At 45.6% G+C, this 72,089-nt stretch overlaps 3 protein-coding genes across 7 annotated transcripts in view; all 3 read left to right on the plus strand.

The window, feature by feature from the left end:
• Positions 1-2,655, plus strand: part of TNFSF13 (TNF superfamily member 13) — a 33,010-nt gene extending 30,355 nt beyond the window's left edge. For both annotated transcript variants that reach the window (XM_056570084.1, XM_056570083.1), the window contains exon 7: positions 2,517-2,655. In XM_056570084.1, the coding sequence (XP_056426059.1) occupies positions 2,517-2,626 (110 nt within the window). In that variant the 3' untranslated portion in view covers positions 2,627-2,655. The remainder of the gene's footprint in view (positions 1-2,516) is intronic.
• A 9,404-nt stretch (positions 2,656-12,059) lies between these two features.
• WRAP53 (WD repeat containing antisense to TP53) lies at positions 12,060-31,969 on the plus strand. Of its 3 annotated transcripts, none has more exons than XM_056569068.1 (11): positions 12,060-12,209; positions 15,026-16,334; positions 17,202-17,300; positions 17,621-17,729; positions 20,587-20,675; positions 22,603-22,693; positions 23,065-23,197; positions 29,352-29,560; positions 31,072-31,175; positions 31,269-31,403; positions 31,498-31,969. In XM_056569068.1, exons 2-11 carry the CDS (start codon positions 15,061-15,063, stop codon positions 31,682-31,684), a joined length of 2,430 nt encoding a protein of 809 aa, XP_056425043.1. In that variant the 5' UTR covers positions 12,060-12,209; positions 15,026-15,060; the 3' UTR covers positions 31,685-31,969. The 3 variants fall into 3 exon arrangements, with proteins under 3 accessions (XP_056425043.1, XP_056425044.1, XP_056425042.1); XM_056569069.1 differs by lacking the exon at positions 12,060-12,209 and adding an exon at positions 12,220-12,352; XM_056569067.1 differs by lacking the exon at positions 12,060-12,209 and adding an exon at positions 14,000-14,038.
• Positions 31,970-33,629: 1,660 nt separating this feature from the next.
• On the plus strand, positions 33,630-54,059 carry LOC130366742 (golgin subfamily A member 6-like protein 1). 2 transcript variants are annotated; one of them, XM_056569070.1, is made up of 6 exons: positions 33,630-33,769; positions 50,802-50,908; positions 51,097-51,330; positions 51,962-52,089; positions 52,268-52,337; positions 53,845-54,059. In XM_056569070.1, the coding sequence occupies exons 1-6, from the start codon at positions 33,667-33,669 to the stop codon at positions 53,986-53,988; spliced, it is 786 nt and encodes a 261-aa protein (XP_056425045.1). In that variant the 5' UTR covers positions 33,630-33,666; the 3' UTR covers positions 53,989-54,059. The 2 variants fall into 2 exon arrangements, with proteins under 2 accessions (XP_056425045.1, XP_056425046.1); XM_056569071.1 differs by lacking the exon at positions 33,630-33,769 and adding an exon at positions 38,697-38,776.
• Positions 54,060-72,089: the final 18,030 nt, after the last annotated feature.

Below are 72,089 nucleotides of genomic sequence, written 5' to 3' on the forward strand. Positions count from 1 at the left end.
AGTTCGATGACCAATTTTTGTCATAAATGGCAAATACAGCCAACTTCTTATGTTTATGGCCAGTTTAGTATTCCACAAAGAGAAGATTGACATTGTCTTAGTCAAGGACTTACATGGTCTACTTGACACACAAGTCCAACCTCCTAATCGCCCAGTTCTTACAAACTATGACAGCCCTGATCTTGGTGTTTAACCACTTGGGGATGCAGGGTGTATAGGTATGCCCCCCTTCCCAAGTCCATAAGGACGCAGGGCATACCTGTATGCCTTGAGACCCATTACCGGCGTTTAAAGCATTCTCAAGAGTGGAGAACGCTATAAACCCGGTGGGTCCCAACTGCTATCAGCAGCCAGGAACCAGGGTTAATGCCGGGCATCACCGATCGGGCCGATGCCCGGCATTAACCCTTTATACGCCGCCATCAAACAAAAATTGTACCAATTAAAAATGCAGATCAGGGTGCAAAAAATAAGCCTCATATAGCCCCGTATGCAGAAAAACTTTAAAAAGTTATAGGGGTCAGAAGTTGAATTTAAAAAATACAAATTTTAGTGCATGTAGTTATAATTTTTTAAAATAGTAAAATAAAACCTACATAAATTGGCATTTTTTTTTATTTCACCCCACAAATAAGTTTTTTTTTGTTTTGCCACAGATTATGTTATAAAATAAGTGATGTCATTACAAAGTACAATTGGTGACGCAAAAAACAAGCCCTTATATGGGTCTGTAGGTGCCAAATTCAACGCGTTATGATTTTTAGAAGGGGAGGAGGAAAAAAACGAAAGTGCAAAAACAAAAATTGTCTTTAAGTCCTTAAGGTGAAAATGTCATTAAGGGGTTAAAGGGGTACTCCGGTGGGGGGAAAAAATTCAAATCAACTGGTGGCAGAAAGTTGTACAGACTAATAAATTACTTCAATATAAAAATCTTAATCCTTCCAGTACTTATCAGCTGCTGTATGCTGCAGAGGAAGTTGTGTAGTTCTTTCCAGTCTGACCACAGTGCTCTCTGCTGAAACCTCTGTCCATAGCAGAGATGTTTGCTATGGGGATTTTGCTCCTAGTCTGAACAGTTCCTGACACGGACAGAAGTGGCAGCAGAGAGCACTGTATGACTTTCTGTCAGCAGTTGATTTGAAATTTTTTTTTTTACACCAGAGCACCCCTTTAAATTACAAGAATATACACTGCTCAAAAAAAACCATAAAGGGAACACTAAGAAAGCCCATCCTAGATCTGAATAAATGAACTAATCTTATGAAATACTTGCGCCTTTACATAGTTGAATGCGCTGACAACAAAATCACACAAAAATTATCAATGGAAATCAAATGTATGAACCCCTGGAGGTTTGGATATGGAGTCACACTCAAAATCACAGTGGGAAACCCGTTCCAGATGTGCTCAATCGGATTCAGGTCTGGGGAACGGGCAGCCAGTCCATAGCATCAATGCCTTCCTCTAGCAGGAACTGCTGACACACTCCAGCCACATGAGGTCTAGCATTGTCTTGTATTAGGAGGAACCCAGGGCCAACCGCACCAGCATATGGTCTCACAGGGGGTCTGAGGATCTCATCTCGGTACCTAATGGCAGTCAGGCTACCTCTGGCAAGCACATGGAGAGCTGTGCGGCCCCCCAAAGAAATGCCACCCCACACCATTACTGACCCACCGCCAAACTGGTCATGCTGGAGGATGTTGCAGGCAGCAGAATGTTCTCCACGGCGTCTCCAGACTCTGTCATGTCTGTCACATGTGCTCAGTGTGAACCTGCTTTCATCTGTGAAGAGCACAGGGCGCCAGTGGCGAATTTGCCAATCTTGGTGTTCTCTGGCAAATGCCAAACGTTCTGCACAGTGTTGGGCTGTAAGCACAACCTTCACCTGTGGACGTTGGGCCCTCATACCACCCTCATGGAGTCTATTTCTGACCCTTTGAGTGGACACATGCACATTTTTGGCCTGCTGGAGCTCATTTTGCAGGGCTCTGGCAGTGCTCCTCCTTGCACAAAGGGGGAGGTAGCGGTCCTGCTGCTGGGTTATTGCACTCCTACGGCCTCTTCCATGTCTCCTGATGTACTGGCCTGTCTCCTGGTAGCGCCTCCATGCTCTGGACACTACGCTGACAATGTGCCATCCTGGATGAGCTGCACTACCTGAGCCACTTGTGTGGGTTGTAGACTCCGTTTCATGCTACCTCTAGAGTGAAAGCACCGCCAGCATTCAAAAGTGACCAAAACATCAGCCAGGAAGCATAAGAACTGAGAAGTGGTTTGCGGTCACCACCTGCAGAACCACTCCTTTATTGGCGGTGTCTTGCTAATTGCCTATAATTTCCACCTGTTGTCTGTTCCATGTGAAATTGATTGTCAATCAGTGTTCTTCCTGAGTGGACAGTGGGATTTCACAGAAGCGTCATTGACTTGGAGTTACATTGTGTTGTATAAGCGTTCCCTTTATTATTTTGAGCAGTGTATATTATATCTGAGATTTGTGTTTTGTTTTCTCTCAGGAGTTTTCCAGCTGCAGAAGGGACAGACTATTACCCTGGTCATACCAAGGAGGAATGCCAGTCTGGATATCGGCAGCCAAGCCACATTTCTTGGAATTGTCAAATTGTAGCCATCCCGGCAAGCTGCCTCAGGACTGCCACATTTCTGCCTAAACAAAAATATTTATAGCGTAAACTTTGGAGATTGAGGTTCCTTAACTGCAGGGTACGAAAAAAACTGAGAACCCCGCTCCCCCGCTGGGTGACACAAACCGAAAAAAAGCAGTGAACGCGCGAGTCTTCCTGCAGGGTCATACAGAGAGAAGATTGATGTTTGTAGAGAGGGATTTATGTACATTTTTACCCTTTATTTATGGCACTACTAGTAATTATCTATAATGTCTTTTATTCTATGTTTTTTTATTATAATAAAATACAGAACAATAACATTGCTTCTTTCTGATTTGTTTCTTTAGAAACATAAGGCTATAACACTGCACACACTGATCTTTTACCCTGATCCCTGCAAAGCCATAGCTTTGCATGGATCAGCGTAATAGGGGCCCGATTGCTCAAGCCTGTAGCTCAGGCTTGGAGCAATCAAATGCCGATCGGACGCGACAGAGCAAGGTAAGGGGGTCTCCGCTTGCATCCTAGCTGATCAGGACACCGCGATTTTATCGCGATAGTCCTGATGACCCCGACTGAGCTGCCGGGAAGCTTTTACTTTTGTTTTGGACGCGGCGATCAACTTTGATCGCCGTGTCTGAAGGGTTAATATCGCGCGGCACAATGATCTGTGCCGCACGCTATTGGCCCAGGGTCCCGGATATCATTAGCAGTCGGAACCGACCCGGTGTGATGCGGGGTCACGGCGTGACCCCTTTTTAACCCCTTAACGACGACAGACGTAAATGTACGTCCTGGTTTGGTGGGATTTCCCACACCAGGAAGTACATTTACCTCCTGTGTATTACCGCGAGCATCGGAACGGTGCTTGCGTCATACACGGCAGGTTCCGGCTGCTAGAAGCAGCAGGGGACCCGCCGGTAATGGCTGACATCCACGATCGCATGGATGTCCGCCATTAACCCCTCAGATGCCGTGATCAATACAGATCACGGCATCTGCGGTAGTGTGGTACTTTGAATGGATGATAGGATCGCCCGCAGGGCTGCCGCGACTATCCGATCATCCAGCATGGTGGCCGGAGGTCCCCTCACCTGGCTCCAGCCGTCTCCCGGGGTCTTCTGCTCTGGTCTGAGATAGAGCAGTGATTCATGATTAGACACACAGGTATAGGGCGCAACTCCAGCTGACACGCCGGCAACAGGATTTTAGGTGAGTATACACATGAATGTTCTGACTCACGGTTTAGTAGAAAATTTCTTTCTTATTTATTCAAGTATATTCGGGTATTGTCTCGCAGGACATCAGGTTAGCAGCATAATATGCAAGCAGCAAAGGTGGATACAAGCTCCGTGCTCCCTTCAGTCATGGCCCAACGTTTCAGGGGCAAGCCCCCTTAGTCATGCGCAATGGCTGCCCGGAACATGAGCGATTAAATAGAAGTAAAACAGCTGAAAAATATTAACCCTTTATAACATTCGTCATTATGCGCATAAATATTTATCATTAGGGTACAACTGTAAACAACTATAAAAATACATTGAAGTTACAACACTCATTCATCCCTCTCGGTGTAAGTGTGTCCAGTTCTGTTATCCAGAACATTTCTCGCTGTAGCAAACGTTTGCGGTTTAAATCCTCATTGGTCTGAATAGGGACCTGTTCTGAAATTTGGTGTTCTGCCTCTTTAAAATGTCGAGCTACGGTGGTTTCTCCATATTTAGTGGGTACGCTATCTGGTAGGTCTTGTGCAGATTTCTGTAACGTTTTTCTAATAGCTGACTTGTGTTCAGTAATCCTGGTTTTTACATTTCGAGAAGTTTGGCCTACATACCCTTTGCCGCACGGGCATTTTAATAAATAAACAACATTGTCAGAATTACAAGTAAAAAAGCCTTTGCTTTTAATTTTATTCCCTTTACTTGGATGGGTGACATTGTCCCCTTTGATGATATTATTACAGTTCGAGCACGAGAGGCAAGGGTATGTGCCATACTTCTTAGCAGCCAAAAACGTTTGTCTATCTTTTTTCTTTTTAACGATATCACTTGTAATTAGTTGGTCTCCAATAGATTTGCCTTTTTAATGTACATACATAGGTGCTGTATTAAACAGATGTCCGTATTTTTCATCATTTCTTAATAATCCCCAGTATTTTTGAATCGTGTTTTTAACCATCTTACTCCTTTTATTGTATGTACCTACGTATTAAATCTGTTTTTTTATCTTTCTCTTTTCTAGTTGATCTAGTCCTCAATTGTTCTCTTGTTAGTTGCCTTATTTTCTCTTTCTCTTTCTGGATTTTATATTTATTATAACCGTTTACAATAAATTTATTTGCGATCTGCTCGCTAAGGCAAATCTATTGGAGACCAACTAATTACAAGTGATATCGTTAAAAAGAAAAAAGATAGACAAACGTTTTTGGCTGCTAAGAAGTATGGCACATACCCTTGCCTCTCGTGCTCGAACTGTAATAATATCATCAAAGGGGACAATGTCACCCATCCAAGTAAAGGGAATAAAATTAAAAGCAAAGGCTTTTTTACTTGTAATTCTGACAATGTTGTTTATTTATTAAAATGCCCGTGCGGCAAAGGGTATGTAGGCCAAACTTCTCGAAATGTAAAAACCAGGATTAATGAACACAAGTCAGCTATTAGAAAAACGTTACAGAAATCTGCACAAGACCTACCAGATAGCGTACCCACTAAATATGGAGAAACCACCGTAGCTCGACATTTTAAAGAGGCAGAACACCAAATTTCAGAACTTAGATGGCAGGTGTTAGAACAGGTCCCTATTTAGACCAATGAGGATTTAAACCGCAAACGTTTGCTACAGCGAGAAATGTTCTGGATAACAGAACTGGACACACTTACACCGAGAGGGATGAATGAGTGTTGTAACTTCAATGTATTTTTATAGTTGTTTACAGTTGTACCCTAATGATAAATATTTATGCGCATAATGACGAATGTTATAAAGGGTTAATATTTTTCAGCTGTTTTACTTCTATTTAATCGCTCATGTTCCGGGCAGCCATTGCGCATGACTAAGGGGGCTTGCCCCTGAAACGTTGGGCCATGACTGAAGGGAGCACGGAGCTTGTATCCACCTTTGCTGCTTGCATATTATGCTGCTAACCTGATGTCCTGCGAGACAATACCCGAATATACTTGAATAAACAAGAAAGAAATTTTCTACTAAACCGTGAGTCAGAACATTCATGTGTATACTCACCTAAAATCCTGTTGCCGGCGTGTCAGCTGGAGTTGCGCCCTATACCTGTGTGTCTAATCATGAATCATTGAACAGAGAGGCTGGAGCTCTGTCGTATAGGAGTTTTATATACACTCTATACATTGAAATAACTCGGTTACTACTGTGTATACTGAGATAGAGCAGGCCAGAGCAGAAGATCACCGATAATACTGATCAGTGCTATGTCTTATGCATAGCACTGAACAGGATTAGCAATCAAAGGATTGCTATGAATAGTCTCCTATGGGGACATAAAAAGTGTAAAATAAAAGTTTAAAAATGTAAAAATAAAAAGCAAAAGTAAAAAAAAGTGAAAAATCCCCTCCCCCCCCCCAATAAAAATGAAAATTGTCAGTTTTTTTTATAAACCTATTTGGTATCGCTGCATGCGTAAATGTCCATACTATCAAAATATAATGTTAATGATCCCGTATGGTGAATGGCGTAAACGTAAAATATAAAAAAAAAAAGTCCAAAAATGCAGCTTTTTTTGTCACATTTTATTTTAAAAAAATTAATAAAAAATTATCTCAAAGTTTTATATATGCAAATGCACGGAATAGAAAGTACAGATGACTGTGCAAAAAAAATGAGCCCTCATACCGCCCTATATATGGAAAAATGAAAAAGTTATAGGTGGTCAAAATAGGGCGATTTTAGATTACTGATTTTGTACAAAAAGTTTTAGATTTTTTTTAAGCAGTACAAAAATATAAAAGTATCTACACATGGGTATCATTTTAATCGTATTGACCCACAGAATATAGAACACATGTCATTTTTACCGTAAAGTGTGAAAACAAAACCCTCCAAAATGTGCAAATTTGTGGTTTTCATTTTAATTTCCTCCCTAAAATTTTTGGGGGTTCGCCGTACATTTTATGGTAAAATGGGAGGTTTCATTACAAAGTACAATTGTTCACGCAAAAAACAAGCCGTTATATGGGTCTATAGGTGGAAATATAAAGGAGTTATGGATTTTAGAAGGCGAGGAGGAAAAAACGAAAACGCAAAGAAAAAAATTGGCCTGGTCCTTAAGGTTAAAATGGGCTTTGTCCTTAAGGGGTTAAACACCGGGACTGGGCGCAGGGTGTACAGGTACGCCCTGCGTCCTTAAGAGGTTAAACTTTTAATAAGGAAGGGGTTAATGTGTGTGCTTTTAAACTGCTACCTCAGCAGTGGATTGACCCCACGATCGTGCTGTGGGGGGGCGATCCACCCCACTGGACCACCAGGGACGGGGATACAGGCACCTTTAGATGCCGCTGTCAAACTTTGACAGAGGTGATCTAAAGGGTTAATAGCCGTCCGCAGCGATCGCCGCATGTCGTCTATTAACGCCGGCCCCCAGCTACAGGAATCAGCTGGGGGCCGGCTGGTATGACGCGGGCTCGTCATAGCCCCAACCCCCTCATGACATCACACGCCCCCATGCAGGTCTATGCCCTGCAAGCCCTGCCACGCCCCCTCCCTTAGACTTACACTGAGGGGCGGGGCTAAGATATCACGAGCTCCCAGCGCCGGCTCCAGTGTTCGGAACAGTTTGTTCCAAACTCTGAGCAGTGGAGTACCCCTTTAATCAAAACTACTTTTGCCAGGGAGCTACTAAAGCAAATCAATAACACAGAGGTTCACTTACTTTTTCTACACTGTTTCCAAATCAACTGGTGCCAGAAAGTTACAGATTTGTAAATGACATCTATATAAAAATCCTAATCCTTCCAGTACTTATCAGCTGCTGTATGCTTCATAGGAAGTTGTGTAGATCTTTCCAGTCTGACCACAGTGCTCTCTGCTGCCACCTCTGTCCATGTCAGAAACTGTCCACAACAGGAGCAAATCCACATAGCAAACCTCTCCTGTTTATTGACCTCCCTCACTCTCATGATTCTAAAGAACTCACTTTTTCTTCCTACATTGTGGAGGTTTACGCAATAAAAGTAATAAACAGTACAACTTTATTAGTTTAGTTACATTGTGGTTCACTTACTTTTCCTTGCACCTGTATGTTAATGCAACCGCCAAGCCTGAAGTGCCTCTACTATGTGAAGGTGCTGGAGATCTGTCACCTACATCCACAGGGGCGACCATTACATCTCCACCTGACCCTTCTTACATTATAGACACATAACAGACTTAGATACAGACCTAAAAGGCTTAGCTTAGGGTGACCACGTGTCCCGGATCGCCCCAATTGCCCCCCCCCCCCCCCTACTATAGCATGGTGGAGCGGGAGCTGTCGGCTGTCCTGCTCCACCACCCCTTTCTCACGCCCGTCACCTTGCTATCACACGCCGCGGCTGCTCCATTCCTGCAGTCAGTGAGAGCCAATCACGGCAGGGCAGCGCGATGACATCACATCAGCACGCCCGGAGATCACGTCCCCGCGGCTCTCACTGACTGCAGGAATGGAGCAGCCGCAGCGTGGGAGAAAGGTGACGGGCGTGAGAAAGGGGAGGGAGGAGCAAATGATAAGTGAGGGGCACATGTCAGGGGGGCATTATATGTGGGGGCACATGACAGGACCCCCCCCTGTCATGTGCCCCTCATATATAATACCCCATGTCCTGTGCCCCTCACATATAATGCCCCCTGACATGTGCCCCTCACATTTAATGCCCCTCTCATATAATGCCCCATGTCCTGTGCCCCTCTCATATAATGCCCCATGTCCTGTGCCCCTCATATATAATACCCCATGTCCTGTGCCCCTCATATATAATACCCCATGTCCTGTGCCCCTCACATATAATACCCCATGTCCTGTGCCCCTCATATATAATGCCCCCTGTCCTGTGCCTCTCATATATAATACCCCATGTCCTGTGCCCCTCACATATAATGCACCCTGTCCTGTGCCCCTCATATATAATACCCCATGTCCTGTGCCCCTCACATATAATGCACCCTGTCCTGTGCCCCTCACATATAATGCCCCATGTCCTGTGCCCCTCACATATAATGCCCCATGTCCTGTGCCCCTCATATATAATACCCCATGTCCTGTGCCCCTCATATATAATACCCCATGTCCTGTGCCCCTCATATATAATACCCCATGTCCTGTGCCCCTCACATATAATACCCCATGTCCTGTGCCCCTCATATATAATACCCCATGTCCTGTGCCCCTCATATATAATACCCCATGTCCTGTGCCCCTCACATATAATACCCCATGTCCTGTGCCCCTCATATATAATGCCCCCTGTCCTGTGCCTCTCATATATAATACCCCATGTCCTGTGCCCCTCACATATAATGCACCCTGTCCTGTGCCCCTCATATATAATACCCCATGTCCTGTGCCCCTCACATATAATGCACCCTGTCCTGTGCCCCTCACATATAATGCCCCATGTCCTGTGCCCCTCACATATAATGCACCCTGTCCTGTGCCCCTCACATATAATACCCCATGTCCTGTGCCCCTCACATATAATGCCCCCTGTCCTGTGCCCCTCATATATAATGCCCCATGTCCTGTGCCCCTCACATATAATACCCCCTGTCCTGTGCCCCTCACATATAATACACCATGTCCTGTGCCCCTCATATATAATGCCCCATGTCCTGTGCCCCTCACATATAATGCACCCTGTCCTGTGCCCTTCACATATAATACACCATGTCCTGTCCCCCTCACATATAATGCCCCCTGTCCTGTGCCCCTCATATATAATGCCCCATGTCCTGTGCCCCTCACATATAATGCCCCATGTCCTGTGCCCCTCACATATAATGCCCCATGTCCTGTGCCCCTAACATATAATGCCCCATGTCCTGTGCCCCTCATATATAATACCCCATGTCCTGTGCCCCTCACATATAATACCCCCTGTCCTGTGCCCCTCACATATAATGCACCCTGTCCTGTGCTCCTCACATATAATGCACCCTGTCCTGTGCCCCTCACATATAATGCCCCATGTCATGTGCCCCTCACATATAATGCCCCATGTCCTGTGCCCCTCACATATACTACCCCATGTCCTGTGCCCCTCACATATAATACCCCCTGTCCTGTGCCTCTCACATATAATGCTCCGTGTCCTGTGCCCCTCATATATACTACCCCATGTCCTGTGCCCCTCACATATAATGCCCCATGTCCTGTGCCCTTCATATATAATACCCCATGTCCTGTGCCCCTCACATATACTACCCCATGTCCTGTGCCTCTCATATATAATACCCCATGTCCTGTGCCTCTCATATATAATACCCCGTGTCCTGTGCCCCTCATATATACTACCCCCTGTCCTGTGCCCCTCATATATAATGCCCCATGTCCTGTGCCCTTCATATATAATACCCCATGTCCTGTGCCTCTCATATATAATACCCCATGTCCTGTGCCCCTCACATATAATACCCCCTGTCCTGTGCCTCTCATATATAATACACCATGTCCTGTGCCCCTCACATATAATACCCCCTGTCCTGTGCCTCTCATATATAATACCCCATGTCCTGTGCCTCTCATATATAATACCCCATGTCCTGTGCCTCTCATATATAATACCCCATGTCCTGTGCCCCTCACATATAATGCCCCCTGTCCTGCTCCCTCAGGGGGCATTATATGTGAGGGGCACAGGACACGGAGCATTATATGTGAGGGGCACAGGACACGGAGCATTATATGTGAGGGGCACATGTCAGGGGGCATTATAAGTCAGGGACATATGTCAGGGGGGGGGGGGGGCTGTCCTGTGCCTCCACATATATTGCCCAATACCAGTCTCACGTATAAGTTTGACGAAATGCACTTGTGAAAGTAAGTGTCCCTGAATGGCAGTTAGGAAATGTGGTCACACTAGCTTAGCTACATTGTAAAGTATCACAACTCACAGGCTTAGATACTAGAAATGACACTGCTTAGTGCATTGAAGACTATCACACACAATAGGCTTAGATACAGTGGACAGTATCACACGATAGGCCCTGATACACCGAGCAATATAATTATAGTCTTAGCTAGACACAACAGTATCATACGTCAGGTTTAGATACACTGGCCAGTATCACACGTAAGGTATAGATCTATTAGACCGTATTACACATGAAAGGTTTAGATACACTGGCCAATATCACACGTCAGGTTTAGATACACTGGCCAGTATCACACGTCAGGTTTAGATACACTGACCAATATCACACGTCAGGTTTAGATACACTGGCCAGTATCACACGTCAGGTTTAGATACACTGGCCAGTATCACACGTCAGGTTTACATACACTGGCCAGTATCACACGTCAGGTTTAGATACACTGGCCAGTATCACACGTCAGGTTTACATACACTGGCCAGTATCACACGTCAGGTATAGATACACTGGCCAGTATCACACGTCAGGTATAGATACACTGGCCAGTATAACACGTCAGGTATAGATACATTAGACCGTATTACACATGAAAGGTTTAGATACACTGGCCAGTATCACACGTCAGGTTTAGATACACTGGCCAGTATCACACGTCAGGTTTACATACACTGGCCAGTATCACACGTCAGGTTTAGATACATCAGACCGTATTACACATGAAAGGTTTAGATACACTGGCCAGTATCACACGTCAGGTATAGATACATCAGACCGTATTACACATGAAAGGTTTACATACACTGGCCAGTATCACACGTCAGGTTTAGATACACTTGACAGTATTACACGTCAGGTTTAGATACACTAGACCGTATTACACATGAAAGGTTTAGATACAACAGACTGTTTCAAACTAGATACATTTGTTTCACATGTGACAGTAGTAGATACACCAGACAAGTTTAGATACCCTGAACACTTTGACATCAGTCAGTTATATACACTGGACAGTAGACTTAGATACACAGGAATGTTTCCCACATGACACATTTAGATACACTAAACATTATCACACGTGACAGGATTAGATACACTGAAACACGTGACAGACTCCTCCTCCTCTAAAGGTCTTACCATACCACATAAAAAAAAAAAAAAAATCCCTTCCCTAAACAAACATGGCCACCGGACATTATCCCGCGCTATCTGGCAACATCCGGTTTAAGACGAGAACAGCGTAGTAGCTTTTTTTTTTTCTTCACTTCGCCATTTCATTGGCTGTTTCTTTTCCCGCCCATCGCCTCGCGCAGTCAGTCACCACCTCCTTCCAATATATTGGCTGTTGTAGGAACACCGCGCGTTCCTATTGGACGCTGTGTTATCCTACCCTTTCTTGTGTCCCGAGCGCTGATTGGTGCGTTGACTTTGGTGGGCGGAAGTGTCGCCGGCGCGCTGTCCAAGCTGGCACCGCACATGGATGTTGACAAGGTAACTGATCCTCCATATGGCTGCGTTGCGTATCCGTCTATATTTACACGTTATGGCGCCCTGTAGTGCGACTTTGTTGTTTCTGCTCTGCATACAACACTTGGACATTGTAACGAAAACTCAGCTGTGAGAAGAAGCATTAGGTGATGACTTTGTTGAGCTTCTCAATGTGAACAAAAAAGGTTCCCGTGAATGGACTTGTACTTATTTAGTATGTAGAGGCTGCCCAGACTTGGTCCTCTTTTGCAGAGCTGCATTTCGTTACAGTGTGTCAGTGTAGGTTGGAGATCTCAGTCTGGAGTACAGAACATAGCTCATAGAACGTAGGAGTTCAGCCTGTGTGGCTCCAGCTGTTGCAAAACTATAACTCCCAGCATGCCCGGACAGCCAACGGCTGTCCGGGCATGCTGGGAGTTGTAGTTTTGCAACAGCTGGAGTGCCATAGATGAGAGGGGGGGGGGTGTAAAAAATCCTCTGATCTCCAACCTACACTGACACATTGTAACGACGTCCAACAGGACTAAGTCAGGATAGTGATCACTACTCCGACACAGTGTGACGACTTGTCAGCCGTGCACTGGACTAACACACAAACCTAAAGGCTGAAATCCTGTCACGGAACAAGATTGTTTCTATTCACAGACAGCAAGCAGAGGCTTTGAAGGAGGTGAACGTGACTAACAACCTGCGCTGACACAGCTGAAGGCTCGTTACAATGTACCAGTGTAGAGACGAGCAGTTAAGCACTGACATATTGAAGCTAACCCTCAGCTGACTTCACTAGAACTGGACGTTTCCATTCACTGACAGCAAGCAGAGGCTTTGAAGGAGGTGAAGGTGACTAAAAACCTCTGCTGGCGCAGCTGAAGGCTTGTTACAATGTACCAGTGTAGATAGGAGCAGTTAAGCACTGACATATTGAAGCTAACCCTCAGCTGCCTTCACTAGAACTGGGTGTTTCCATTCACTTACAGCAAGGGGAGGTCTTGAGAATGGAAACATAAGGCCTAGATTACTCTTGGCATTTTTTATTTTACAAAAAATAAAATAAAAACCCAATTTTAGCATTTTTTTGGGTCATGAGTCAAAAATACCATAGTCGGATGCTAGCTTGGAATATATATATATATATATATATATATATATATATATATATATATATATTTTATTATTATTATATATATTTTATTATAATATAATTTTTTTTGTTTTTTTTATTCATGGTGTTTTTAGGCTTCTGGTTTTTCTAAATGGCGTTTGTTTTTTATTTTTTTTATCTTTTTACATCGTTAATAGCATTTTTAGGTCCAGGGGCAGTTTTCTAAGATTTGGGGGTATGTTTTTTTTTTAAATTTTTTTTTTTTTTCCGGGAAATATTCAAATATTGGCATGTCCCTCCCGTTCCCCAAATTCTTCAAGTCACGTGATGAAAGAATCACATGACTTGTGATTAAACAAAATGGCAAAAAAAAAAAAAACACCTATACTAATACACACAATTTTGTTTCTCACAGTCTGAAGATAAAAATGCCACAAAACTGCAAAAAACTGTGAAAAATGGGGGGGGGGGGGGGGATCGGGGTGGAGCTGACGACAACTGCAACAACCCCTCAGCTGTGACAAGTCTTGTCACAATTGCGAATATAAACACACTGGGGCGATTTATGAAACAAACTAGAAAAAAAAACGTTGCCCGTAGCAACCAATCACTGCGCAGCTTTCATTTTCTATTCTGCTGGGCTGTGATCGGTTGCCATGGGCAACAAAGTATTTTTAATTATTATTTGTCGTTTTATAGCTCCCCCTGATGGTACAGGAGGCACTTACAGGTCTGTGTTTAGAGGGAAAGGAATTTCGGCCCTGTTCACATTTTGCGCTATCATAGCGGGTTTTGCCGTGATTTTTCCAGAAATGTGATCACTGTGTCATGTTTTTACCACATTTCTCGAACAAATTTGTGACTGACATTAAATAGGAACTTGGGGCTCACACTATATATATATATATATATATATATATATATATATATATATATACAGCAACAGCAAGCTACCTCCATGTTGGCCTTGCACCCCACCCACCTCTATCAGGTGTGTATATAAGGTGTCTTGGATGTTCCAGATCCTGCCATGCTTACTGAACTGTTCACACAGAGGCATATTCAGTGTAGGGTCCGTCCCAATGAGGCCACCTTATCGCGGTGGGACGGTCCAAGCTATTTGACTGCCGGTGGAGACAAATTTGCGAGCTAAGTGCCTCACTATTTCATAGTTTCACATTGGCATCTATTACACCATAGCTGTATAGTCTCCATGTTTTATCTGCATGTTCATGTTTCACCTATATCCTTGTGCTGGCAGTGTGCTGCTGTATTCTTCTGTTGCTGTATATCTAGCCTAGTAGCGTGCACCTGTAGGCCAGGTCCATATAATAGTTTGGTATCAACTAAAGTACTGGCTGACTTATTCTTTGTCTATATATATATATATATATATATATATATATATATATATATATATATATATATATATATATATATATATATATATATATTCGAGGAGCTTGTGTTGCACGTAACCCTTTGTGCCAAATAAAATGAAGATAAAGCATGTGAAATACAGACCTCTAGATAAATATATCTATATATATGTGTGTGTGTGTGTATGTATATATATATATATATATATATATATATATATTATAATATTTCAGATTCTTTGTGTTCAAATTTGTGACTGAATGGTAACAATAGCGCAGTGTGTACGTAGCTTTATGATGTTGAGTGTTTATTAACCCTGTGTGTGTCGTGGCCTCAGGTGATGTCATCGTGGATGAGGAGGTCACTGTCAGCATGGAGGACCACGCGGAGACCGACGTAGTCAGTGAAATGGAGGAGACACGAGTGGAGGAGGAATGTCGGGCAGGAGAAGACGCGGTGCTGAAAGGAAGCCATCTTTACAGGGCGGAGCAGGAGCTGGTGGAGGCCCCATCTATATTGACCGAGGATCTTGTGGGGGCCCCATCTATAATGACTGAGGAACTTGTGGGGGCCCCATCTATAATGACTGAGGAACTTGTGGGGGCCCCATCTATGACTGAGAAACAGGTGGGGGCCCCATCTATGACTGAGAAACAGGAGGGGGCCCCATCTATGACTGAGAAACAGGAGGGGGCCCCATCTGTAATGACTGAGGAACAGGAGGGGGCCCCATCTGTAATGACTGAGGAGCTGGTGGGGGCCCCATCTGTAATGACTGAGGAACAGGAGGGGGCCCCATCTGTAATGACTGAGGAACAGGAGGGGGCCCCATCTGTAATGACTGAGGAGCAGGAGAGGGCCCCATTTGTAATGACTGAGGAGCTGGTGGGGGCCCCATCTGTAATGGCTGAGGAGCTGGTGGGGGCCCCATCTGTAATGACTGAGGAGCAGGAGGGGGCCCCATCTGTAATGACTGAGGAGCAGGAGAGGGCCCCATTTGTAATGACTGAGGAGCTGGTGGGGGCCCCATCTGTAATGGCTGAGGAGCTGGTGGGGGCCCCATCTGTAATGACTGAGGAGCAGGAGGGGGCCCCATCTGTAATGACTGAGGAGCAGGAGAGGGCCCCATTTGTAATGACTGAGGAGCTGGTGGGGGCCCCATCTGTAATGGCTGAGGAGCTGGTGGGGGCCCCATCTGTAATGACTGAGGAGCAGGAGAGGGCCCCATTTGTAATGACTGAGGAGCTGGTGGGGGCCCCATCTGTAATGGCTGAGGAGCTGGTGGGGGCCCCATCTGTAATGACTGAGGAGCAGGAGAGGGCCCCATTTGTAATGACTGAGGAGCTGGTGGGGGCCCCATCTGTAATGGCTGAGGAGCTGGTGGGGGCCCCCTCTGTAATAACTGAGGACCAAGCTGGAGCATTGGATGAAGATCAGACAGGAGGCCATGTGACTGTCATGGACGTAGCTGGTGATGCCCCCCTTAGCAATGTCCAGGACACAGATGAGACCAACATGGAGGATGAGGGTCTCGGCCCACCAGCCAAGAAGTCCTGTCCTGATCAGCCCCAGCCGGTATGTGATGAATGCCAGGACGATGCACGGGGGGTGGGAGAAGACACAGAGACCCCAGAAGATGCCTACAGGTATTGTACCCCCCCCATCTTTCCTGGATGACACATTGGCCTATATGTGTTTCAAGGAAAGCTGAGTGACATCCCTATGGCTGCCACTTATATCACCCAGCTTTCCCTGACTGCTGAATGCCATTAAGTGTTATGTGTATACTAAACATCCAGAAAGTCTTCAGCCCCGGTCACTTTCTGTTTCTCCTTGTTTCCCATCACTCTGCCCTTAATCCCCCATAATGACAAAGTGATCACATGATGGGACCAATCTAAGTTAAAGGGGTACTCTGGTGAAAAACTATTATTAATTTTTTTTTTTTTTTAATCAGCTGATGCTAGAAAGTTAAACAAATGTGCGATTTACTTCTATTTAAAAATCTTAATCCTTCCAGTACTTATAAGCTGCTGTATGCTCCACAGGAAGTTCTTTTCTTTTTGAATTTCCTTTCTGTCTGACCCCAGTGCTCTCTGCTGACACCTCTGTCCGTATCAGGAACTGTCCAAAGAAGGAGAGGTTTGCTATGGTGATTTTCTTGTACTCTGGACAGTTCCTGACATAGACAGAGGTGTCAGGAGAGAGCACTGTGGTCAGACAGAAAGGAAATTCAAAAAGGAAAAGAACTTCCTGTGGAGCATACAGCAGCTAAGTACTGGAAGGATTAAGATTTTTAAATAGGAGTAAATCGCACATTTGTTTAAAGGGGTATTCCGGGCAAAAACTGGCGTGACGTCACGCCCCCTCCATTCATGTCTATGGGCGGGGGCGTGACGGCCGTCACGCCCCCTCCCATAGACATGAATGGAGGGGGCGTGGCGTGATGTCACATCCCCAGTCCCGGAAACATACATTGTACAACATAATGACCCTCCTGTCTTCTTTTACAGTCCAGCACGATATGACTTCTCCGGGCAGCCGTGGGCACTGACTGGTGCGTGGGCAGAGTACACCAGCTTCCCAGAGAACTTCCTGAAAGGGTGCAAGTGGTGAGTCCCTATCCAAACATAGAGGGGTTAATATTTAAAACAGTGCCCCTTCTGGGATCAATATATTATTGGTGCTGCCCCCTACTGGCTGTATGTGGTAGATCTGTGGTTGGTATTCTGGTTCTGTTGTGTCAGCGCCACCTGTAGGACAGATGCTGGCAGTCACCATTTTTTTTTTTTTTTTTTTTGCTCCACCCACCGGACTTCATGAGGTTAAGTTGGAGTCCGGTAGGTGGAGACTGGTGAAAAGTGAGACATTTATTTTTATTAATAGTTTATTTTTAAATAAAGTTAAATATTGTTGTTTTCTCTTCCCCCAGGGCTCCCGATGGATCCTGTATATTAACAAACAGCGATGACAACATCCTGAGGATCTATAACCTGCCCCCGGAGCTGTACTCTGCTGAATGGGACCTGCTGCAGGAAATGGTGCGTATCACCCTACAGGGGGAGGAGACTCATATATCCTTCTATATATATCACCCTACAGGGGGAGGAGACTCATAGCTCCTTCTATATATATCACCCTGCAGGAGGAGGAGACTCATAGCTCCTTCTATATGTATCACCCTACAGGGGGAGGAGACTCATATATCCTTCTATATATATATCACCCTACAGGAGGAGGAGACTCATATCCTTCTATATATATCACCCTGCAGGGGGAGGAGACTCATATCCTTCTATATGTATCACCCTACAGGGGGAGGAGACTCATATATCCTTCTATATATATCACCCTGCAGGAGGAGGAGACTCATATATCCTTCTATATATATCACCCTGCAGGAGGAGGAGACTCATATCCTTCTATATATATCACCCTGCAGGAGGAGGAGACTCATATCCTTCTATATATATCACCCTACAGGGGGAGGAGACTCATATCCTTCTATATGTATCACCCTACAGGGGGAGGAGACTCATAGCTCCTTCTATATATATCACCCTGCAATAGGAGGAGACTCATAGCTCCTTCTATATATATATATATATATATATATCACCCTGCAGGAGGAGGAGACTCATAGCTCCTTCTATATATATATCACCCTGCAGGGGGAGGAGACTCATATCCTTCTATATATATCACCCTACAGGGGGAGGAGACTCATATCCTTCTATATATATCACCCTGCAGGGGGAGGAGACTCATATATCCTTCTATATATATATCACCCTGCAGGAGGAGGAGACTCATAGCTCCTTCTATATATATCACCCTGCAGGAGGAGGAGAGTCATAGCTCCTTCTATATATATCACCCTGTAGGAGGAGGAGACTCATAGCTCCTTCTATATATATATATATATATATATATATATATATCACCCTGCAGGAGGAGGAGACTCATAGCTCCTTCTATTTATATCACCCTGCAGGAGGCGGAGACTCATAGCTTCTTCTATATATATATCACCCTGCAGGAGGAGGAGACTCATATATCCTTCTATATATATCACCCTGCAGGAGGAGGAGACTCATAGCTCCTTCTATATATATCACCCTGCAGGAGGAGGAGACTCATATATCCTTCTATATATATCACCCTGCAGGAGGAGGAGACTCATAGCTCCTTCTATATATATCACTCTGCAGGAGGAGGAGACTCATAGCTCCTTCTATATATAAATATCACCCTGCAGAAGGAGGAGACTCATATATCCTTCTATATATATATCACCCTGCAGGGGGAGGAGACTCATATATCCTTCTATATATATCACCCTGCAGGAGGAGGAGACTCATAGCTCCTTCTATATATATATCACCCTGCAGGAGGAGGAGACTCATATATCCTTCTATATATATCACCCTGCAGGAGGAGGAGACTCATAGCTCCTTCTATATATATCACCCTGCAGGAGGAGGAGACTCATAGCTCCTTCTATATATATCACCCTGCAGGAGGAGGAGACTCATAGATCCTTCTATATATATCACCCTGCAGGAGGAGGAGACTCATAGATCCTTCTATATATATATCACCCTGCAGGAGGAGGAGACTCATAGCTCCTTCTATATATATCACCCTGCAGGAGGAGGAGACTCATATCTCCTTCTATATATATCACCTTGCAGGAGGAGGAAACTCATATATCCTTCTATATATATCACCCTGCAGGAGGAGGAGACTCATAGCTCCTTCTATATATATTACCCTGCAGGAGGAGGAGACTCATAGCTCCTTCTATATATATATATATATCACCCTGCAGGAGGAGGGGACTCATAGCTCCTTCTATATATATCACCCTGCAGGAGGAGGAGACTCATAGCTCCTTCTATATATATCACCCTGCAGGGGGAGGAGACTCATATATCCTTCTATATATATATCACCCTGCAGGAGGAGGAGACTCATATACCCTTCTATATATATCACCCTGCAGGAGGAGGAGACTCATAGCTCCTTCTATATATATCACCCTGCAGGAGGAGGAGACTCATATATCCTTCTATATATATCACCCTGCAGGAGGAGGAGACTCATAGCTCCTTCTATATATATCACCCTGCAGGAGGAGGAGACTCATATCCTTCTATATATATATATCACCCTGCAGGAGGAGGAGACTCATAGCTCCTTCTATATATATCACCCTGCAGGAGGAGGAGACTCATAGATCCTTCTATATATATCACCCTGCAGGAGGAGGAGACTCATAGATCCTTCTATATATATATCACCCTGCAGGAGGAGGAGACTCATAGCTCCTTCTATATATATCACCCTGCAGGAGGAGGAGACTCATATCTCCTTCTATATATATCACCTTGCAGGAGGAGGAAACTCATATATCCTTCTATATATATCACCCTGCAGGAGGAGGAGACTCATAGCTCCTTCTATATATATTACCCTGCAGGAGGAGGAGACTCATAGCTCCTTCTATATATATATATATATCACCCTGCAGGAGGAGGGGACTCATAGCTCCTTCTATATATATCACCCTGCAGGAGGAGGAGACTCATAGCTCCTCCTATATATATCACCCTGCAGGAGGAGGAGACTCATAGCTCCTTCTATATACATCACCCTTCAGGAGGAGGAGACTCACAGCCCCTTCTATATATATATCACCCTGCAGGAGGAGGAGACTCATATATCCTTCTATATACATCACCCTTCAGGAGGAGGAGACTCACAGCCCCTTCTATATATATATCACCCTTCAGGAGGAGGAGACTCACAGCCCCTTCTATATATATATATCACCCTGCAGTAGGCGGGACCTTTTCGGTTTTGTCTTTGTACATTCACTGTTCTCTTCTCTTCCAGGCTCCAGTTCTCCGGATGTCGGAGGGAGACACCATATACGATTATTGCTGGTATCCCCTGATGAATTCCTGTGAGCCGGACTCCTGCTTGTAAGTGTCTGTATGTGGAGTAATATAATTACTTCTATTAAAAAAAATCTTAATCCTTTCAATAATTATCAGCTGCTGAAGTTGAGTTGCTGTTTTCTGTCTGGCAATAGTGCTCTCTGCTGACACCTCTGTCTGTCTCGGGAACTGCAGAGTAGAAGAGGTTTACTATGGGGATTTGCTTCTACTCCGGACTGTTCCTGAGACAGGTGTCGCCAGAGAGCACTTAGACAGAAAGAACTACTCACCTTCAGCAGCTCATAAGTACTGAAAGGATTAAGATTTTTTAATAGAAGTAATTTACAAATCTGTTAAACTCTCTGGAGCCAGTTGATAAATAAAAAAGTTTTTTTCCTGGATAACCCCTATAAAGGGGTGTTCCAGCCCTAAAAATGTATCCTCTACCCACACAATAGGGATAAGTGTATGATCGCTCGGGGGGGGGCGATCTCTCGGACTCTAAGCGGTCCCCCAATTCTCTATGCTTAATGGAGTGGAGGGCTGGCTTGAGCCACATGCATTGTCTATAGCAGTGGTCTCCAACCTGCGGACCTCCAGATGTTGCAAAACTACAACTCCCAGCATGCCCATACGGGCATGCTGGGAATTGTAGTTTTGCAACATCTGGAGGTCCGCAGGTTGGAGATCATTGGTCTATAGGAACACTGGAGACCCCATAGCGATGTACTTTGGTATCTCCGCTGCTGCTATAGGCAATACATGGACCCCCTAAATCAGGTACTTTTTGTCAGGGTTAGATTACCCCCTTAACCCCTACCCAGCGCTGTCCCAATCCCACCAGTGCTTGTAGTGCCACCGTTGTCCGAATATGACATCATGTGATGATGCACCTTTGTATACATCTGCAAAGCTGTCTTCACTTAAAGGGGTACTCCGCCCCTAGACATCTTATCCCCTATCCAAATGATAGGGGATAATGTGTCTGATCGCGGGGGTCCTGCCGTTGGGACCCCTCGCAATCTCTTCTGCGGCACCCCAGACATCCGGTGCACGGAGCAAACTTGCCGGATGACTAGCGATGCAGCGCCGGAAGCTAGTGACGCCACTCCTCCTCTCAATGGAAGTCTATAGGAGGGGGTGTGACATCGCAATGCCCCCTCCCATAGACTTGCATAGAGGGAGTGTGGCATGGCGTCACGAGGGGACGTGGCCGTGAACTCGCTAGCCTCCGTCGCAGGGGGATCACGGGGTGGGTCCGACATCTTATCCCCTATCATTTTGTATAGGGCTTAAAGGGGTATTCCAGGCCAAATGTATTTATTTTTTTTTATCAACTGGCTCCGGAAAGTTAAACAGATTTGTAAATTTCTTCTATTAAAAAATCTTAACTATTGGAAGGATTATTAGCTTCTGAAGTTGAGTTGTTGTTTTCTGTCTAACTGCTCTCTGATGTTTCACGTCCCGGGAGCTGTGCAGTTCCTATGGGGATATTTTCCCATCATGCACAGCTCCCGGGACGTAACCTCATCATTGAGCAGTTAGACAGAAAACTTTAGAAGCTAATAACTATTGGAAGGATTAAGATTTTTTTTTTAATAGAAGTAATTTACAAATCTGTTTAACTTTCCGGAGCCAGTTGAGATATATATATATATATATATATATATATATATATATTATTTATATTATTTATATTAATTATATTATATAATATATATATAATATAATATAATATAATTAATATAATATAATTAATATAATATAATTAATATAATATAATTAATATAATATAATTAATATAATATAATATAATTAATATAATATAATATAATAGTTTTGCCTGGAATACCCCTTTAAGATGTCTATGGGCGGAGTGCCCCTTTAAGTCTTGCTCACACAGCTGGGGGTTTGTCACAATGTGCGTGACAATTTCTACCGTCTATTACACTGACATTAATGTCTCCTGCAGTGTCGCCAGCAGCAGCCGTGACAACCCCATACATGTCTGGGACGCCTTCACCGGGCACCTCAAGGCTTCATACCGAGCCTATAACCATCTGGTAAGTGTGTCACTAGAGATGAGTGAACTTACAGTAAATTCAATTCGTCACGAACTTCTCGGCTCGGCAGTTGATGACTTATCCTGCGTAAATTAGTTCAGCTTTCTGGTGCTCCGGTGGGCTGGAAAAGGTGGATACAGTCCTAGGAAAGAGTCTCCTAGGACTGTATCCACCTTTTCCAGCCCACCGGAGCACCTGAAAGCTGAACTAATTTATGCAGGAAAAGTCATCAACTGCCGAGCCGAGAAGTTCGTGACGAATCAAATTTACTGTAAGTTCGCTCATCTCTATGTGTCACCCTGCGGGAGGGGAGTAGGGAGAACACCCTCCAGGAGGCGGAGCTTACCCCTTTTCACCCTTGTCTTCCTCAGGACGAGCTGACCGCCGCTCACTCGCTGTGCTTCTCGCCGGATGGATCCCGCCTGTTTTGCGGCTTCGATAAGATGGTTCGCATATTTGACACTTCCCGGCCTGGAAGAGACTGCGAGAGTCGCCCCACGTTCCGTAAGTTTTGAGGGCGAGGAGCATCTTGTGATAGGATTGTAGCTCCTATAATCTGCCATACCCTTTTTTAGTCTCTCTTCACAATTTTTGTGATGTGGTTTAATTGAAACGGCATTAAAACTGGCGTCATTGTTGCCGCGATTTCAAGAAAAACCCTTAGCCCTTGAGTTGTCCTCTTCTGTCGGGCTGTTCTAGCTTTTCCTGAAAAGTTTTCCAATGACTACACCTTCCATTATACCAGTGTTTTCCAAACAGTGTGTCTCCAGCTGTTGCAAAAGTGCTGTTTTGCAACAGCTGGAGGCACCCTGATTGGGGAAACACTGGCTTGGGCAGGGAACACACATTGCCCGAATATGTGTCTGTCTCAACCAACGGGCACCCAAGTAATCAACATAAAATATCCTTAAGAAGTTGAACTTTTTATAATTTTTTTTTTATTAAAGGGGTACTCCGCCCCTAGACATCTTATCCCCTATCCAAAGGATAGGGGATAAGATGTCTGCTCACGGGGGTCATGCTGCTGGGACCCCCCCGCGATCTCTCCTGCAGCACCCAGCATTCGCCGGGTGCTGCAGAGAGATCGCTGGGGGTCCCAGCTTCAGGACCCCCGCGATCAGACATCTTATCCCCTATCCTTTGGATAGGGGATAAGATGTCTATACCCCTTTAAGGGCCATTCAAATAGAATATACCGTATTTTTCGCCATCAGACGCACCCAATTTTAAAGGAGGAAAATCTAAAAAAAAATAAGATTCTGAACCAAATACAATGTAAAGTATAGGACAGTGATCTTCAACCTGCGGACCTCCAGATGTTGTAAAACTACAACTCCCAGCATGCCCGGACAGCCGTTGGCAGTCCGGGCATGCTGGGAGTTGTAGTTTTGCAACATATGGAGGTCCGCAGGTTAAAGACCACTGGTATAGGAGGTAATACTCGCGTGTCCCCGCCGCTTCGGACCCGTCACCGCTGCCCTGGATGTCGCCCTCAATCGCTGTCTCCGCGTCCCCGGAACATCTCTGCTGCCCGGGATCCTCGCTGTCTGTCGCCGCCATCACGTTGCTACGCACGCCGCTCCTATTGGATGACGGGACGGCGTGCGCGATGAAGTGATGACGACAAAGGAGAGCGCTGGCCATGCAGGGGATCCCGGCACGGAGCAGACACGGAGGAGGCAGGTAAGGTCCCTCCCGGTGTCCTGTAAGCTGTTCGGGACGCCGCGGCGGTCCCGAACAGCCCGACTGAGCAGCAGGGTTAGTTTCACTTTCGCTTCAGAAGGGTTAATACAGGGCATCACCGCAATCGGTGATGTCCCGTATTAGCCGCGGGTCCCGGCCGTTGATGGCCGCAGGGACCGCCGCGATAGGACAGGGTTTTAATGTGTATTTGCTGTATAAGACGCACCAACTTTTCTCCCCCAAGAAAAAGTGCGTCTTATACGGTGAAAAATACGGTAACTCAAATAGACTAATAGGCTAGTCATAGCACTAATACCAGTCTGAGCACTACCCAGCGCTGCCCCCTGGTGTCATAATTTACCTGGTGCTGCCACCATCACATCAACAGGCACATAACTGCTTAACAACACATATATACATAATAATACACATATAAATAACAACACATATATACATAATAATACATATATAAATAACAACACATATATACATAATAATACATATATACATAACAACACATATATACATAACAACACATATATACATAACAACACATATATACATAACAACACATATATACATTACAACACATATATACATAACACATATATACATAATAATACATATATAAATAACAACACATATATACATAATAATACATATATACATAACAACACATATATACATAATAATACATATATACATAATACATATATACATAACAACACATATATACATAATAATACATATATAAATAACAACACATATATACATAATAATACATATATACATAACAACACATATATACATAACAACACATATATACATTACAACACATATATACATAACACATATATACATAATAATACATATATAAATAACAACACATATATACATATATACATAACACATATATACATAATAATACATATATACATAATACATATATACATAACAACACATATATACATAACAACACATATATACATAACACATATATACATAATAATACATATATACATAACAACACATATATACATAATAATACATATATACATAACACATACATATATAAATAACACACATATATTAATAACACATATATATACATAATAATACATATATAAATAACAACACATATATACATAATAATACATATATACATAATAATACATATATAAATAACAACACATATATACATAATACATATATACATAACAACACATATATACATAATAATACATATATACATAACAACACATATATACATAATAATACATATATACATAACACATACATATATAAATAACACACATATATTAATAACACATATATATACATAATAATACATATATAAATAACAACACATATATACATAATAATACATATATACATAATAACACATATATACATAACACATATATACATAATAATACATATATAAATAACACATATATACATAAAGCACATATATAAATAACACATATATACATAACACATATACATAACAATACATATGTATGTGTTATTTATGTGTTATTTATATATGTATGTGTTATGTATATATGTGTTATGTATATATGCATTATTATGTATATATGTGTTATGTATATATGCATTATTATGTATATATGTGTTATGTATATATGCATTATGTATATATGTGTTATTTATATATGTGCTTTATGTATATATGTGTTATTTATATATGTATATATGTGTTATGTATATATGTTATGTATATATGTGTTATTTATATATGCATTATTATGTATATATGTGTTATTTATATATGTGCTTTATGTATATATGTGTTATCTATATGTGTTATGTATATATGTGTTAAGTATATATGTGTTATTTATATATGTATGTGTTATTTATATAACACATATATACATAACACATATATACATAACATATATACATAATAATACATATATACATAATAACACATATATAAATAACACAACACATACATAATACATATATAAATAACACATATATACATGTATAAATAACAAGACATATATACATAACAAGACATATATACATAACACATATATAAATAACAAGACATATATACATAATAATACATATAAATAACAAGACATATATACATAATACATATAAAATAACAATACATATATACATAACACATATATACATAATAATACATATATACATAACAAGACATATATACATAACAAGACATATATAAATAACAAGACATATATACATATACATAATAACACATATATACATAATAACACATATATACATAATAACACATATATACATAATAATACATATATAAATAACAAGACATATATACATAATACATATATAAATAACACATAATAACGAGTATATTCACAGCCGTGCGCCCTTCATAGCTGGGAAGTGTCCTAAAAAATAGAATAAGTAAAATAAAGCAGAACACTTTTGTCGTCCTTGCTTCTGTGATGACAATGGCGGTATCACAACCCCGCTGTCCGGAGCCGTGATGTCATACACCCGTTCTGCCCGTCTTTACAGTCGCAGATTGGATGAACAGTCATATGACATTGAGAGCAGGGAGAACAATGTTGTTATACCACCAGCGGCACGAGAGCGAGGAAGGGAAGGCTGGGTTCACACCACGTTTCGTTAAATACGGTTCCCGAATACGGCTGGGAGGAGGGGGGCGGGGCTTAATCACGGCGCCCGCACTCAGCCGTATTCGGCAACCATATTTAATGTATGTCTATGAGCCGACCGGAGTGAACCGCAGCCTCCGGTCGGCTTTGTTTTCGGCCGTATGCGGTTTCCCGACCGTAGGCAAAAACGTGGTCGACCGGAGGCTGCGGTTCACTCCGGTCGGCTCATAGACATACATTAAATATGGTTGCCGAATACGGCTGAGTGCGGGCGCCGTGATTAAGCCCTGCCCCCCTCCTCCCAGCCATATACGGGAACTGTATTTAACGAAACGTGGTGTGAACCCAGCCTTAGGATGTTTTTTCTTAACCCCTTAAAGGAGTAGTCCAGTGGTGATTCAGTGGTTTACAACTTATCCCCTATCTTAAGGATAGGGGATAAGTTGCAGATCGCGGGGGGTCCGACCTCTGGGGCCCCCTGCGGTCTCCTGTACGGAGCCCTGACAGCCCGCGGGAAGGGGGCGTGTCGACCTCCGCACGAAGCGGCGGCCGACACGCCCCCTCAATACAACTCTATGGCAGAGCCGAAGCGCTGCCTTCGGCAATCTCCGGCTCTGCCATTGAGATGTATTGAGGGGGCGTGTCTACCGCCGCCTCGTGCGGGGGTCGACACCCGCTATCTCGGCGGAGAGCCGGGGCCCCGTACAGAGAGATCGCAGGGGGCCCCAGAGGTCGGACCCCCCGCGATCTCAAACTTATCCCCTATCCTTAGGATAGGGGATAAGTTTTTCACCACTGGACTACCCCTTTAAGGACCAGGCCAATTTTATTTATGCATTTCCCTTTTTTCCTCCTCCCCTTCTAAAAATCATAACTCTTTTATATATTTTCATATGAGGCTTGTTTTTTGCGCGACCAGTTGTCGTAATGATATCCATCCTTTTACCATAAAATGTACGGCGAAATTAAAAAAAATACTATTTGGGGAAATTGAAGGTTTTGTTTTCACGCCGTACAATTTACAGTACAAATGAGATGTTTTCTTTATTCTGTGGTCAAATACGATTAATATGATACCCGTGATTATACACTTTTCTATTATTGTACCGCTTAAAAAAAAATCTCAAACCTTTTAACCAAATTAGTGCGTTTTAAAACCCCGCTATTTTGACGACCTATAACTTTTCCACTTTTCCGTTTAAGCGGCGGTATGAGGGCTCATTTTTTGCGCCATGACCTCCGTCCACCATTATAGATGATTGGATCCCTGCGGCAACGCTTCGGGTGATCCGATCATCCATTTTAGTGGCCGCACATCGCGTGATCTGTATTGATCACGGGATGTGCGTGGTTAATGGCGGACCTCAGCGTGATTGATGATGATTGCCATTGCCGGCGGGTCCCTGGCTGCTGGGACCTGCCGCTCATGACACGAGCATCACTCCGGTGCTCGTGGTCATGTACAGGACGTAAATGTACGTCATGGTGCCTTAAAGGACAACTGCAGCACAATATACACTTATCCCCTATCTACAAGATAGGCGATAAATGTTTGACCGCGGGGGGTCCGACCGCTGGGACCCCCCCCCCTCGATATCCCTAACGGGGCGCTGAAGGCGCGTAGCGTCGACCTAGAGGTCGGCGGTGACGCCCCGCCTCCTCCCCGTCCCCATACAGTTCTATGGGGGAGACAGGGAAGCAGGAACACTGCCTCCCCGCCTCTCCCATAGAGATGTATGGAGGAGGGGTGCCGGCTGCAATGTCATGCTGTGGCTGGCACACCCTCTGCACGGGAGAGCCGCGGCCCCGTACAGGAGATCACAGGGGGCCCCAGCGTTGGGACCCCCCCGCGATCAAACACTTATCCCCTATCTTGTGGATAGGGGATAAGTGTTAATTACGCTGCAGATGTCCTTTAAGTACCAGGGCACAAGGACGGACATTTACGTCCTATGTCGTTAAGGGGTTAATTTATTATTTTATATTAACCTCCTCCCTCTCCTTATGCCTGGACAATCCCTTTAATTGATGGTTCCAGTTCAAGGCCACCTTCCCCATAGCGCTGTATACTCTCTCTTGAACCATTAAAGTTTTTTAAAGCGACAGTGCCCATTTTACATCCCTCATGGTTTTGCATTAGTGAAAGGCAATTCTGCTTCCTCAGGGGACAACCCCAAGGAAACAGGGACATCACCTATAATTATGGGTGGGGGGAGCTATGAGGGCAGCCATATTGCTTCTCCGCTATCTTTCTCAGAAACAGATATTAAGAACTATTACCAATGCAGTTATCCGTGTGTTATGACTATGGGGGTGATTTTCCTGTTCTTGTGCAGAGAAGAAGCTGGGTCAGCCGGGGATCATCTCGTGCATGGCCTTCAGCCCGGATCAGGACATGTATGCCTGCGGCTCGTACTCCCGATGTCTGGGCCTCTACTCCTATGAGGAAGGGGTGACGCTGGCCGTCCTGCACGGCCCAATAGGAGGCGTCACCCACCTGCTGTTCTCTGCAGATGGCCGCTGCATCTTCTCCGGAGGCAGAAAGGTAAATGATTGATAAACCTGAGGTGACAGTATATAGACCATCCAGCTACCTACCGCCTATAGCGGGGTCTCCCAGACAGGGTAATCCTGACACTGACAAGATGTTGACTGTAGGACAGGTGCATGCAGTTTATTTTTTCCTTGTTATTTGCCAGGTAAGGCTTTGGGAAGGGGGTACTGACAGTATTTACTTATCCTACAGTCACCTCTCCCCTGTCCTACAGTCACCTCTCCCCTGTCCTACAGTCACCTCTCCTGACATGGCTGATGGCAGAGGACAATAGATTGTGTTCACTTATCTTACAGCCACCTCTCCTCTGTCCTACAGTCACCTCTCCTGACATAGCTGATAGCAGAGGACAATAGATTGTGTTCACTTATCTTACAGCCACCTCTCCCCTGTCCTACAGTCACCTCTCCCCTGTCCTACAGTCACCTCTCCTGACATGGCTGATAGCAGAGGACAATAGATTGTGTTCACTTATCTTACAGCCACCTCTCCCCTGTCCTACAGTCACCTCTCCCCTGTCCTACAGTCATCTCTCCTCTGTCCTACAGTCACCTATCCTGACATGGCTGATAGATAAATGAACACAATCCATTGTCCTCTGCTATCAGCCATGTCAGGAGAGGTGACTGTAGGACAGGGGAGAGGTGACTGTAGGACAGGGGAGAGGTGACTGTAGGACAGGGGAGGGGTGACTGTTAGATAAATGAACACAATCCATTGTCCTCTGCTAACAGTCACCCCTCCCCTGTCCTACAGTCACCTCTCCTGACATGGCTGATAGCAGAGGACAATAGATTATGTTCACTTATCTTACAGCCACCCCTCCCCTGTCCTACAGTCACCTCTCCCCTCCTGACATGGCTGATAATTGAGAACAATAGACTATACTCACCTGTCCTACATTCACCTCTCCCCAGCCTGACATGGCTGATGGCAGAGGGCAATAGATTGTGTTCTCTTATCTTACAGTCACCTCTCCCCTGTCCTACAGTCACCTCTCCTGACCTGGCTGGTAGCAGAGGACAATTGATTGTGTTCACTTATCTTAGTCGCCTCTCCCCACCTGACATGGCTGATAGCAGAAAACGATACATTTTATTCACCTGTCCTACAGTCACCTCTCCCCAGCCTGACATGGCTGATGGCAGAGGACAATAGATTGTGTTCACTTATCCTACAGTCACCTCTCCCCTGTCCTACAGTCATGTCTCCATAGCCTAACATGGCTGATAACAGAAAACAATTCATTATATTCACCTGTCCTACAGTCACCTCTCACCTCCTGACATGCCTGTTATCAGCCAGCTCTGACAGGCAGTGACGATATATGCAAAAACCTTCACTTTGGCAGATCCCCATGTGACCGATATCCATCTTCTATAACACTGCTGTACTACTATAAGCTCCGGACTAGAGGTGTACTGGCCCTTTAATGCAGCAGCAGTAGCCGTATCTTAAAGGAGCGGGATCTCAATTTGAATGCCTGTGGTTCCCCCTTGCAGGACCCTGAGATCTTGTGCTGGGACGTCCGTCACCCCGGGCAGGTTCTGACCTCTCTGAGACGTAACGTCACCACCAACCAGAGGATGTACTTTGACATGGAAAGGTGAGTGCTGGCTCCACCCCCATTCGCCGTTCTGCTAGGCGGTAACCAATAATGTGATGCGTTTACTACCTTCCGCTCTCCTTTTTTTTATAGCTCCGGCCGCTACCTTCTCAGTGGGGACACGCAGGGGGTGGTGTCTGTATGGGACATGTTATCACCGCCGGAGGACGGCGTATTGTTACCGACACTGCAGTTCCAGGGGCAAAAAGACTGCGTGAACGGCATCAGGTGAGAAGGCCAAACGTGAGCTTAAATTGCGTAACTTATTTTTTATAACATTTTTCATTAATTTTATTATATTTTTTTTTTCCCCCCACTACAGCCTTCACCCATCTCTACCCATCCTGGCCACCGCGTCAGGACAGCGAAAATTCCCGGAGTCGGAAGATGAGATGAGCGAAGATGACTCCCTGAAGAAGTCACTAAAGAGAGCGAAACCCGTCAAGGCTGGAGAAAACTCGCTGCAGCTCTGGTGGTGCGGAGGAGGCAGAAGCAGCGATGATGGCTAACAGCAGTGTTTCTCAACCAGGGTGCCTCCAGCTGATGCAAAACTACAACTCCCAGCATGCCTGGACAGCCTTCGGCTGTCCCGGCATGCTGTGAATTGTAGTTTTGCAACAGGCTGGACTATATGAGACACAGGAGCACAGCAGACATAATGTCCCATAGACATGGTGCACCTCACATTACCGTATACACTGATTTTTCTTCTATTTTGTACATATGTATTTTTTGAGGTATCTGTAAATATTTTATACCTGGTGTACAGTGTGAATTCAATAAAGATTCCCGTACAGTTATATCAAGCTTGGATCAAATGGATGTGGGGGGTGCACTGAAAAATTGGGAAGGGCATAGGACCTGCAAGGTAATGAAGCTCTTTACATGTATCTACTATAATACTGCTCCCTATATACAAGAAAATAACTACTATAATACTGCTCCTATATACAAGAATATAACTACTATAATACTGCTCCTATATACAAGAATACAACTACTATAATACTGCCTCCTATATACAAGAATATAACTACAATAATACTGCTCCTATATACAAGAATATAACTACTATAATACTGCTCATATATACAAGAATATAACTACTATAATACTGCTCCTATATACAAGAATATAACTACTATAATACTGCTCCTATATACAAGAATACAACTACTATAATACTGCCTCCTATATACAAGAATATAACTACAATAATACTGCTCCTATATACAAGAATATAACTACTATAATACTGCTCCTATATACAAGAATATAACTACTATAATACTGCTCCTATATACAAGAATATAACTACTGTAATACTGCCTCCTATATACAAGAATATAACTACTATAATACTGCTCCTATATATAAGAATATAACTACTATAATACTGTTCCTATATACAAGAATATAACTACTATAATACTGCTCCTATATACAAGAATATAACTACTATAATACTGCTCCTGTATACAAGAATATAACTACTATAATACTGCTCCCTATATACAAGAATATACCTACTATAATACTGCTCCCATATACAAGAATATAACTACTATAATACTGCTCCCTATATACAAGAATATAACTACTATAATACTGCTCCTATATACAAGAATATAACTACTATAATACTGCTCCTATATACAAGAATATAACTACTATAATACTGCTCCTATATACAAGAATATAACTACTATAATACTGCTCCTGTATACAAGAATATAACTACTATAATACTGCTCCCTATATACAAGAATATACCTACTATAATACTGCTCCTATATACAAGAATATAACTACTATAATACTGCTCCCTATATACAAGAATATAACTACTATAATACTGCTCCTATATACAGGAATATAACTACTATAATACTGCTCCTATATACAAGAATATAACTACTATAATACTGCTCCTATATACAAGAATAATAACTACTATAATTCTGCTCCTATATACAAGAATAATAACTACTATAATACTGCTCCTATATACAAGAATATAACTACTATAATATTGCCTCCTATATACAAGAACATAACTACTATAATACTGCCTCCTATATACAAGAATATAACTACTATAATACTGCCTCCTATATACAAGAATATAACTACTATAATACTGCCTCCTATATACAAGAATATATCTACTATAATACTGCTCCTATATACAAGAATATAACTACTATAATACTGCTCCTATATACAAGAATATAACTGCTATAATACTGCTATGTACAAGTTTAGTGTTATGACTTCAGCTTATCGCAGGTGTGCACCGATCTGTAATAGATGAATGATAAGTAAGTGCCCCCTGTAGTTATGTGGCGGGTCTATTGTCCCTTTCACGCTGCGCCTCCCTCACCTCCTCCTCCTTCCTCTCTAGATTCTTCTTGTTTCTAGGAAACTCATAGTAAACAGTTCCTGTACGTCGGCGTCTCGGAGAACTGACTCTGCCGCCTTCCCAGATACCATGTCTGATGTGGTTCACGCACGCTCGCCGTCTGCCCCCTCACTCAGCGTGCCACGTCCGCCACTGCCGCCACAGCAGCAGCACCGCCACCGCACAACCCACGGTAATACTCTCCTGTACATTTCCTTTCACTATAGGCGATAAACTTTTTTTTCAATTATTTTAATTGTTTTTTTACCGTAACTGTGATGACTGATTTTCATGTAAATGGTCGCAGATGGTTGTCTGTAAACGTGCGGCGCCGAATTTGCGATAAAATCTGTGAAATTTAAAACTGGAATTTTGAGGGTTCTATTGATGTGCGGTCAGAATTGGGGTACAGAGCGTGGGGTGGTAGTTTTCATATGTTAGCGGGTATATTGTGCTCGCGCCATTTTTTTAAATTTATATATATATATATATATATTTTTTTTTTTTGGATCTCTAAATAATTTATGGAAGAAAATTATTGAAACTTTTATATTTTTTTTATGTAACCTGCAGTACTTGGAAGTGATCACCAGGTGGCGCTGTTTCCCTTTACTTTAATCTGGCCCATTTAGTATCTTAAATTCTGTATCTTGTGATGTTTTATTTAAGGTCAGTGTTTCCCAGCCAGTGTGCCTCCAGCTGTTGCAAAACTACAACTCCCAGCATGCCCGGACAGCCAAAGGCTGTCCGGGCATGCTGGGAGTTGTAGTTTTGCAACAGCTGGAGGCACACTGGTTGGGTAACACTGACCTTATGCAAGTCAACTACTTGGTAGGGACGCTTTCATCCAGAGCCTCCTGTTTCACGGATAAAGTGCTAGAACCGCAGTGAAGACCGACACATGCACAAAGTAGTGCAGTATATTATACTCATTTACTGGCCACTTTATTAGGTACACCTGTTCTTGTTAACACAACTAGCTCATCGGCCATTAACATGGCAGCAAGTCAGTGCATTTAGGCATGTAGATGTGGTGAAGACAACTCGCTGAAGATCAAACCGAGCATCGGAACGGGAAAGGGATTTAAGTGACTTTGAACGTGTCATGGTTGTTGGTGTCAGACGGCCGCTCTGAGGACATCTTGGATTTTTACCCTCAATGATCTCTAGGGTTTACAGAGAATGATCCGAAAAAGAGAGAATATCCAGCGAGCAGCTGTTGTTTGGAGGAAAATGCCTTGTTGGTGTCTGAGTAGAATGGGCAGACTGGTTCGAGATGACAGAAATGCAACAGTAACTGGTTACAACTAAGGTATGCAGAATACAATTTGTAAACACATGTCCAACCTTGAAGCAGATGGGCTACAGATGCAGATGACCACACTGGAGCAGATGGGCTACAGCAGCGGAAGACCACACTGGAGCAGATGGGCTACAGATGCAGATGACCACACTGGAGCAGATGGGCTACAGCAGCGGAAGACCACACTGGAGCAGATGGGCTACAGCAGCAGAAGACCACACTGGAGTAGATGGCTACAGCAGCAGAAGACCACACTGGATCAGATGGGCTACAGCAGCAGAAAACCACTCCGGATGCCGCTCCTGTCCGCTAAAAACTGAAACCGGCTACAATTTACACTGGACAATGAAAGACTGGAAGAATGTTGTCTGGTATGAGGAGTGACAATCAAGATGGGTCAGAATTTGGGGTAAACAACATGAAGCATGGATCCATCCTGCCTTCTCTCAGGTTCAGGCTGGTTGGGGTGTAAAGGTGGGTGGGGGACATTTTCTGGGAACACTATGGGCCCCTTAGTACCAATTGATCCTGAAATAAACCCCACAGCCTGCCTGAGTATTGTTACTGACTATGTCCGTCCCTTTATGACCACCGTGTCACCTGTATCTTCTGATGATACTTCCAGCAGGATAATGAGGTCACATGATATCATCTCATACAGGACAATGAGGTCACATGACATCATCTCATACAGGACAATGAGGTCACATGATATCATCTCATACAGGACAATGAGGTCACATGACATCATCTCATACAGGACAATGAGGTCACATGATATCATCTCATACAGGACAATGAGGTCACATGATATCATCTCATACAGGACAATGAGGTCACATGACATCATCTCATACAGGACAATGAGGTCACATGACATCATCTCATACGGGACAATGAGGTCACATGACATCATCTCATACAGGACAATGAGGTCACATGACCCCAATGGCCTCCACAGTCACCAGATCTCATCCTATAGATCACTGCTGGGTGGAACCGGAGATCTACAGCAACTGTGTGATGTCATCATGTCCATATGGGGGAACTGTGTGATGTCATCATGTCCATATGGGGGAACTGTGTGATGTCATCATGTCCATATGGGGGAACTGTGTGATTTCGTCATGTCTATATGGAGGAACTGTGTGATGTCATCATGTCCATATGGGGGAACTGTGTGATGTCATCATGTCCATATGGAGAACTGTGTGATGTCATCATGTCCATATGGGGGAACTGTGTGATGTCATCATGTCCATATGGGGGAACTGTGTGATGTCATCATGTCCATATAGAGGAACTGTGTGATGTCATCATGTCCATATGGAGGGAGGAACTGTGTGATGTCATCATGTCCATATGGGGGAACTGTGTGATGTCATCATGTCCATATGGAGGAACTGTGTGATGTCATCATGTCCATATGTAGAACTGTGTGATGTCATCATGTCCATATGGAGAACTGTGTGATGTCATCATGTCCATATGGAGAACTGTGTGATGTCATCATGTCCATATGGGGGAACTGTGTGATGTCGTCATGTCCATATGGGGGAACTGTGTGATGTCGTCATGTCCATATGGGGGAACTGTGTGATGTCGTCATGTCCAATGGGGGAACTGTGTGATGTCATCATGTCCAATGGGGGAACTGTGTGATGTCATCATGTCCATATGGAGAACTGTGTGATGTCATCATGTCCAATGGGGGAACTGTGTGATGTCATCATGTCCATATGGAGGAACTGTGTAATGTCATCATGTCCGTATGGAGGAACTGTGTGATGTCATCATGTCCGTATGGAGGAACTGTGTGATGTCATCATGTCCGTATGGAGGAACTGTGTGATGTCATCATGTCCGTATGGAGGAACTGTGTGATGTCATCATGTCCGTATGGGGGAACAGTGTGATGTCATCATGTCCGTATGGAGGAACTGTGTGATGCCATCATGTCCATATGGAGAACTGTGTGATGTCATCATGTCCGTATGGAGGAACTGTGTGATGTCATCATGTCCATATGGGGGAACTGTGTGATGTCATCATGTCCATATGGGGGAACTGTGTGATGTCATCATGTCCATATGGGGGAACTGTGTGATGTCATCATGTCCATATGGAGGAACTGTGTGATGTCATCATGTCTATATAGAGGAACTGTGTGATGTCATCATATCCGTATGGACCAAACTGTGTGAGGAACATTTTCAGCACCTTTTATGGCTGAATATAACCCAAAACATTGGTCTCCGAACTATGAACCTCCAGATGTTGCAAAAGTACAACTCACCGTCCCGGGCATGCTGGTTTGCAACATCAGTTTGAAGACCCCCTGACCTACAAAGACTCGGTGGAGGCGGTGGTGGCGGCTCTCTGAAGGAATCAGTCCTGTAGAACCGCTGGCCGTGAGCTGACCCCTCCTCTGGTGACACCATTCCCCACACCCACCGCCCCGTTTCCTTGCCGCTTTCTTGTCTATAACAAGTCATTGTGTCTTTTCCCATCATCACATCAGCAGCTGGGGAGACGCTTTAATATATTCTCCAGGTTACATCGGAGCCGACGCGGCGCTGACAACGAGAATTACGCAGCTAAAAATAATGAGTCCTGCTGATTAGTCCCATTTACAGGCGCAGGATGGCATCCTCCCGTGACTGGGGGGGAACTGCACCGCCACATCTGTCCTGTTCACATGGAAATCAGCAGTTTATATTAGCGTTACCATACTTAAAGGGGTATTCCTACCAGAAGGTCACAAAGGTCGATGAAGTCCAATAAAGGGGTAGTCCTACTAGAAGGGCACGAAGGAAGAAAAAGTCCAGCAATTGGGACCCCAATAGAACGATTGTTGCTTCATTAAATTCAATAAGCTTTAAAGGGGGTACTCCGTACCTAGACATCTTATCCCCTATCCAAAGGAAAGGGGAAAAGATGTCTGATCGCAGGGGTCCTGCCGCTAGGGCCCCCCTGTGATCTCCCTGCTGCACCCGGCGTTCATTTAGAGCGTCGGGTGCAGCGACGGAGGCTCGTGACGTCATGGCCGCACCATGCTCGTGACGTCACGGCCACACCCCCTCAATGCAAGTCTATGGGAGGGGGCGTGACTGCCGTCACGCCCCCTCCCATAGACTTGCATTGAGGGGGCGTGGCCGTGATGTCACGAGCCTCTACCCCGCATCGCCACTGGAGTTCGCTCCGTGCACCGGATGTACCTTTAAACCAAGGAGGCCATCTCCCAGCATTCAGATACCCTCATATAGGACCATAGTGGAGGTCCAACAACAGGACTATCCTAAAGGCCCATTGCTATAAAACCAGTTTTTTCTGCTCAGGATTTCGGGTATTTTGGTGGCAGATCCTTTTGGTTCATCTCATTGAACCAGAGATGACATCTCCAGACGGGCAACATAAGATCCGGGGATCCAATCTTCAGACAGGTACCAAAAGATCCAAACTAGAGATCTCCAGACTGGAGTGGTCATACCTAGTCTGGAGAGGACATCACTGGAATTGATGTTGCCAAAAAACTACCAAAAGATTGAGATGACTGAACTATAGCAAAAAAATATCCATGTAGGGGATCTCCAGCACGACGGCTATAGCTCCAGAGAAGACATTTCTAGAATGGCCCAAAAAGAAGATCTAGGTACGATGACTCAGAAGTGTCACCAAAAGATAAAAAGATGGGGGAGATTCATTAAAACCTGTCCAGAGGAAAAGTTGCCCATAGCAACCAATCAGATCGCTTCTTTCATTTTTGAAAAGGCCTCTGAAAAATGAAAGATGCGATCTGATTGGTTGCTATGGGCAACTGGGCAATGTTTCCTCAGTACGGTCTTGAGGAATCTTCCCCGATATTACTAGACTGGCACAAATATCTGTGGTGTCCCGGTACTGTATTTCATATTGTACCTGGTGTGCTGGGTCCCCAAAGTCAGAGTTCCTTGGTACCGTTGGGGTCCGCTTGCTGAGATTACCCCTAGTCACCTCTTTGTTCTTTAATTTGTGTTACATCTATATAATTAGTGTAATGTATTGATTTATACAGTGTCTGCAGGACCTTAGGTCACATGACTAATGATTCTACTGTTATGGTATGCTAAAGGACCTTCCAGGTCACGTGGGTAGTCACATGTTCTACCATAATCCTTTGTGTAAAGGACTGACAGTTGGGATGAACCAATCAGCTCAAGGCCAGCCCCTGCCCATATAAGGGAGCTGCCAGCCAATCCTCTCGCTCTCTCTCTTCTCGGGCTCTTCTCTTGCGCTCTTGCTCCTGAGCTGCAAAGCAAGCAGCATCTCTTGGGTTCCGGACTAGCAGAGAGAGGAGATCCGTGCGACTTACCAGGCAAAACCAGGCCTGAAGCCTAACAATCCCGCAACTTACTAAACGTGAGTTACTAAATCAAATCCCCGCTAAAGCTTGCGTGACTGCTGGACCTAAAACCAATCCCCTAAATCCAGCGGAACAACGTAGATCAATCTCCAGAGCTTATACTCACAAGGTCCCAACCAACTGTCAGGATCCTCATAGACTGTACATCTGTAAAGACTGTTCCTGTTTTACCCTCTGCATAAAATCTGCAGTAAAGTTTTCTACAGTTTTCTGAATCTCCGGTTGTGGACAATCATTTATTCCTCCCCATTGTTCTTGGGACGGGTGACGATAGGACAAGTATATATTGAGGAGCCATCACCCTGGCGTCACGACAGTTAAGGGTTAAACCAGCACCCTTTCATCACTGCACAGCTACACCCCATATACCCTATACCCCCACAAGCTTACCACATATCCATGTGACAGATAAAGATCCAGAGAAGACATCTCCAGACTGGCCAAAAAAGATCTAAGTATGATGACTCCAAACTTGGCCCAAAAAAGATCTAGGTACAATGGCGGAGATTTATCAAAACCTGTCCAGACGAAAAGTTGTCCAGTTGCCCATAGCAACCAATCAGATCACTTCTTTCATTTTGCAGAGGCCTTTTCAAAAATTAAAGAAGCGATCTGATTGGTTGCTATGGGCAACTGGACAACTTTTCCTCTGGACGGGTTTTGATGAATCTCCCTCATCATCTCTATCTTTTGGGCCATTCTAGAAATGTCTTCTCTGGAGCTATAGCCGTCGTGCTGGAGATCCCCTACATGGATATTTTTGTGCTATAGTTCAGTCATCTCTATCTTTTGGTAGTTTTTCGGCAACATCAATTCCAGTGATGTCCTCTCCAGACTAGGTATGACCACTCCAGTCTGGAGATCTCTAGTTTGGATCTTTTGGTACCTGTCTGAAGATTGGATCCCCGGATCTTATGTTGCCCGTCTGGAGATGTCATCTCTGGTTCAATGAGCTGAACCAAAAGGATCTGCCACCAAAATACCCGAAATCCTGAGCAGAAAAAACTGGTTTTATAGCAATGGGCCTTTAGGATAGTCCTGTTGTTGGACCTCCACTATGGTCCTATATGAGGGTATCTGAATGCTGGGAGATGGCCTCCTTGGTTGAAAGGTTTCTTTAAAGGGGTACTCCACCCCTAGACATCTTATCCCCTATCTAAAGGATAGGGGATAAGATGTCTGATCACAGGGGTCCCGCCGCTGGGGACCCCCCTGCGATCTCGGCTGTGGCACCCCAGACATCCGGTGCAGGAAGCGAAGTTTGCTCTGTGCCGGATGACTGGTGATGTAGGGTGAAGGTTTGTGACGTCACGACCACGCCCCGCTCATGCCATCACGGCAATGCCCCCTCAATGCAAGTCTATGGGAGGGGGCGTGACGGCCGTCACGCCCCCTCCCATAGACTTGCATTGAGGGGGCGTGACCATGATGTTACAAGTGGGGCGTGGCCGTGACGTCACAAGCGACCGGTTTTGATAAATCTCCGCCAATGACTCCAAAGTGTTACCAAAAAGAAGAGATGGCATCACTAGACTGGCACAAATATCCATGTGTGGGATCTTCAGGGTAATGGCTAAAGATCCAGAGAAGACGTCTCCAAGGTGGGAAGTAATGAAAAATGACATTTCTAAACTGGAACCAAAATGGCATCTCTAGCCCCGGATGGACTCGACATCAGATGACCTTTCTAGGGTGGCAACAAGTGAACCACAGACGATACCCGTAGACCGGCAACAGAATATTCGGAAGACTATCATGAAAGGATCCATGTCAGGTGGCATTCACACCACGTTTTGGCAGTACAGTTCCCCTATACGTGTTCAATGTGAAAACCGTACGGAACCGTATTGAAAACCGTATGCATTGACTCTCCATTGAAAACCGGATGCAATAGGATGCATCCATTTTGCGTCTTGTACGGTTTTGTCCGTTTTTTTCCCGTACCCGAAACCGATGCACGGGTTTCGGTCCGCGTGAAAAACCATATTAAAACCGTATATGTTTTTTTTTTTTTTTTTTAACATGGGAGTCAATAAGAACCGTATGTGCGTACGGTTCCATCCGGTTTGCACCATACGGTTTTTGACTTTGCACAGTTTTGTTTTCTTGGAATTTCAATCAAACAAGTGAAACTTTATTCATAATGGAGTGAAAAGTTAACAACGTGTACGTTTTTTTTCTTAACGGATCATTTTTCAAACCGTATACGGGTTAAAATTTGTACACACGTTTTGATACAGTTTAGTCCGGTTTTGAGGAATCAGTTTTTCTTCAAAAACCTGATACGGGAACTGTATTGCAAAAAACGTGGTGTGAACCCGGCCTTACATGTCTCCTGACTGGTACATGACCTCACTAGACTGGCAACCAATGATCCAGAGGGAACGTCTCCACACTGGCACCAAAAGACTTGTGCCGAGGAAGAGTCGACCAGTTGCCCATAGCAACCAATCAGATCGCTTCTTTTATTTTTCAGAGGCCTTTGCAAAACTTATATAAGCGATCTGATTGGTTGCTATGGGCAACTGGTCGACTTTTCCTCGGCACAAGTACAGTGGTCCCTCAACATACGATGGTAATCCGTTCCAAATGGACCATCGTTTGTTGAAACCATTGTATGTTGAGGGATCCTTGCAATGTTAAGTATAGGACAGTGGTCTACAACCTGCGGACCTCCAGATGTTGCGAAACTAGATTTGCAACATCTGGAGGTCCACATGTTGAAGACCACTGTTAGACGAAGTTGTACTCACCTGTCCCCGCCGCTCCGGATCGTTGCCGTCCATCGCTGTTGCCGTGTCCCCAGGGTGTCCCCGACGCGCCAGTAAGGCCTCTGCTTCCCCGGCATCCTCGCTCTCCGTCGCCGCCATCAAGTCGCTACGCACGCCGCTCCTATTGGATGACGGGACGGCGTGTGCAGCGACGTGATGACGACGATGGAGAGCGCCGACGATGCAGGGGATCCTGAAGAGGACGCGCCGGAGCCCCGAGGACAGGTAAGTGATCGTCAGCGGACCACACGGGGCACCGTAAACGGCTATCCGGTGGCAGCTGAAGCAGTCTGCACTGCCGGATAGGCGTCTATGCGATGGCCCCGACATACAAAAGCATCGTATGTTGATGCTGCCTTCAACATGCGATGACCTCTGAGAGTGATCGTATGCTGAAATGATCGTATGTCGGGGCCATCGTAGGTCGGGGCGTCACTGTATTGATGAATCCCCCATAGAGATGGCATCTGCAGGTTGGAAACTAAAGATCAAAAGAGGGCATTACTAGACTGGCGTTGTAGGGAGGTCATACGGGCACGTGGAGGCCACACACACTACTGAGCCTCATTGGGACTTGTATTAAGGACATTACATAAAGTGGGATCAGCCTGTAGTGGGGTTTCCCACTTTGGTTTTGAGTGTGATTCCATATCCAGACCTCCATGGGTTGATACATTTCATTTCCATTGATAATTTGTGTGTGATTTTGTTGTCAGCGCATTCAACTATGTAAAGACGAAAGTATTTCATACGATTAGTTCATTCATTCAGATCTAGGATGTGTTCCCTTTATTTTTTTTAGAGCAGTGGAGTTATACATCTACCCTCCAGCTCTATCTGTATACTACTGCTATCTCTATGGGATCAGGATATGTAGTAGTTATACACCACTCCTCCAGCTCTGTCTGTATACTACTGCTATCTCTATGGGATCAGGATTGATAGTAGTTATACACCTCCCCTCCAGATCTGTCTGTATACTGCTGCTATCTCTTTGGGATCAGGTTATATAGTAGTCATACACCTCCCCTGAGGCTGTGTTCACGCATTATGGTTTTTTATTTTTATTCTTTTGCTGTGATTTTCCCATAATCGCAGTAAAAATGGTGGTATTTTACCTACTTATGAGTCTAATGCAGTGTTTTCCAAACACTGTGCCTCCCGCTGTTGCAAAACTACAACTCCTAGTATGCCTTGGCATGCTGGGAGTTGTAGGTTTGCAACAGCTGGAGGCACTCTGTTCGGAAATCACTGGTCTAATGAGTTCTAATTAGATAACCATGTGCAGTGATCAGACGCCACACCCTCTCTCTGCAAAACCAGAGGATTCATGGGAATTGTAGGCAGTATTAGGAAATCATTTCTGTTCTAAACAGAAACATGGCTGAAAACTTATTCCTGCCAAAACGTATTCCTGCCAACACAGGGAAGCACAAGACAAACACAAGAACCTCTACTAGTTCCCGTTAATATTAAAATAACGCTTCATGTGCCGCGGCAGTAAAATAAAATCGTGTTCACTCTGCGCCAGAGATTGCTTATGCGGCCGCCCCGCTGTTAGTAAGGCTACATAGGCAAATATGTTTTTTTGGGTTTATTTTGTTTTGGCAACCTGATCCATGGAATTAATTTGCGCTTGTGTATTCGCACAGACACCATGCGGCTTTGTCTTTGCGGGGACCCCGAGTGGGTAATCTTCTTAATATCTAAGCGCACCCCTCCCCCACATTACTGGGGGGCCGACATAAATGAAGAGATACGACCCCGTAATAAGCAGATGTGAGGGAAAAGAAAGAAAAATAAAATATTTTCATCTGATTTTAGAGATCCCGGAGATACGCGGGAGATGATTGCTGAGGGGCTGGTTGCCATGGAGACAGCTGCCCTCGTTAGACCATCGCGCTGGGTTTTTATGGCTACTTGCAAAAAAGAAAAAAAAATGCGAAAAAAATCCCTTTCAGAGGGACCGAAATATTAGGGAATTGTAAATTAGTGATGAGAGGAGAGCGGAAAAAAATCGGTGGACGGACAAAACGGTAAATTGTGAAATATATCCTTCTGAAATGCTCTGTGTTGGAGAGGACTCCTTTCCCTACATAATGTTCTGTTTTGTGACCTTTCCCTATATTTTCGGACTACTCCTCTGAAATGCTCTGTGTTGGAGAGGACTCCTTTCCCTACATAATGTTCTGTGTTGTGACCTTTCACTTTATTTACGGACTACTCCTCTGAAATGCTCTGTGTTGGAGAGGACTCCTTTCCCTACATAATGTTCTGTGTTGTGACCTTTCACTATATTTTCGGACTACTCCTCTGAAATGCTCTGTGCTGGAGAGGACTCCTTTCCCTACATAATGTTCTGTGTTGTGACCTTTCACTATATTTTCGGACTACTCCTCTGAAATGTTCTGTGTTGGAGAGGACTCCTTTCCCTACATAATGTTCTGTGTTGTGACCTTTCACTATATTTTCGGACTACTCCTCTGAAATACTCTGTGCTGCCGAGGACTCCTTTCCCTACATAATGTTCTGTGTTGTGACCTTTCACTATATTTTCGGACTACTCCTCTGAAATGTTCTGTGTTGGAGAGGACTCCTTTCCCTACATAATGTTCTGTGCTGTGACCTTTCACTATATTTTCGGACTACTCCTCTGAAATGTTCTGTGTTGGAGAGGACTCCTTTCCCTACATAATGTTCTGTGTTGTGACCTTTCACTATATTTACAGACTACTCCTCTGAAATGCTCTGTGTTGGAGAGGACTTTGCTCCTTCCACTGGGTGAGGGAGCATTCACCTCACGATTTTGACCTATGGTGCCCGTATACGGTTTTGTAACCGTATGCCGCCGTATCGGGAACCGTATACATTGACTTTCCATACAAAACCACACACACCAAGATGCATCCGCTTGTGTACGGTTTTGTGCTTGTACGTTTTTTTTTCCTTAGTCTACTGTGGGTTTGTGTCCTGTTTTAAAACCGTATTTGCACCGCATTCGTTTTTTGTTACATTGAAGTCAATGCAAACCGTATGTGTCGACAGTGGCATACGGTTTTTTGTATACGGTTTTGTCTTGCACATGCTCAGTAGAAGTGTTAAAGGGGTACTCCAGCCCCAAGACATCTTATCCCTTATCCAAAGGATAGGGGATAAGATGTCCGACCGCTGGGGACCCCCCGCAATCTAGCATGCAACACCCCCCTGTAAGTACTGCCGGAAGCGCTGGAGGCTCTGTCTTATGCCTCCCGACCATGGGGACGGAGTATTGTGACGTCACGACTCCGCCCCCATGTGATGTCACGCCCCGCCCCCTCAATGCAAGTCTATGGGAGGGGGCGTGGCGGCCGTCATGCCCCCTCCCATAGACTTGCATTGAGGATGTGGGGCGTGACATCACAAGGGGGCGGAGTCATGGTGTTGCGATACTCCGGCCCCATGGTCGTGAAGCTTCAGACATGGAGCAATCATTGCTTCGTGCATCTGAGATAGGTGGGTGCTGCATGAGAGATTGCAGGGGTCCCCTGTGGTCAGACATCTCATCCCCTATGCTTTGGATAGGGGATAAGATGTCTTAGAGCTGGAGTACCCCTTTAAAGTTCAGTGTGTGACCTTCCATAAATTCAGCACACTCCTCTCCTTAAAGGGGTACTCCGGTGGAAAACTTTATTTTTATTATTATTATTATTGTTTTTTTTTTTTTTTTTCTATCAACTGGTGCCAGAAAGTTAAACAGATTTGTAAATTACTTCTATTAAAAAATCTTAATCCTTCCAGTACTTATTAGCTGCTGAATACTACAGAGGAAATTATTTTCTTTTTGGAACACAGAGCTCTCTGCTGACATCATGAGCACAGTGCTCTCTGCTGACATCTCTGTCCATTTTAGGAACTGTCCAGAGCAGCATATGTTTTCTATGGGGATTTTCTCCTACTCTGGACAATTCTTAAAATGGACAGAGGTGTCAGCAGAGAGCACTGTGGTCATGATGTCAGCAGAGAGCTCTGTGTTCCAAAAAGAAAAGAATTTCCACTGTAGTATTCAGCAGCTAATAAGTGATAGAAGGATTAAGATTTTTTCATAGAAGTAATATACAAATCTGCTTAACTTTCTGGCACCAGAAAAAAAGTTTTCCACCGGAGTACCCCTTTATATACTCTGTGCTTCTGAGGACTTACCATTCAGTGTGTGACCTTCTATAAGTTCTGTACACCCCTCTCCTGAAATCCTCTGCTCATGGTGTGAGGACATCCCTCTCCTGAACTCCCCTTCATCTAGGCGGCCATCTTTTTCTGGAAGGTGTCCTGTCTCTGGCTGTGTTGACCGTAGTGAATTCTTGACATTGCTGACCCCAGGGCCGGTGACAGGTCAAAGGTGAAGAACGTGGATTTTATGGGACACAAAGAATCCTGATTGTACAAATAAAGATAAAATAACATCTACAAACGTGTTTTATGGAGGCGCCTGTTCACACTTGTAAATAAGGAGCCCCCAGCATGTCTGACACGTGTCCATGGTTACAGGTCACATGGTCACCGAACACCAAACACTTTCTCACGACTCTCATCTCAGCTTTGTTCTCTCCAGAAGGCTGGATGACAATCCCATGTTCAGGGGAAACAGCGCCACACCTGTTCACAGGTTGAGGGTGGTATTGCAGCTCATTCCCATTCATTTCAAAGACAAAGCAGTGCCCGCTTCATAAAGATGAGTGATGGCAGTAAATAATAGACATCTCAATCCCACCAATCATTAACTCATTAAGTGCCATGATCAATAGTGATCATGACACTTTAGAGCCTGAAAGACAGGTCCGGAGACCGATCGGCATCTCAGCAACATATATGTGGGATGATATTTAGTTTCTATGGCAGCAGGAGGCCTTCACTAGTCCTCAGTATTTCTATGGCAGCAGAAGGCCTTCATTAGTCCTCAGTGTTTCTATGGAAGCAGGAGGACTTCACTAGTCCTCAGTGTTTCTATGGCAACAGGAGGCCTTCACTAGTCCTCAGTGTTTCTATGGCAGCAGTAGGACTTCACTAGTCCTCAGTGTTTCTATGGCAGCAGGAGGCCTTTACTAGTCCTCAGTGTTTCTATGGCAGCAGGAGGCCTTTACTAGTCCTCAGTGTTTCTATGGCAACAGGAGGCCTTCACTAGTCCTCAGTGTTTCTATGGCAGCAGTAGGCCTTCACTAGTCCTCAGTGTTTCTATGGCAGCAGGAGGCCTTCACTAGTCCTCAGTGTTTCTATGGCAGCAGGAGGCCTTCACTAGTCCTCAGTGTTTCTATGGCAGCAGGAGGCCTTCACTAGTCCTCAGTGTTTCTATGGCAGCAGTAGGACTTCACTAGTCCTCAGTGTTTCTATGGCAGCAGGAGGCCTTCACTAGTCCTCAGTGTTTCTATGGCAGCAGGAGGCCTTCACTAGTCCTCAGTGTTTCTATGGCAGCAGGAGGCCTTCACTAGTCCTCAGTGTTTCTATGGCAGCAGGAGGCCTTCACTAGTCCTCAGTGTTTCTATGGCAGCAGGAGGCCTTCACTAGTCCTCAGTGTTTCTATGGCAGCAGGAGGACTTCACTAGTCCTCAGTGTTTCTATGGCAGCAGGAGGCCTTCACTAGTCCTCAGTGTTTCTATGGCAGCAGTAGGCCTTCACTAGTCCTCAGTGTTTCTATGGCAACAGGAGGCCTTAACTAGTCCTCAGTGTTTCTATGGCAGCAGGAGGCCTTCACTAGTTCTCAGTGTTTCTATGGCAGTAGGAGGCCTTCACTAGTCCTAAGTGTTTCTATGGCAGCAGGAGGACTTCACTAGTCCTCAGTTTTTCTATGGAAGCAGGAGGCCTTCACTAGTCCTCAGTGTTTCTATGGCAGCAGGAGGCCTTCACTAGTCCTCAGTGTTTCTATGGCAGCAGGTGGCCTTCACTAGTCCTCAGTGTTTCTATGGCAGCCGGAGGCCTTCACTAGTCCTCAGTGTTTCTATGGCAGCAGGAGGCCTTCACTAGTCCTCAGTGTTTCTATGGCAGCAGGAGGACTTCACTAGTCCTCAGTGTTTCTATGGCAGCAGGAGGCCTTCACTAGTCCTCAGTGTTTCTATGGCAGCAGTAGGCCTTCACTAGTCCTCAGTGTTTCTATGGCAACAGGAGGCCTTAACTAGTTCTCAGTGTTTCTATGGCAGCAGGAGGCCTTCACTAGTCCTCAGTGTTTCTATGGCAGCAGGAGGCCTTCACTAGTCCTCAGTGTTTCTATGGCAGCAGGAGGACTTCACTAGTCCTCAGTTTTTCTATGGAAGCAGGAGGCCTTCACTAGTCCTCAGTGTTTCTATGGCAGCAGGAGGCCTTCACTAGTCCTCAGTGTTTCTATGGCAGCAGGTGGCCTTCACTAGTCCTCAGTGTTTCTATGGCAGCCAGAGGCCTTCACTAGTCCTCAGTGTTTCTATGGCAGCAGGAGGCCTTCACTAGTCCTCAGTGTTTCTATGGCAGCAGGAGGCCTTCACTAGTCCTCAGTGTTTCTATGGCAGCAGGAGGCCTTCACTAGTCCTCAGTGTTTCTATGGCAGCAGGAGGCCTTCACTAATCCTCAGTGTTTCTATGGCAGCAGGAGGCCTTCACTAGTCCTCAGTGTTTCTAGGGAAGCAGGAGGCCTTCACTAGTCCTCAGTGTTTCTATGGCAGCAGGAGGCCTTCACTAGTCCTCAGTGTTTCTATGGCAGCAGGAGGCCTTTACTAGTCCTCAGTGTTTCTATGGCAGCAGGAGGCCTTCACTAGTCCTCAGTGTTTCTATGGCAGCTGGAGGCCTTCACTAGTCCTCAGTGTTTCTATGGCATCAGGAGGCCTTCACTAGTCCTCAGTGTTTCTATAGCAGCAGGAGGCCTTTACTAGTCCTCAGTGTTTCAATGGCAGCAGGAGGCCTTCACTAGTACTCAGTGTTTCTATGGCAGCAGGAGGCCTTTACTAGTCCTCAGTGTTTCTATGGCAGCAGGAGGCCTTCACTAGTCCTCAGTGTTTCTATGGCAGCAGGAGGCCTTCACTAGTCCTCAGTGTTTCTATGGCAGCAGGTGGCCTTCACTAGTCCTCAGTGTTTCTATGGCAGCCGGAGGCCTTCACTAGTCCTCAGTGTTTCTATGGCAGCAGGAGGCCTTCACTAGTCCTCAGTGTTTCTATGGCAGCAGGAGGCCTTCACTAGTCCTCAGTGTTTTTATGGCAGCAGGAGGCCTTCACTAGTCCTCAGTGTTTCTATGGAAGCAGGAGGCCTTCACTAGTCCTCAGTGTTTATATGGCAGCAGGAGGCCTTCACTAGTCCTCAGTGTTTCTATGGCAGCAGGAGGCCTTTACTAGTCCTCAGTGTTTCTATGGCAGCAGGAGGCCTTCACTAGTCCTCAGTGTTTCTATGGCAGCTGGAGGCCTTCACTAGTCCTCAGTGTTTCTATGGCAGCAGGAGGCCTTCACTAGTCCTCAGTGTTTCTATGGCAGCAGGAGGCCTTCACTAGTCCTCAGTGTTTCTATGGCAGCAGGAGGCCTTCACTAGTCCTCAGTGTTTCTATGGCAGCAGGAGGGCTTTACTAGTCCTCAGTGTTTCTATGGCAGCAGGAGGCCTTCACTAGTCCTCAGTGTTTCTATGGCAGCAGGAGGACTTCACTAGTCCTCAGAGTTTCTATGGCAGAAGGAGGCCTTCACTAGTCCTCAGTGTTTCTATGGCAGCAGGAGGGCTTTACTAGTCCTCAGTGTTTCTATGGCAGCAGGAGGCCTTCACTAGTCCTCAGTGTTTCTATGGCAGCAGGAGGACTTCACTAGTCCTCAGAGTTTCTATGGCAGAAGGAGGCCTTCACTAGTCCTCAGTGTTTCTATGGCAGCAGGAGGCCTTCACTAGTCCTCAGTGTTTCTATGGCAGCAGGAGGCCTTCACTAGTCCTCAGTGCCTACCACAGAGCGATCTCTTTATACAGTCGGCCTCAGGAGGACTCTACTAGCAGATCTGACTGATCATTGCTAAAAATTCTAATCGCCCAATTTTAACATTTATTAAATAAAACAAAACATATTTAATATCGCTGCGTGTGAAATTGTAAAATGTATTGATCCCACACAGTGAACTACTACTGCAGGTAATGTCCATCACAAGGCTGGGTGGCATCTTGATTATATGCCCATATATCATGTGTATGTTCGGTTATGATGTGTGTATATATATATATATATATATATATATATATATATACTGTGTATATATATATATGTTGTGTATGCCTATATATCATGTGTATGTTCGGTTATGATGTGTGTGTGTGTATATATATATATATATATATATATATATACACAGTATATATATATGTTGTGTATGCCTATATATCATGTGTATGTTTGTTTATTATGTATATATGAGCATATATGATCTATATGTCATATGGGATGTATATGCCCATATAAAAATGATATGTCATACATTAATTATATGGCTATATATGATGTGTATGCCTACACCCTCTGTGACCATCAGCCATTCTGGAAGCTGAAAAAGAGTCATGTGACACACTTCCCCATAGCCATGACTCCATAGGACCTGGGAGAGTCCTGTTATAGGTCAGAGAGGTGGAGCTCTTTTCTTCCAAGCCCTGACTGGCACTTTAGGAGACATTTTTTCAGGGTGTACTGCCCACTGCTGCAGCCTGGGTAGGACATCGTGCAGACGCCATAATCTAAAGATGTTGTGAGCCCCTGTAAATATAAAATACATTCTGAGAGATCACATTATTTTTTCCAGAAACTAACTCAGGGCCCCGCACACCATGTGAGACTTGTGCCAGCCTGCGTGCCACCATAGACAAAGTAGAGAAGGAAAAGGAGGAGGCCCTCAGAGAGCAGAACGAGGTAGGAACCCATAAGGAGGCACCAAGACCCTCTTCACATGATGACTCACTGTGCCATGATTCCACCGTACGATACCCAATAACGGATTGGTGAACGGCAAGGCGGCACATTTCTAATTCAATTCTTAAAATTTGAAAAATACAAAAAAAAAATTCATAAAATCTGTGGTGCCCGGCTCTGTGTTTCAGACATTCCAGAAACAGCTGGAGGAAATATCTAGGAACCGCAAACGTCTCGAAGAGGAAAGATTAAAGACGCTGCGTCAAAGGATACGGAAAGAGCTGGAGGAGGAGATGGAGGAGCTGCGGCGGACCTGGAAGGCGGAGTCTACCGCGGCTGTGGAGGAGGCGTGTCAGGAGACCCAGAGACAGGCGGAGAGGGAACGGGAGAGACAGATGCAGGCGGTGAAGGAGGCAGCAGAGGTGAGATACTGGTAGATGGTCCCACTACATAGTTTCATGGGCCACTGGTGGGCTCAGAGGGGCCACATGACCTTTCCCCCTAGTGTTGTGCTCTACAAGGATAGGATAATGCCAAGTCCACAACTCAATTCTGCTCACCCAGAACGTGGCAGCTCCATAGATCTCAATGGAAATGGAAGCTCGGGGGTGTGACCAAGAGCAAGTCCTAATGTACCTGCCCCTGCTCACCAATGAACCCGCCCCCGCTCACCAATGAACCCGCCCCTGCTCACCAATGTACCCGCCCCTGCTCACCAATGTTCCCGCCCCTGCTCACGAATGTACCTAGCCCTGCTCACCAATGTACCTGCCCCTGCTCACCATTGTACCAGCCCCTGCTCACCAATGTACCCGCCCCTGCTCACATATGTACCCGCCCCTGCTCACCAATGTGCCCGCCCTTGCTCACCAATGTACCCGCCCCTGCTCACCAATGTGCCTGCCCCTGCTCACCAATGTACCCACCCCTGCTCACCAATGTTCCCGCCCCTGCTCACCATACCATGTTATATTAGATCCTATAAAGCATAATCGTGTATAAAATGAAAAGCTTGAGCTGGGCCTAGTCATCCTCACCTCTTGTTCTTCTCAGTCCTATTACAAGCAGTGTGTTAAGGACGCAGTGGCGGAGACGGTGGCCGAGGAGCGGAAACGGTCGGAGATGCAGAAGATCTCATTGAGGAGGCGACATGAGGAGGAACTGAAGTCCTTCCAGGAGAAGTAAGACAAGGAGTTGTGTGATCTCCTTATGGGTCCTCACCACTGCTCTTACCGCCATGACTATTGCCTTGACTATTTGCCACTTATTCCTGTTGGGTTTACATTACGCGTTTCGGGTCACGTGATTAGGATCTTGTTCTAGACTCAAGTGTACTGAACCGATATTATATCCCAATAGGATTTGTGCAGTACAGGAGCAGCTGACCTGCGTCGTCCGGGAGAAGAACGACTTTGAGAGTCAATTTAAGGTATTACTATTTAGATCTACTCTATACATAGACTTCACTTTATATTTCTGTATGATATATAAATAAGTACACAGTGACCCCACCAGCAGAACAGTGAGTGCAGCTCTGGAGCATAATACAGGATATAACTCAGGATCAGTACAGGATAAGTAATGTAATGTATGTACACAGTGACCTCACCAGCAGAATAGTGAGTACAGTTCTGGGGTATAATACAGGATATAACTCAGGATTAGTACAGGATAAGTAATGTAATGTATGTACACAGTGACCTCACCAGCAGAATAGTGAGTACAGCTCTGGAGTATAATACAGGAAATAACTCAGGATCAGTACAGGATAAGTAATGTAATGTATGTACACAGTGACCTCACCAGCAGAATAGTGAGTACAGCTCTGGGGTATAATACAGGATATAACTCAGGATCAGTACAGGATAAGTAATGTAATGTATGTACAAAGTGACTCCACCAGCAGAATAGTGAGTACAGCTCTGGAGTATAATACAGGATATAACTCAGGATCAGTACAGGATAAGTAATGTAATGTATGTACACAGTGACCTCACCAGCAGAATAGTGAGTACAGCTCTGGAGTATAATACGGCATATAACTCAGGATCAGTACAGGATAAGTAATGTAATGGAAGTACACAGTGACCTCACCAGCAGAATAGTGAGTACAGCTCTGGAGTATAATACAGGATATAACTCAGGATCAGTACAGGATAAGTAATGTAATGTATGTACACAGTGACCTCACCAGCAGAATAGTGAGTGCAGCTCTAGAGTATAATACAGGATATAACTCAGGATCAGTACAGGATAAGTAATGTAATGTATGTACACAGTGACCTCACCAGCAGAATAGTGAGTACAGCTCTGGAGTATAATACGGCATATAACTCAGGATCAGTACAGGATAAGTAATGTAATGTATATACACAGTGACCTCACCAGCAGAATAGTGAGTACAGCTCTGGAGTATAATACAGGATATAACTCAGGATCAGTACAGGATAAGTAATGTAATGTATGTACACAGTGACCTCACCAGCAGAATAGTGAGTACAGCTCTGGGGTATAATACAGGATATAACTCAGGATCAGTACAGGATAAGTAATGTAATGTATATACACAGTGACCTCACCAGCAGAATAGTGAGTACAGCTCTGAAGTATAATACAGGATATAACTCAGGATCAGTACAGGATAAGTAATGTAATGTATGTACACAGTGATCTCACCAGCAGAATAGTGAGTACAGCTCTGGGGTATAATACAGGATATAACTCAGGATCAGTACAGGATAAGTAATGTAATGTATGTACACAGTGACCCCACCAGCAGAATAGTGAGTGCAGCTCGGGAGTATAATACAGGATATAACTCAGGATCAGTACAGGATAAGTAATGTAATGTATGTACACAGTGACCCCACCAGCAGAATAGTGAGTACAGCTCTGAAGTATAATACAGGATATAACTCTTCTTGTCTTTCGTGCAGGAGTTACAGCTGAATTACAAGCGGTTTATTGACCTGACAGACTCCGCCCTTCACTCTGATTACCTTTTGCGCTTGATCCGCTTGGGAAAACCTCCAGGATACGCCCACTGCGCCATCCAGACCGATGAGGATGTCCATCCTTAACAATGTTCTAGAATAAACCAGGCTGTAGAATATAAGCTTAGGATCAGTATTTGCTTCATGTTCATATTGTGTTATATCAATTAAATTATTCTTATTGTTTCCTAATTTAAATTTTTTTTTTACTTTGTGTATTTTTCTCTTCCTTTAATAAGTTGGATTTAGGGTAAAGAAACCACCATGCTGCAGTTTACTCTGTCACCACTAGAGGCCCTCAGCGCTCCACTATTTCCTTTATCAATATCGCTAGTATTCTACTCCCTCCATTTTCTATACCAGTCTTTCCCAACTAGGATGCCTCCAGCTGTTGCAAAACTACAACTCCCAATATGCCCGGACAGCCAAAGGCTGTCCGGGCATGCTGGGAGTTGTAGTTTTGCAACAGCTGGAGGCACCCTGGTTGGGAAACACTGTTCTCTGCTGACAACAATGTTCTTGCAAATATTGGTTGCATTGATCATGTGTTATACTCCAATCACATCCAAAGCTGCGAGCACCGAGGTCCCGATCAGCTAAGAAGACGAGTTTGGGGTTCCCTACCTGCCTCCGGCTCGTCCGATCGGCGCTCCAATAATGCAGGCAGCCTCAGCAGCCTGTAGCAATGGAGCGCCGATAACACTGATCAGTGCTGTGCTATGGCATAATATTGATCAGCATCTGCAAGAATTGCAAGCAGCAGTGTAGTCGCCATAGAGCAGCGTTTTCCAAACAGGGCGCCTCCAGCTGTTGCAAAACTACAACTCCCAGCATGCCCAGGCAGCCTTTAGCTTTAGGCATGCTTGGAGCTGAAGTTTTGCAACAGCTGGAGGCTCCCTGTTTGGAAAACACTGCCACATGGGGACTAAAAAATCGTAAAAAAAATAAATAAATAACAAATAAGCCCCTCATCTAATAAAAGTTTAAATCACCCCTCATTTTTCCCATTTTTTAAATAAAATAATGTAAACAAAAATTAACATAAGCATAGGAATGAATGGAGCACGTGCCTGCTGCAGCGCCCGCTCCTCACTGAGCTCCAGGGTCCCGTCCCGGTGATCTCGGGGGGGGGGGGGGGGGGGGGGGCTTATCTGTATACTGCTGCTATCTCTATGGGATCAGGATATATAGTAGTTATACACCTCCCCTCCAGCTCTATCTGTATACTGCTGCTTATCTCTATGGGATCAGGATATGTAGTAGTTATACACCTCCCCTCCAGCTCTATCTATATACTGCTGTTATCTCTATGGGATCAGGATATATAGTAGTTATACACCTCCCCTACAGCTCTATCTGTATACTGCTGCTATCTCTATAGGATCAGGATAGATAGTAGTTATACACCTCCCCCCCAGCTCTATCTGTATACTGCTGCTGTTATCTCTATGGGATCAGGATATATAGTAACTATACACCTCCTCCAGCTCTATCTGTATACTGCTGCTATCGCTATGGCATCAGGATATATAGTAGTTATACACCTCTCCTCCAGCTCTATCTGTATATTGCTGCTGCTATCTCTATGGGATCAGGGTATAAAGTAGTTATACACCTCCCCTCCAGCTCTATCTGTATACTGCTGCTATCTCTATGGGATCAGGATATATAGTAGTTATACACCTCCCATCCCAGCTCTATCTGTATACTGCAGCTATCTCTATGGGATCAGGATATATAGTAATTATACACCTCCCCTTCAGCTCTATCTGTATACTGCTGCTATCTTTATGGGATCAGGATATATAGTAGTTATACACCTTCCCCCCAACTCTATCTGTATACTGCTGCTATCTCTATGAGATCAGGGTATATAGTGGTTATACACCTCTCCTCCAGCTTTATCTGTATACTGCTGCTATCTCTATGGGATCAGGACATATAGTAGTTATACACCTCCCATCCCAGCTCTATCTGTATACTGCTGCTACCATCTGTATGGGATCAGGATATATAGTAGTTATACACCTCCCATCCCAGCTCTATCTGTATACTGCTGCTACCATCTGTATGGGATCAGGATATATAGTAGTTATACACCTCCCATCCCAGCTCTATCTGTATACTGCTGCTGTCTCTATGGGATCAGGATATATAGTAGTTATACACCTCTCCTCCAGCTCTATCTGTATACTGCTGCTGTTATCTCTATGGGATCAGGACATATAGTAGTTATACACCTCCCATCCCAGCTCTATCTGTATACTGCTGCTATCTCTATGGGATCAGGATATATAGTAGCTATACACCTCTCATCCAGCTCTATCTTTATACTGCTGCTATCTCTATGGGATCAGGACATATAGTAGTTATACACCTCCCATCCCTGCTCTATCTGTATATTGCTGCTGCTATCTCGCTATCTCTATAGGATCAGGATATATAGTAGCTGTCCGGGCATGCTGGAAGTTGCAGTTTCACAACAGCTGGAGGCACACTGTTCAAAATACACTGGTCTAATCAGTTCCTCCAGGTCAGTGGTCCCCAAACTGTGGACCTCCAGATGTTGCAAAACTACAATTCCCAGCATGCCTGGACAGCCGTTGGCTGTCCAGGCATGCTGGGAGTTGTAGTTTTGCAACATCTGGAGGGCCACAGTTTGGGGACCACTGCTCTAGGTGACCACCAGCAACCTAATTAAACTCCACCCCCTTTGTCTGCAGCACCAAAGCGTTAACGTAGGCAGCATTAGGAAGCCATTTCCGTAATGGAATAGATATTAGATTGGCTTCTGAAAACCCCACGCCTGCCACATCAGCACCAACAGGTAAGTACAAGGCATACACAAGAACCTTGACAATATGTCCCTCTAATAAAAGCCTATGCTGCACCGAGTTGTGAGCGCAGCTCCGGCTGTGACTAGAGCATAACATTAGACGTTATATGTAGATTTAACCTGTAAGATGCTGCTGGATGCGGAGCTGTGACTTAATGTAATCAGGTCTCAGCTGAAGCCTCCCCATATAATTAGAGCGGAGAGGAGTGTGTGATGTGATTAGCTCATCATCTTATTAGCGGGTGTCAGATGCTTTCTCGTACATTATGTCCACGCCGAGCTGCACGTTCTGCTATGTGCGACGCCGGGAACGCTGCCTGACATTTTCATGTCCCTGGATGCGCACGACGAAGGAGCTGGGCGAGATTAGAAAAACATGGCAGCTTCCTTTCCTGGAAACAGCGCCACACCTGTCAACACCTTGTGTATGGTATTGCAGCTTAAAGGGGTACTCCGGTGCAAAACATTTGTTTTTTTTTTCTAAATCAACTGGTGCCAGAAAGTTAAACAGATTTGTAAATGACTTCTATTAAAAAATCTTTACCCTTCCAGTACTTTTTAGCAGCTGTATGCTACAGAGGAAATTCTTTTCTTTTTGAATTTCTTTTTTGTCTTGTCCACAGTGCTCTCTCCTGACACCTGATGCCCATATCAGGAACTGTCCAGAGCAGGAGAAAATCCCCATTGCAAACCTATGCTGCTCTGGACAGTTCCTGACACGGACAGAGGTGTCAGCAGAGCGCACTGTGGACAAGACAAAAAAAAGAAATTCAAAAAGAAAAGAATTTCCTCTGTAGCATACAGCTGCTAAAAAGTACTGGAAGGGTAAAGATTTTTTAATAGAAGTAATTTACAGATCTGTTTAACTTTCTGGCACCAGTTGAGTGAAAAACAAAATGTTTTCCACCGGAGTACCCCTTATAGCGTACCTGTCAGATCCCACAAAAAACAGAAAAACAAAACTGTTATGTTACTCAGTGCCTCCTCCTGATCATGTACATAATATTTTATGTCTCTATCATCCATATTTCACACAAAAAATGCATATTACAGCTGTTCACTGTCTTTTCCATCTTGTCAAAGGGAGGGGACGTGTCCTTATCTTGCCTGTACTGTGATGACTCCTCCCACTCCCTCACTCTGCTGACTCACTGTTCTCGGGAGCCTGGCACCCCTGCTCTGTAATCCTTTCCTCTCTGGTTTCATGCTGTACACACAGACACACACACAATGATTATTGTGGATTGCATGTACTCTACCACCAAAGACAATATGGTGAGTGTATAACTTACATCTTCCAATGTCATTCATGAGTGTCATCCTTTGCCAGTCCTGTAATGCTGGGACTTGTAGTTTTGGAATAGTTGGATGTACAGTGTTTGGATAACTCTTTTTTCACAGCAGGTGTTGCCTTCAGCTGTATGCCTACAGCTTTTGCAAAACTAAAACTCCCAGCATGCCCAGACATCCTTCGGCTGTCCAGACATGCTTGGAGTTGTAGTTTTGCAACAGCTGGAGGACCATGATTGGTAAAACGCAGTGTTACTGCAGGCTGTGTTCCTCCGGCAGCCTTGTCAATCAGCCATCTCATGTCCATGACCCTTGGACACGCTCATGCTGCTGTGGGACTCATCAGTGTCCCAGGAGGTAAATTTTTGTCCCAGAATTTTCTTTAAGAAGTATTAGAAAAACTATTGTTTTATAAGATGTTTTTATATCTGACAGTGCCCATTTAACCACATTATTTTTAGTGGAGCTTTGCTGCAATCCCAGACAGAGCCAATGGACAGAGGTGGTGCTGTTTCAGCAAGAAAACCAAGTGTACGTAATATATATGGCCAGCTTCTTCCTCTTCTTACACCCCCCCTCTTTCCCATAGGTATATGTAGAGTTACACCCCTCCCCCTCTTTCCCATAGGTGTATGCAGAGCTACACCCCCCCCTCTTTCCCATAGGTATATGCAGAGCTACACCCCCCTCTTTCCCATAGGTATATGCAGAGCTACACACTCCCCTCTTTCCCATAGGTATATGCAGAGCTATGCTACACCCCTCTTTCCCATAGGTATATGCAGAGTTACACACCCCTCTTTCCCATAGGTATATGCAGAGCTACACCCCCCTCTTTCCTTAGGTATATGCAGAGTTACACCCCCCCTCTTTCCCATAGGTATATGCAGAGTTACACCCCCCCCCTCTTTCCCATAGGTAAAGCAGAGTTACACCCCCCCCCTGGCTCTTTCCCATATGTATATGCAGAGTTACACCCCCCTCTTTCCCATAGGTATATGCAGAGCTACACCCCCCTTCCCCATAGGTATATGCAGAGCTAACCCCCCCTCTTTCCCATAGGTATATGCAGAGCTATGCTACACCCCCCCCCTCTTTCCCATAGGTATATGCAGAGTTACACCCCCTCTTTCCCACAGGTATATGCAGAGTTACACCCCCCTCTTTCCCCCCCTCTTTACACCCCCCTCTTTCCCATAGGTATATCGTGTATCGCGCATACAGGAGAATGTACCGCTGTCTGCTGGGGATCTGGGACGAGTGTCCCAGATTGTCAGTAGTGGCGGCGGCGGGTCAGTCCGCCCCTGGGACCCCCCTTGTGAGTGGCACTCGGGGCTCCCTGCTAGTCTCCCCCATATAAGCCCTGGGTGGAGCTTCTCTCTTTTGCTTCCAACTATGGTCCAGTGCAGTCGTCTAGTGTGTGTGTCCAGAGTGTTGGAGACCTCAAAGCCAAGTCCTGCAGCCACCATCAAGTCAAGTAAGATAAAGTCACAGCTTTATGAGTCAAGTCAGTCCCTGTCATCTGTCAAGTCAGCGTGGTCTGCATTCAATTGTCCAGTCCTACTACAAGTCCCAGCAAGCCCTTAAAAGAGAACTCCAGGATGGAAAAATTGTCCTCCATACTGCCAGCAGTAAAAAAATAAAGAGATACATACCTTCCTTCGCTCCCCCCCTGCCTCCGGTAACCCACTCCGGTCTCCGCCGCGATCCTCTTCCTGGTTGCTGGTGGTCGGTGAGTCATACTGCACTCAGCCAATGACCGGCCGCAGCAAAGTCATGACTCGGCCAACGATAGGCTGAGTTGCAGTGTGACGTATTCTTCCCCCGGCACCTGCTGCCGGAGCCGAAAACGTCACACTGCCGCTCAGCCTATCACGGGCCGAGTCGGGACTTCACTGTAGCAGGTGATTGGCTGAGTGCAGTATGACTCACCAACCACCAGGAAGAGGATCGCGGCGGAGACCGGAGTGCATTACCGGAGGCACCAGGGGAGCGTAGGAAGCTATGTATCTCTTTATTTTTTTTTACTGCCGACACTATGGAGGACAATTTTTCCATCCTGGAGTTCTCCTTTAAGGTCTCTGAGTCACTGGTCACCTCCTTGGCCCCTAGATGAACTGTATAGACTTTACCATCTATCTACCCTCAGTAAAGCTACCGCTGTCTGTAACTTGGCGTCGGAGTCTTTATTGCCCCCGTGCCCAGCCCAGGATCCAGCGGTATACCTTTGGGTGGTTTTAGGCTAAACCACGCCCTGACGTCACAAATACAAGGGGTTAATGCCCTCTGCCCCTAGGGTAACAACATCTGCCCTGCACCACACACCCCACCACCAAACTACAGATCACGGCCAGGAACAGGATACCTTGGTGGGGGTCGATTAATTCTAAGAGTTGCCTGATTGACGATCTACTGCTACTTTGCCACTGGGTGATTATCCTTTATTTTTTCCATACATATCTGTTTGTATAACAGCTGAAGAATTGTGGATAAAGAGATTGGATAAACGCCATCCCCGTTTACTGTGCTTATATTTATTTTTGTATTTGATCACTGATAAGCCCCGCCCACTTGATTATGTGGTAAACCACTGGGTGAATGGCGGACCACAGGTGTTGCGGTGTAAGTGGTGGGATCAGATGCTATTAACCTCGGGGGTCAGAAGGTATAAACCCCTATGTGCTCGTGACGCCAGTGTGGTTTTCGGGTTCCGGAACACCACACGCCCGGATTCTCCACTATCCCACAGGCTAGTAGTGAATAAACAGTCCACAACCAGTTCGGGTCAAATGGAGGCTTTACTGAGTAGAAGACAGGTGTAATTATCTTCACAGCTAAGGCAGATTGTCCCAAAGATGTGACCAGGACCCAGAGGACCTCACAGTTTGCTGGACCAATACTTGTAATAAACTTGACTTGGACTTGTAATAAACTTGACTTGACTATGTGCCGGACTTGACTCGTTTCAGTGACAGCGGACATAGACTTGTAGACTTACTGGAGAGACTTTAGCTTTGTGGTCCTCCATGCGCTGAGCACTTGTCCTGAGATCTCTGGTAGCTTCCTCACTAAAGACTTGTCCTCAGATTAGATGGTGAGATCCAAGAGAGCAAATTGCAAATGGCCACCCCTTTATATAGTGGGGGGCTGGACTAAATCCCATTGGTCAAGCTGTGGGTCATAGGTTAAAGCTGGTGCTCTCTGGGATTACATGTGACAACAGATCATGTGACATAATATAACATGTGACAGGCTTACTTACAGGTCCATGAGACCTCGACCTCCCACAGGTCCTTGAGACTATCTAGACATAGGGATCCTGTCTAAGCATTAAAGTGGTACACACACATTTATTAAACCAACAGGAGAACAAAGGGAGACACTGCAAGGGAGCCCCCAGGTCACTGAAGGACTCAACCTTACAGGGCCTACAGGTAGTCCAGGACAGTGTACCTGTACTGGGACATCACAATTACTTTGCTCTTTCTGGCTAAGTAGTCAAGTGGGCAGTGGTACTGAGTGATTGACAGCTCTCCTACATGCACACTCCTACTGAGAGAGAGCTGTCAATCACTGAGTAGGACCACCCACGTGACTACTTAGCCCAGAATAAGATTTAAATGAGCGACTGACAAGTACTTCTGGAATTTTCCCCCACAAAACTATATATCAATCCGCTCGGCTCGTCCTGCTCTATAAGATGCCGGACTGCGTTTTCAATCTAACAGTTTCCCTTTAATGTTGTCCATCTGAATTTCGGCATGGTGTCCATCATTTGACTGGACAAAATAATTTTTTATTTATTTTTTGTCCAATATTTGGGATGAAATATGTGTCGGAGACCCCCAACCCACATTCGATCTCGGCCGAAGGGGCAGCCCACCTCTTACCGCTCTCTTACTACCTTGCTTGTGTTAGTGTCACTGCAGGTCTGTCATTCTATTCACACACAGGTCACCTCAGGTGAACAGATCTGTAGGTCCATGATGGTCTCGCTGAGAGTCATACATAACGGAGCCGTTTCATTTTCTATTTTTTCTCCCGGCTCCCTGCTCAGATGTTGAGCCCTCGGTGTAGCAGCCGAGTTTGCTATTAATGCATATTTCTCTAGGTCACCATATGGCCGATCCTCACAGCAGGCAGATGAGGAGACAGACAGTGTGAACATGACCATAATGTGCTTCCTGCTTACTAGGAAACATGCGAAACCGAGGAGATGGTAGACCGAATCACTCAGAGGAGAGGAGGAAAATACAGCACTTGTCCTGTCTTCCTATGCATCCTGTTATGTACAGATTCTAAAAGTGGTAGAGGCCTACTAGGTCCTCAAGGTGAGGGAGTGCTTCTAAATCCTCAGGAAGGGGGAAGACCACTTGGTCCTCAAAGTGGGGGAAGGCCACTTGGTCCCCAGAGTAGTAGATGTTAAAATGGTGGAGGCCCACTAGGTCCTTAAGGTGATGGAGCCAAACTAGGTCCTTTAGGTGGTGGAGCCAAACTAGGTCCTTTAGATGGTGGAGGCCCACTAGGTCCTCAAGGCGGGGGAGGGCCTCTAGATCCACAAGTTGGGGAGGCCAACTTTGTCCTCAAGGTGGGGAACACAGAGTGGTGGATGTCTGTTAGGTCCCCAGCATAGTGGAGCCCTATTGGTCCTCAGGGTAATGCAGGCCCACTAGGTCTCTTTAAGGTTGTTGAGCCCATTAGGTCCTCAGGGTAATAGAGGCCCACTAGCTCCTCAGAGGAGTGAAGGCCTATTGGTCCTCAGGGTTGTGAAGGCCCACTAGGTCCTCATGATGGGGAGGCCCACAAGATCCTCAAGGTGGGGGAGGGCTTCTAAATCCTCAGAAAGGGGGAAGACCACTTAATCCTCAAAGTGGGGGAAGGCCACTTGGTCTCCAGAGTAGTAGATGCTCCCCAGGTCCCTAAAATGGTGGAGGCCCACTAGGTCCTCAGCATTGTTGAGGCCTACTAGATCCTTAAGATGGAGACCTCTAGGTCCTTAAGGTGGTGGAACCAAACTAGGTCCTTTAGGTGATGGAGCCAAACTAGGTCCTTTAGATGGTGTAGGCCCACTATGTCCTCAAGGTGGGGGAGGGCCTCTAGATCTACAAGTTAGGGAGGCCAACTTTGTCCTCAAGGTGGGGAAAGGCCACTTGGTCCTCAGGGCAGTAGAGGGGGTGTAGAGGTCTGCTAGGTCCTCAGCATAATGGAACCCTATTGCTCCAGGTAATGGAGGCCCACAAGGTCTTTAAAGGGGTACTCCACTGCCCCAGCATCTGGAACATTTTGTTCCGAACGCTGGGTGCAGTCAGCGAGGGTCGTTATGTTATGCACACACCTCCAAGTGACATCATGACATGCTCCCTCAATGCAAGTCTATAGGAGGAGGCGTGGCAGCTGCCACGCACCCTCCCATAGACTTGCATTGAGGGGACGTGGCATGATGTCACTTGGGGGCGTGTGCATGACGTCACGACCCCAGTAGCCCACACCCAGCGTTCAGAACAAAATGTTTCAGACACTGAGGCAGTGGAGTACCCCTTTAAGGTTGTTAAGCCCCATTAGGTTCTCAGGGTAATAAAGGCCCAGTAGCTCCTCAGAGGAGTGAGGGCCTATAGGTCCTCAGGGTGGTGGAGACCCAGTAGGTCCTCTAGGTCCTGTAAGCCTACTAGATCATGAAGGTGGTGGATGCCAACTAGGTCCTCAGGGTACTAGCGGCCCACTAGTCCTTGGTGGTGAAATCCCACTAGGTCCTCAAGGTGGTGAAGGCTCATTAGGTTCTCAGGGTAATGGAGGCCTACTAGCTCCTCAAGGTGGTGGAGGTCTAATAGGTTCTCATTTTAGTGGAGGCCTACTAGGACTTCAGGGTAGTTAATGCCCACTGGGTCATCAGAGTGGTAAAGGCCTAATAATTCCTCAGGGTATTGAAGGCCCACTATGTCCTTAAGGTGGTGGAGGCCCACAAGGTCCTCGGGATAGAAGAGGCCAACTATGCCCTCAAGGTAACAAGAGTCCTGTAACACTTGTTGCTGCCATGAATAAATAAAAATGATCAATGTTGTCACTCTATATTCACATGCATTGTCCATTCTACGCAATATAAATGCAGCTTTGGATGTGATTGGAGTATTCACATGATGATAATATTCGTGATGATAATATTCACGTGATGAGGTCACATGTACAGTAAGACGCAAAGGGCAGGAACTTGTTCTCTTCTGTATCTCTTTGGGTGTGACTGGAGTCTTCCTGACTGGATATAAGCACTACAGTCCTGACTACACAACACAGCAGGGCAGGGGCACATAATGAACCAGCAGGGGGCAGCATTGTGTATAGTCCTGCAAATGGAAAAGAAGAAATGAATTCTAGATGTAGTTCTGGAGACACAAACCACAGCAGAGTCTTCAGCCAGATCACTTTTCTCCCATGTTGTTATGTTCCTCCTTGTGTTTCCCATCATTCTGCTCCCAATACCCCATAATGACGAAGTGATCACAAAAGATTAAAAATGTATTGAAAAGTAAAATATTGCTGTGACATAAGTATTAAGACCCTTTACTCAGGACTTAAGTGAACCACTTTGGCAGTGATTCCGGCCTCCAGTCTTCTTGGGGATGAGGCCACAAGGTTTACACATCAGGATTTGGAGATTTTCTTTGATTCTTCTCTGCAGATCCTCTCATCTCTGTCAGGTTGGATGGGGACGGTTGGTAGAAGCCATATTCAGGTCTCTCCAGAGATGTTCCATTGGGTTCGGGCTCTGGCTGGGCCCCTCAAGGACATTCACAGAGTTGTCCTTAAGCTGCACCTGTGTTGTCCCGGCTGTGTGCTAAGGGTCATTGTTTTGTTGGAAGGTGTTCATTAAGAATATCTCTGTTCTTTACTCCAGTCAGCTTTCCCTCAACTAGGACCAGTCTCCCATTCTTCACAGCATGATGCTGCCCCCACCATGATCACTGTAGGGATGGTATTGGGCAGGTGATGGGCAGTGCCTGGTTTCCTCCAGACATGATGCTGCCCCCACCATGATCACTGTAGAGATGGTATTGGGCAGGTGATGGGCAGTGCCTGATTTCCTCCAGACATGATGCTACCCCCACCATGATCACTGTAGGGATGGTATTGGGCAGGTGATGGGCAGTGCCTGGTTTCCTCCAGACATGATGCTGCCCCCACCATGATCACTGTAGGATGGCATTGGGTAGGTGATGGGTAATACCTGGTTTCCTCCAGACATGATGCTGCCCCCACCATGATCACTGTAGGGATGGTATTGGGCAGGTGATGGGCAGTGCCTGGTTTCCTCCAGACATGATGCTGCCCCCACCATGATCACTGTTGGGATGGTATTGGGCAGGTGATGGGCAGTGCCTGGTTTCCTCCAGACATGATGCTGCCCCCACCATGATCACTGTAGGGATGGTATTGGGTAGGTGATGGGCAGTACCTGGTTTCCTCCAGACATGATGCTGCCCTCACCATGATCACTGTAGGGATGGTATTGGGCAGGTGATGGGTAGTGCCTGGTTTCCCCCAGACATGATGCTGCCCCCACCATGATCACTGTAGGGATGGTATTGGGCAGGTGATGGGCAGTGCCTGGTTTCCTCCAGACATGATGCTGACCCCACCATGATCACTGTAGGGATGGTATTGGGCAGGTGATGGGCAGTGCCTGGTTTCCTCCAGACATGATGCTGCCCCCACCATGATCACTGTAGGGATGGTATTGGGCAGGTGATGGGCAGTGCCTGGTTTCCCCCAGACATGATGCTGCCCCCACCATGATCACTGTAGGGATGGTATTGGGCAGGTAATGGGCAGTGCCTGGTTTCCCCCAGACATGATGCTGCCCCCACCATGATCACTGTAGGGATGGTATTGGGCAGGTAATGGGCAGTGCCTGGTTTCCTCCAGACATGATGCTGCCCCTGCCATGATCACTGCGGGGATGGTATTGGGCAGGTGATGGGTAGTGCCTGGTTTCCCCCAGACATGATGCTGCCCCCACCATGATCACTGTAGGGATGGTATTGGGCAGGTGATGGGCAGTGCCTGGTTTCCTCCAGACATGATGCTGCCCCTGCCATGATCACTGCGGGGATGGTATTGGGCAGGTGATGGGTAGTGCCTGGTTTCCCCCAGACATGATGCTGCCCCCACCATGATCACTGTAGGGATGGTATTGGGCAGGTGATGGGCAGTGCCTGGTTTCCCCCAGACATGATGCTGCCCCCACCATGATCACTGTAGGGATGGTATTGGGCAGGTGATGGTTAGTTCCTGGTTTCCTCCAGACATGATGCTGCCCCCCACCATGATCACTGCAGGGATGGTATTGGGCAGTGCCTGGTTTCCCCCAGACATGATGCTGCCCCCACCATGATCACTGTAGGGATGGTATTGGGCAGTACCTGGTCTCCTCCAGACATGATGCTGCCCCCACCATGATCACTGTAGGGATGGTATTGGGCAGGTGATGGGCAGTGCCTGGTTTCCCCCAGACATGATGCTGCCCCCACCATGATCACTGTAGGGATGGTATTGGGCAGGTGATGGGCAGTGCCCGGTTTCCTCCAGACATGATGCTACCCCCACCATGATCACTGTAGGGATGGTATTGGGCAGGTGATGGGCAGTGCCTGGTTTCCCCCAGACATGATGCTGCCCCCACCATGATCACTGTAGGGATGGTATTGGGCAGGTGATGGGCAGTGCCTGGTTTCCTCCAGTCATGATGCTGCCCCACCATGATCACTGTAGGGATGGTATTGGGCAGGTGATGGGCAGGGCCTGGTTTCCTCCAGACATGATGCTGCCCCCACCATGATCACTGTAGGGATGGTATTGGGCAGGTGATGGGCAGTGTCTGGTTTCCCCCAGACATGATGCTGTCCCCACCATGATCACTGTAGGGATGGTATTGGGCAGGTGATGGGCAGTGCCTGGTTTCCCCCAGACATGATGCTGCCCCCACCATGATCACTGTAGGGATGGTATTGGGCAGGTGATGGGCAGTGCCTGGTTTCTCAAGACGTTTCATCTAGAATTGAGGCCATAAACTTTAATCTTGGTTCAATCAGACCAGAGAATTTTGTTTCTCAGTCTTTTTAGGTGCTTTAATGTGAATTTTACTGAGGAGAGGCTTCTTCCTGGCCACTCTGCCATAAAGCTCAGATTGTGGAGGCTGCAGTGATGGTTGACTTTCTGGAGCTTTCTCTCACCTGCACACAGGATTTTTGGAGCTCATCCAAAGTGCCCATTGGCTTCTTAGTCATCTCTCTTACCAAGGTACTTTCCCCCGATTACTTAGTGTAGTGGGGTGTCAGGTCTAGAAAGAGTCCTGGTTGTTCCAAACTTCTGTCATTTAAGAATTATGGAGGCCACTTTGCTCTTGGACACTTTTACTGTAGCAGAAATGTTTTTGCACCCAGATGCCTTTTCACCGAAGCTGCGGTGAGGTCCACTGGTTGAGCTACCCTCTATATATGTCTTCTGGCATGGAATCCCCGGTGTGTGGTTAGGGATAAAGGACCACAATGATTTCGTATGTATGGCTTTCAAGGGTTTCCATAGTGGTGAGGGTCACGGTTAGAGCTCGTACACACATGCGCTATGACGTCTGCAGGATACTGGGCTCGTATTGGTTGCGGCTTTGCTACTGTGTGGGCATTTGCATGTCGAATGCCATGGCAGCCTATTTTCTATTAGTTCAGGGAAATGGCTATGACAACAGGCTGCCCCTCTGCACCGGCGGTGTGATGTTCCTGGATTTTTTTGCTATTTAACCAAAGGATAGGGGATAAGATGTCAGATCGCTGGGGTCTTGCCTCTGGGAACCCCCGCAATCTCCCTGCTGCAACCGGCGTTCATTTAGAGCTTCCGGTGCAGCACCGGAGGCTTGTGATGTCACATCCGCGCCACACTCATAACGTCACGACCATGCCCCATCAATGCAAGACCATGGGAGGGGGCCTGACGGCCATCATGCCCCCTCCCATAGACTTGCATTGAGGGTGTGTGACTGTGACATCACGAGCAGGGCGTTCACCCTGTGCACCGGATGTCTGGGGTGTCGCAGCCGAGATCACGGGGGTCCACAGCGGCGGGACTGCTGCGATCAGACATCTTATCCCCTATCCTTTGCATGTCTAGGGGCGGAGTACCCCTTTAAAGGTATTCACCGCAGATGTCTGCTGGGTTATTTTGCTGGGTTTTGCCCAGAGACATCTGTGTATACTGCCGCCTCTCAGTTAATAAATCCACCTTCCATTCTGAAGCTAGAGAATTGTTTGGCTGGTTCCAGTCCCAACTATCTGATGTGTTTAAAGAAGTGACTTCAGGTCACGACTCCAAGAAAGCCAAGAAGTCAAAGATGCACTCTCCCTCCACTTCATCATCCGAGGCATGGGAGTCTTCTCTAACAGAAGGGAATAGGTGTTGGTGTCAGATGATGAGGAAACTGGGGTACCTGAAGATTTCTACCCTTTCAAGATAAGGCTAATTCTTTTATCAAAGTGGTGAAAGAAAAAGTGGAAGGCGAGTCATCCTCCAGCGACTTGCCCAGGGAAAAAGTACTGTTCTATTTGCCCATAGACAGGTATCCCGTAGAGTTCTTCCCTCGTAATGCCTTCTGAAGGAATTTATTCAATCAGACTGGGCCAGATCGAACAAATATTCAACCTAAGTTCCCTCTAGCGGTTGTCTAGTTGTCCAGAACATTCTTATCTGCAACCTTAGTGTGGTGGCCCGGTTCGTGAAGTGTTATTCCGTGCTCTTGCTGCCCTACAGTGTCCCATGGGCGCCCTTCCATCTGTCCCCCCATGTGAATATGTTTCTAATGTATTATACCATATAATGTGTTCAGGAAGCGTTGTCACTTTAACCCCTTAAGGACCGGGGTTTTTTCCGTTTTTGCATTTTCGTTTTTTGCTCCTTGCATTTAAAAAATCATAACTCTTTCAATTTTGCACCTAAAAATCCATATGATGGCTTATTTTTTGCACCACCAATTCTACTTTGTAATGACGTCAGTCATTGTGCCCAAAAATCTACGGTGAAACGGGAAAAAAAATCATTGTGAGACAAAATTGAAAAAAAAACGCCATTTTGTAACTTTTGGGGGCTTCCGTTTCTACGTAGTACATTTTTCGGTAAAAATGACACCTTACCTTTATTCTGTAGGTCCATACGATTAAAATGATACCCTACTTATACAGGTTTGAATTTGTCGCACTTCTGGAAAAAATCATAACTTCATGCAGAAAAATTTATACGTTTAAAATTGTCATCTTCTGACCCCTATAACTTTTTTATTTTTCCGTGTATGGGGCGGTATGAGGGCTCATTTTTTGCGCCGTGATCTGAAGTTTTTAACTGTACCATTTTTGCATTGATAGGACTTATTGATCGCTTTTTATTCATTTTTTCATGATATATAAAGTGACCAAAAATGCACTATTTTGGACTTTGGAATTTTTTTGCGCGCACGCCATTGACCGTGCGGTTTAATTAGCGATATATTTTTATAATTCGGACATTTCCGCACGCGGCGATACCATTTATGTTTATTTTTATTTTTATTTACACTGTGTTTTTTCTTTTATGGGAAAAGGGGGGTGATTCAAACTTTTAATAGGGAAGAGGTTAAATGATGTTTATTCACTTTTTTTTTGCACTTTTTTTTTGCAGTGTTATAGGTCCCATAGGGACCTATAACACTGCACACACTGATCTCTTATACTGATCATTGTTATCCCATAGGGACCTATAACACTGCACACACTGATCTTTTACATTGATCACTGGTTTCTCATAAGAAACCAGTGATCGATGATTCTGCCGCATGACTGCTCATGCCTGGATCTCAGGCACTGAGCTGTCATTCGGCGATCGGACAGCGAGGAGGCAGGTAGGGGCCCTCCCGCTGTCCTGTCAGCTGTTCGGGATGCCGCGATTTCACCGCGGCTATCCCGAACAGCCCACTGAGCTAGCCGGCATGCTTTCGGTTTCACTTTAGACGCGGCGTTCAACTTTGAACGCCGCGTCTAAAGGGTTAATAGCGCGCGGCACAGCGATCAATGCCGCGCGCTATTAGCCACGGGTCCCGGCCGTTGTTAGAGGCCGGGCCCGAACCGCTATGACGCGGGGCCACGCCGTGGCCCCGCGTTATAGATCGGGAGTGGACACATGACGTTCCAGTACGTCATGTGTCCTTAAGGGGTTAAGACTGTTTGCCATGTGACTTGTCATGTGATTGTTACCCAGGAGGTACCAGTGACCAGGTGATCCCAGGGGTGACCTATGGGCTCCCTGCTGGTCTCCCCCATATAAGCCCTGGGAGGAGCTTCTCTCTCATTCCTTACAAGTCTTTGCTGAGATCAGGTCGAGTCCTATAGAGAGTCCAGAGTCACAGGAGGCCTGAAGTCCACTCTGCAGCCACAATCAACCACACTCTCAGTATTGTCAGTCATCAGTCAAGTCACAGTCACCATTTGTCAAGTCAACATGGCCTGCATTAAATTGACCCCAACTACTACAAGTCCCAACAAGCCCTTAAGGTCTCTGAGTCACTGGTCACCTCCGTGGGTCCTGGCTGAACTGTATAGACTTTACCATCTGTCTACCCTCAGTAAAGCTACCATTATCCATAACTTGGTGTTGGAGTCATTGTTGCCCCCGTGCCTAGCCCAGGATCTAGCGGTATACCTTCAGGTGGTTATAGGCTAAACCATGCCCTGGCGTCACGAATACAAGGGGTTAATGCCATCTGCCCCTAGGGTAATTCCATCTGCCCTTTGCATCACACCCTCTGCCACATTAGACTCTTAATTTCCAAAGGACACCATGGACCAGAGTGCGGATTTCCCCTTTGAAGACGCTTATGCGGTAGCAGCTTAAAATACCAAAGCTGCCATGGCAACTGTTGTGGTAGCAGTTCTCTGAATCTATGGTTGAGTCAGCTAACCGGAGACCTGGCCCAGGCAGTATCCAGAGAAGATATCTTAGGCAATATCCTGTACAGTGACCCCTCGACCTACGATGGCCCCGACATACGATCATTTCAGCATACGATCACTCTCAGAGGCCATCGCATGTTGAAGGCAGCATCAACATACAATGCTTTTGTGTGTCGGGGCCATCGCATAAACGGCTATCCAGCAGCGCAGACTGCTTCAGCTGCCACCGGATGGCCGTTTACGATGCCCTGTGAGCTCCGGTGATGGTCACTCACCTGTCCTCGGGGCTTCGACGCATCCTCTTCGGGATCCCCTGCATCGTCGGTGCTCTCCATCGTCGTCATCACGTCGTTGCGCACGCCGTCCCATCATCCAATAGGAGCGGCATGCGTAGCTACGTGATGGCGGCGACAGAGAGCGAGGATGCCGGGGGAGCAGAGGCCTTGCCGGATCATCGGGGACACCCCGGGGACGCGGCGACAGCGATGGAGGGCGACATCCAGGGCAGACCTATACTTTACATTGCACGAATCCCTCAACATGCGATGGTTTCAACAAACGATGGTCCGTTTGGAATGGATTACCATCATATGTTGAGGGACCACTGTATATGAAAAGAGCTTCAGAATAGGCTCTCTGGCTTAAAGAATTGTCCCGTAATATCCCCTCATAAAACCTATTGCTGCTCCCTTTCATTTCAGAAGGCATGCTTGGACCATAGCCAGATAAGATACTGGAGTATATCCAAGGGGGGGGGGGGGGGGGGTTCTTTCCCCATTTGCCTGAAAGACCATTTTGGAGACAAACTCGTAGATTTCCAGCAGAAAGAAGATCCAGACAATAGGATTTTTTCCACCCTAGGCGAAAGCTCCTCCCCATGTATGGAGGTGCGCGCGAGGTTGGACGGATCTAACCTTAGTGATCGCCCCTGTCTGCCTCGTAAGTGGCGCTGCACTCCTCCGGCAGGCTGAAGAATGCTGATTATTACAGAATGGGTGGGGTGGGGGTAGCGTTGCAGGGTTTTGATTGATGGGCAGGTGCTTCAGATGTGCGGGTGCTTCGGATGCTGGCTAACTTAATTGCAGCTGACAGAGTGACGCCCC

This window comes from Hyla sarda, chromosome 4 (genome assembly GCF_029499605.1).
Source record: "Hyla sarda isolate aHylSar1 chromosome 4, aHylSar1.hap1, whole genome shotgun sequence".
Classification (NCBI taxonomy): domain Eukaryota; kingdom Metazoa; phylum Chordata; class Amphibia; order Anura; family Hylidae; genus Hyla; species Hyla sarda.

What these genes read in the sequence shown, in the direction of transcription:
- WRAP53 (XM_056569067.1), top strand. Translation starts at nt 14,017, where the DNA reads ATGGTACAGGAGGCACTTACAG. An exon ending in ACCCCAGAAGATGCCTACAG is followed by an intron (nt 16,335 to 17,201) that starts GTATTGTACCCC and finishes CTTCTTTTACAG; the next exon opens with TCCAGCACGATATGACTTCT. An exon ending in ATGTACTTTGACATGGAAAG is followed by an intron (nt 31,176 to 31,268) that starts GTGAGTGCTGGC and finishes TTTTTTTTATAG; the next exon opens with CTCCGGCCGCTACCTTCTCA.
- LOC130366742 (XM_056569070.1), top strand. Translation starts at nt 33,667, where the DNA reads ATGTCTGATGTGGTTCACGCACGCTCGCCGTCTGCCCCCTCACTCAGC. An exon ending in CCGCCACCGCACAACCCACG is followed by an intron (nt 33,770 to 50,801) that starts GTAATACTCTCC and finishes TATTTTTTCCAG; the next exon opens with AAACTAACTCAGGGCCCCGC. An exon ending in CGGTGAAGGAGGCAGCAGAG is followed by an intron (nt 51,331 to 51,961) that starts GTGAGATACTGG and finishes TGTTCTTCTCAG; the next exon opens with TCCTATTACAAGCAGTGTGT.